The following is a 58,585-nucleotide window of genomic DNA, read 5'->3' as shown; positions in this document are numbered from 1 at the left end:
GATGTGTAACCAAATTAATTTGTGATACATTCATACCTCCCAATAAAAATAGTTAAAAATCTAGGTAGAGCAGAAACAAATGTCCCTTCATATTGTCAAAATAATTCCAAAGCTGCATAGTGATTACTTTGTATGTAACACAAGTCAGTCCTGATAAACAACATTAGCAGAAATTGACATCTTCATTCTTAATCCCTCACTGTAAGTGGCATACAAGAATTCAAATCTGCTTTTGTACTTGGCTGTAAGAAAATATATAATCTTTGCCCAAGTCTCCCACTTGTGCTAAGAAATACTGCAAAAAGCTCAGAGATATCACTGTAATATTTTGCATGAAAGTGATACCCCACTGTAATAAAAAGTCAAAGGTACTCTTACTGCATGCTTACATTAGTCTTTGTAGATATCCATAAACTTTACTTACTCTTTTTTAAAGCTTTACAAGCTGAATTTGTGGCACAATGCAAAGTGTGCCTTTGTTTGCCAAATACACATTTGACATTTGTACATAAACAGGTGCTGTGCAAAGTGGAAATGCTGTATCACTCACCCTGCCATCTCTAACACATCCATTACAGTGGCTCATCAGTGATTTCTGTGAGCATGGATGGACCAAACATTTCAGCACTGGAAATTGATGTCTGTGTTGGACCACCACCTTACAAACCAGATAGGATCATGTCTGATGCACTAAAATACTTGCATTTATCTTGGTGCAGGTCAGTTGTTCAGCTGTTGCACTCTGTTGACCTTGTTTTTTGAGGCTAAACGTAGCAGGTTAGACAGGCTCATTTAGTAGATTTGACCACTTAGTGCCTCCCTCCCTCCCTCCCTAGTTTAAGCCATGCTCATATATAAAGTTCCTTATTTATGCTGCTTTGCTCTCTCCTCTAAAAAGAGGGTGTACATGTACAGAGAGGGCCCTGTACTTTGTGTTACCTAAATAAAGTCAGGATAAGAACTATAAAGATAGGGCCTTGCTAATACCAGGACTAGGAAAAACAAGGCCATGATAAAAGATCACCTAGTAACCATGACCTGACAGGGTGTTTCTTTTCACCTGCCTGGGATATTTATAGTTCACACATCACCAGTGAATCATAGAATAGTTGGTTGGAAGGGGCCTTTAAAGTTAGTCATCTAGTCCAGCCCCCTGCAATAAGCAGTGGCTTCTTGTCATGAGTGTGAGTTTCAGACAAAATTTATTAGGGAAGCCCTCACATTGAGCCATGAGGTGCAGAAAGGACCCCCTTACTTTATAAATTCCTGCTCAGAGAGGAGCCAAGGTGCAGCTGAATCCAGTCTTTGCCTCAGAGAGTCAGTGTTTTAAGAAATTATAGAGGTGTGATTGAACTTTTGTACAACTTTGTCCTGTAGGATAAATGATGGCAAACCAGGTCTATTTATATAAAAATGAATGATATATTATGAAAAACTATTAGACAAAGAGATCTTAATCAGAATTATTTACTACACACTATAGAAGATAAAACTACTAGGATAGGATGGTACAGTGCACTCTATCAAAGCAACTATATTAAAGCAATTCTATTAAAACTAGCAGAAATAAATAGTTATTAAAGCAGAGATTGATGTTATTCACCCATGCCATGGGCAAAATCTCTTTCACTCAGCCTTAAGGACTAACTTTGAGGGATGTACTCACCCAAAGGAGGAATCTTCATATACACTCCAAGAAGGGATACATTGGAAGAACCTAACCATATGGAAATGGACTGCGCTTTTATCGTGTACAGTGACTGACTGCCAGTCAGCTTAGCCGCTTGCCTGCCAAATCTTTACTTCACTGTCAGGATGCTAATTTGGGGGTTGATGGGTCAGACTGCTCTTGTCACAATTCAACACTAAAACCAGCTTGATGCCCTCTCTCAGTCCACCACTTGGACAATGCCTTGTAAATAAGGCATTGTCCAAGTTGCTTGACCACATTCCAGGGCAGGGCATCCTGCTAAACGTCTTCAACCAGATCAGGTTGCTATGAGCCCCGTCCAGCCAGATTTATATCCAGATTTGTATCCACCACCTGTTCCAATGTCTTGCCACCCTCACCGTAAAAAACATCTTCCTAACATCTAGTCTAAATCCACCCTCTTTCAGTTTAAAGCTATTCCCCCTACCATGTAAAAAGTCCCTTTGCAGCTCTCTTGCAGGTACCCTTTAGGTACTAAGAGGCTGCTGTTAAGTCCCTCCAGAGCGTTCTCTCCTCCGGCCTGAACATCCCGAACTCTCTCAGCCTGTCTCCGCAGGAGCGGTGCTCCAGCCCTCTGATGATCTTTGCCTTCCTCCTCTGGACTTGCTTCAACAGGTCTTGCCCGTGCCGAGTGCCTCGGAGCTGGGCGCAGCGCTCCAGGTGGGGTCTCACAAGGGCAGAGGAGAGGGGACAATGTCCTCCCTCCCCGGCCTGGGCCGCGGCTCTGCCCGGGCTGCGGCGCAGCGGCCGCCCTGTGCCCGGGCTGCGGCGCAGCGGCCGCCCTGGGCCCTGCACGGCTGCCTCGGGCCCGGCACGGCCGCCGGGCGGCAGCAGCGGCCCCGCAGAGGCGGCGCCCGCTGAGGCGACGTGTCCCCGGCCCGGCCGATGGCCGCCGCCCGCCGCGCCGCTCTCCGCGCCCGCGCTGACCGATGTATTTGAAGAGGCCGGCGGGCGGCCTCGCCTTCTGCCTCTTCTACCTGGCCTCCAGCTTCACCAACAAGGTGAGCGCGGGCGAGGGGCCGCCCCAGTCTCGGACGGGCCGGGCGGGGCGCAGGGAGGTGCCGGGGCGCTGGCTGCCGGTTCGCGGCTGCGGGAGCGGGGGGCCAGGGAAGTGCGGGATGGAGGGGCGGGAGGAGGGGAAAGAGAAGAGACGGTGCCCTCTGCTTTCCCTGCCCTGCTCACGGAGAGCCGGAGGACCAGCCCTTCCCGGACGGGACTAGCCCACGAGTGAAAAAGCCCGTGGCACTCCAGCCCGCCGCCCATCCCAGTGTGCTCCCGAAACTGCGGATAGGGTGCCGGTTTCGTTTTGCTCAGTGTGTGACAGCTTTACGCTTCCACGACAAATGAATTCCATTATTGTCTTGTTTAGGAGAGCAAGGAGGTTGACATCATATAACTCCAATGAATGAAGTGTTATAGAGCCAGAAGTTATGCTGCACTGAAAGTATCACTGATGCTGTATATATTTCTTTATCGAGTGTCTGGCAACTGCACTCATTCCCAAAAGAAGATCTGTTAACTGGAACAATGATATCAACTATCCAAGGGAAAAATGTGAAATATTCAAAGTATTGTTTTAGAAGTGAAACAAATATGAACTTCCATGGCAACTTTGTTCCTTTGACTGCTTAATTAACAGACCAATTAAGGACAAGAATTTTGCTTTCCACTGTGTAACAATTTCATATTAGTGTTGCTAAAGTGTCTAAGCGTAAGAAGTTAGCTGAAGATGGCCACATTGTGAATAAAATTGTATAATTTAAGCATAATTTGAAAGTAGTTTTTCCACTCTGGGAGGAGGAGTTAGAGTAACTGCTCTGTGCTGTCCTATTTGTCAGAGAGCGTGTCTGTATTTCTGGTGCAGATTTCTGAAAAAAAAAAAATATTGGTGAAACAATCAGGGTATGATTATTCTGAGCGAGGATTAGAGATAATCAGCATTTCAGAGGTGAAAATGAAATCTTTTCTGGGCATTGCCCAGTTTCTGTTCCAAGATACATTTGCTATTAAGGATGCCCAGAAGTAGACTGAAGTCCAGACATGAAGCAAAGCTGTAGGAAGAGATAATGCACTTGATTTGACAGACTGCTGGGAGCAGTGATTAGTTAAATAGAAAGGGGCTAAAAGAGCTGCCATGTTGCATCATGGATTGGGAAGGGTACTTATTTGGCTTAACTGTGCTTGAGAGGAGGTCATAGGAACATTGATATAGGGCTTCCATTTTCAAACCTGAATGTTGGCTTTAGTGTAATAAAGTTAAAAATAAACAGAATATAGACATTTCAGCTGTTGAAGGTGGTGTCTAAATGCAGGCAGGGGTACAGACATGTGGAGGTAGATCATCCTGATTTAAAATGCATGTGACAGTTCTGACAGCTGTATGAGTAAAAGGACCTGTTGTGAATCAACATGCCTCGTCTCTGTATACTGATGTCAGCTTCTTAGTGACACCCCACAAACCTGAAAACTGGACCTTGCAAGGTGCTCAACACAGTTTTCTCTCTGCTGAAATCTTTCAGCTTCTCCTTTTGCCCTTGATAGCTTCTGCTGGCTCCTGGAAGGAACAGCAGGTACCTTTCATTTCCTCTGAGGAAGCTTCAATCATTCTTTTCCTTTGCAGAAGTGGTATTTATTCTTCATCACGGGAAGATGTTAAACCTGGAAGGCATGTATTTATGCATCACATTTGCATATATACATATTCAGTGTGAAGAGACACTAGCATCCATACATGGAGGCCCAGACAAAGCAGGCTAAAGCAATGACACAGATTTTGCTTTGCTACCCCCATGTATTAAAGCCCATCTGATGGGCTTTATGGGCTGCTTAATATTTTACACAATGTGTAAGCAGAATTTTAAGTCTGTGAGATACATTAGCCATAAGGAGACAATTATGTTTATAATATTGCTCTTGGTTCTGCCAAAGATTGCCTGTTTGGTATGATATGATTTTAATTGACTGGTGCTTATGGCTTTTTGTTCCTGTTAATCCTTTTCCATTCAGTGTGATGTAAGGACTGTGTTCAGAAAGTGAAAGTGCAATTCAGATGACAGCCTTCTCCATTTTTCAGTGTGTCCACTCCATGCCTCATGTACTTTAGTGTCTGTTACTTTCCACAGTGACTGAGGCAGCAACCAGCAGTTCTGGCGTGGGAAGTGTCACGAATGAGTGGCTTAGGTAACTTAGAGAATCACCAGCAAAGGGATGGGCAAAAGCAGATTTAATATTAAAGTGAAATCACAATAAAGTTTGTTGGTGAGGTTCATTCTATTGCCATCTACATTATTACATAATCTCATCATTATTGCATTACTACATCATTACATCTATGACATCATTATTAGATTCTTAGAGCAGAGAGAGAAAAATCAAACTAAAATCAATCAATCTAAAAATCATTAAACCAAAAGTTATCTGCATGGAAGTAAGAACAGGAAAGGGAATAAGACACAGTGAATCACAGCATTCATACTGGACCCACTTGCCAAACATAACTCCAGATTTGATCAATGGTTTAGTCTAAAGGTTATAACAGCACTTAAACATAGCAGCTCTTAATCAAAAGCTCAATTTCGACAATTTAACAAAATATTCATATAGAATTTAATACAGGCACGACAGTGATTCACTATCTTACTTACAAACCTAATGTACTTAAGAATCAAAGAGAGCAATATTCATAATGAATTTTCTACATCATATCCACATTCACACACACTCAGACCTAAAGGGACATGTACAAGGTATACCCAGGAAAAATCCTCTCAAATTCAGAGTGAAGTACTCACTTTGGATGTCCTTGCATCTTCTTCATGAGCAAAGGGTTGAGTCTTGAGGAGTGGATGGTATCAGCCCAGGATCCATCATTGTCCTTCAGAGATCTTCCAAGTGTAGCAAACTAGCTGGCTCTGAGAGGTGTCCCACTCAGAGGGAGGATGCTGGTTGCATCCTGCTGTGATCCAGGAGAGCTTAAAGGGTCACACTCGGCACAGCTGTTTATAGGGTCACAAGAGAGTTGGGTTTAGACAATGTGATTTTCCTTCCTGGCCTCAATGTGGGTTGGTAACATTCTTTGAAAGTTCAATAATAAAAATTGTTCTACTTGGGTTCTTATACAGGCAAGAAAAATTAATCTCCAAGGCTGTTTGTTAAAAAGCAGGAGCTCACTGGACAGCATTAAGTTCCTGAGAGCCAACAGTGCTTCTGATGAGCTCAAGTGGAACTTAGCCCAGATGCTGTTCATCAAGATTGAGGCCTATAAAGCATTTCAGAGATCACAGTGCAGCCCTGTGAGGGAAGGGGGAGGAAATACACCACAAAAGAAATTACTAAACTTTTTTTTGTCTTTTCTACCAAAATAAAGCAAAATGAGAACTTTTTGTGTTTGTTTTGCTGCTTGTGATTGTTTGTTAATATTATGAACTGTAGGTGTTTGATGTCCATCAATTTGTTATTTGTTTTCCAGTATGTCCTGTCTGTCCTGCAATTTACCTACCCTACCCTTTTTCAAGGGTAAGTATGGTTTTAAGAATTGTGGTTTGAAAAATGACTTTAACATTTTGCTGTTCCATGCTGAAGCTAACTTTACTATTTCTTGTTCTTACTGGCTTTTGCTGTCTAGAGAACATGCTTCACGAAGCCTTAATAAAGCATTCATTAACATGTATTGGTTAATTTTTAAACATCATGGAGGTGATGTAATTGAGACATGCAGAGTCCATAATTTCTCATTTTCCTTAAAATCCTAAGCTTCAGCATACAAAAGTAAAAATTACATGACAACCTCTCTTCTTTGGAAGAGAGGAAAATGTGGAAAATATGAATTTATGATGCATTCTTTTGCTGTGCTATAGAAAACCAACCTCAAAACCATCTTTAGGCATTCACAAATACCATGTTCCTTCTTTTCATGCTTAGCCTTGGTTGTAAGTCTACATCATGAGTCACTATCATATCTTAATGACTGTAATTAGAAATTAAATGTTTTGACAAATGTCCATATATACCATCAATGCTGTTGATGAGACGTTTAGTGAAAATCTGGCCTCTTAGAGCCAAGACTTCCCCTATTTTTGAGATTGTGTTAAAAATCTGCAGACACTGGGTGCCTTTACTTTCTCTTCTGCTGCTTAGCATGGCTTACATTTTTGCCTGACTTGCAGTCCCAGGACTACAATCAATTCTAGGAATAATTGCCTTGGGAATCTTCACTTTGAATCTATTCAGCTCAGTGAATGCTTTCTTCAGTTTTGGCACACACACAGAGACTGTCTCTTGCACAAGGATTTTATCATATGGGGAGAGGGTTTTGAGTAATTTGTGTAAAATAGATGTAAAACAACAGAAAAGTGTATTTCAATGGCAAGAAACTGCCTTATGGCATCTGTGTTACCACAGTAATTACCTGTTTCTATTATTTGGGAATGCATTTAATATCTTAATATTAGCATCTTAATATCTTTCCCTAAGTTCTGGCTTTTAAAAGTGACCTTTCCTTGGAATTTTTTTAGTGGCTCAGATGTACTTTCATTTAGACCTGTGACAGATGAGCAAAGAGGAAAAGAATGTAATTCTCAGTTCATGCTGTTACTGTTCGTTGTCCTTGGTTTTGTTCCCTGTATAATCCAAGACTATACTGTATAGTCCTAAGCATCTGAAACTGTCAATAACTTCTGTCCTTAAAACTTGAGACAAGAGGAAGTTTTTCACAATAAAGCAGATGGGATTTCACCATTGGCTTGGATAGAGCACAGTCAAACCTACAGTAAATGTAAGGGAAACCGTGCTTTTAAGCTCTCATATGCTCTTCACCCAAAAAAAGGTGAAATGAGCTGTAATAGCATAGAATATTTACCACCATGCACTAGTACTGCATAGAGTGAATATTTGTTTATTTGTGTATGTGTGAGAAAGATTTTAAATATTGCTAAATGCATTGCAATGAATGGGAGTCGTAAATAAGCCCACTTCTATATCTGTTATCAATGTTAATGTCTTTTAACATTATAATACAAGATCTCTGTCTAAACTGTGGTAGGTATTCAAGGATTTTCACCCAAGAAACATCTGACAGCTCTCTGAAAAGCACTAGCTTAAGGAAGAAGAAAGCTGATAATTTATTTTAAAGTGTAAAAGAAATTGGTGTGCATTACTTGCTACTTATTCTAAATTATCTGCACGTATTCCTGAGGCCTCACATATTATTTCCTAGTGTCATTCCGTTTCAGGTGGCAAACATTGGTGGGTGGCCTTCTGCTTCACATCTCCTGGAAACTGGGCTGGGTGGAGATAAACTTGTGTTCAAGGTAAAAATCTGTAGGTTTTTTGGTATCTGCCAAACACTTATTTTCTGTAGCTGGATTAAAACATAGTTAAGTTGGTCATGGATGTTATTAACTGGCAAAAATAGAGTTTTATGTATGTGGGGGTGTGGGTGTTCACAGATGTAGAAGAGAACTTACATTTTAGTTAAATGGGTGTTCAATGACTCACACCTAAACTGACTACTTTTATAAAGCGGATTTAATTTAACCTTGGTAAGACAACCAAAAAGTCCATAGTGAAAACAATAAGGATGTCATATCCAAACATCTGTCCCTAAGAAACAATCTCTTCCCTCTATTATTTCTTAGTATTGTAAGAGAAATCTTGGTAATGTTAGTTAAGAGCATTGACACAATCTTCCGCAAAACCCTCAGGGCTGTGAAGTCTACAAATGGGATCTGAGAGCTGTGCCACATAAATGGGGATCATTTGCCTTTTCCTAACTGATGTTAGCAAAAAAACTCCAAATTAAATGATGCTTTGTAGACAAAGATCATCTGCTTGAACTGAGTGTGACAGCACAATTCAGAAGAGTATGCCATACTCTGCTCTGGTGGATCCATTCTGCAGTATGGAATGCAGCATCTTTTTTATTGTGCAAAATAGTGCCATTTAGAAGGTGTATGCCCACAGCAATCATTGCATCTTCATCTCAGGAGATACTAAAAACCTTCCTGGGCAATGACCTGAATAATGTGACTTGACTCTGAAGCTGGAAGAGGTTGGACTAATTGACTGCCAGACATCCCTTCTAATGTAACTTTTTCTCAGTGATTCTGTATTAGCAAGTGACAACTGATGAACTTTCTGTTTGAGATTCAAACAGTTGGCTTGAAAAATTGTATCTCCTCACTTGGAATGAAATCCTGTGAGTATGTCAGAAAAACCAGGCTGTGTTCTATTTTCATGTCCATACAAGTGATTACATCACTATGGAAATATAAGTGAGGTCGTAAATGAAAACAGAATTCACTTTCCTATTTTATAGCTGCAATAAACTGAGGATATCATAAAAGCTGTCAGTGACTTTGGCAGAGACAGGATTAGGGCTCAAACCTTGCTTTACTGGCCCTTACTGATACATACATATATTATTATCAAATTCATATTTTTTTGTGCAGATTTTGTCATCACAAAACAGTCTAGAAGCCATCAGTAATGTCCTTTTATAGTTCATCTTTTCTGCACCAATGATTACTTCTAATTCAAATAATGAAATTGAAGAAGTTAAATCTTTTTTTTTTTCCCCTTTTTGGAAAAGATGCTTTTGTCTTTTCAGAACCTGGGAAGACATTAAAGAAAATAGAGGACCAAAACGACTCGCTGATGTTGAAGAGGTTGTTTCTATCTAAGAAAGGCTGGGATGAAAAATTAGTTCATGTTTTGACCCTGGAGACTTGGGGCCACTAGATGTCAGCACACTGTAGGGAAAGGGGTTGAAATCCCTCTTGAGAAACCTCTTCGTTAGTTTGGTTAATACAGAATATCTGTTCTAGAATAGACTGAGTGGAACAAGCAGAATTAATTTACATGCTTTGGCTATAATTCATCCAGCTATTTAAGCATAAGTTTAAACCTGCCTTTCTTCACAAAGATTAGGCACATGCTTTATTGCTTAGCAGAGGTGGATTTAAAAAAAAAAAAAAAAAAAAAAGAAAAATCAAAGCCAAACCACAAAGCAGCCCCAAACCCCAAACATGGAAACCCTCTAAACCTCCAAAGCACTACCAACAAAAAAAAAAAAAAAAACCAAACAAAAAACCCAAAAAAACCTCACCAGCAAACAAACAAACAAACAAATAAGCATAACATGCAAAGGTGATTTTAATGCTACTACTGGGATGTGGACATTTCCACCCCCCCCCGACAAAATACCTGTCTCTGAATCTATCTGTTGGTTAGAGGGGAGGGTGTTTTCTATGTGCAGGATACTTAGGAGTATCATAGCCAGTCTTCAGTCTCAAATGCTTCAAATAAATAACTCCCATCCATTTGTTTGTTTATGTCCACAAAGTCTCAATTTTTCTGTCACATGGACTGATCTCATCTACTTTCTGAGCCAGTTCAGGTTATCCCAAAGTGTCTCAGTAGAATTAAGTTATTACATAGAGATCATTGCCCTTTGTCTAAAGTCCAGAATACTAACCTCACTATAAAGACCAAATAAAAATTTATTATTTCGAGTAATCTCACTCAGATTTTATAGATAGCCTGCTTTGCCTCTTCTTCCCCCCAGGATATAATGTAAGGAACTTTCCCTCATTGCTTCTAAATAGCAAATGTTGACTGTCTGCAAAGCTTTTATCCAAAACAAGGGCTCTGTGGGGCACAGAGGAACATGCAGCATCTGCATAATGCTTCCAGTCTGCTGCCCAGCTTCTGCCTAATCCTTGTAGGCACATAAGTCTGATGTGTTCTGATTGGCATTTCTTGCAGTGCTGCATTTCACCCATATCTAAGTAGTAGCTCAGAGCCTTTCTTTAAGTGTTGTTTGGGGGAACCTAACCATTGCCTATCATGGGATTTGGATTTAGCCCTACAACAACCACAAACTCATCAGTTCCTTCCTGCTTTGCATGTACATCAGTGTATTGCCAGCAGGAGAAGCTGCTAATTGGTTTACATACAAGACAGATTGTTGATGCTGACACGTTACATCAAACATCCGTGCATTCTTTTTCAGTCCTGAAATTCCCACTTGGCAGCATAAAATCCTACCCTTACATCATGGAAAAAGCATCTGAAGTCCTTTTCCATTACACTTCGCAGAATTGCATTGGAGATGAAGACATATTTGGGATTCTTACAATTTAGTGGTGGGGAACATGAAAGAGTGATATTTTTATGTTCTGAATGAAAATTTGCTTTTTATCGTGTGTTCCTTTTATCTTCCCAGAGCCACTTTCTTTTCTTCCCTCCCCCTTTCTTCAATTTGTTGCTGTTCCAATAGTGCAGGGGTATTTTTGTTGGTGTCTGATGTGAATTCATTGGTAATGAGGTATGACAGTATTAGATCTTTGACTTGATGAGACTCCAGTTGAAGTCAATAACGTCAAAAGGAACAATGTTTTTATAAAATTTATGGAGACTAGTCAAGAAAACCCAGGGCAAATATTTATGCCAGTTAAAGGATCTAAACATTATTTTTGTGACCCTGGGTTTTTGTTGTCTTGGAAAATTATGTGTATAATAACAGAGGAAATGTGGTATTTATGGTTTTTCCCTTGTTTGTGATTACATGAATCTTTGTGCGTGTTTTATCTTTATTCATACTGTTCTGATTTCATTGCTTAGTGGTCTGTTTTCTTGTGTCCCATGAAATGTGCTGGTGTACCAGTATCTACAATTACATTCAAGTCTTACATGTTAATTGGAACTGTAATGCAAACTACGGAGTTTGGTTTTGCTTTGAGAACAAGCAGTTTGGTTTTGTTTTGAGAACCAGCACTGCCCATTAACATTTTTTCCACTTTAATTCCAAGGTTGGGAAGAGTGAATGGGGCAGCCATGTCTTCAGTCCTGGGAAGCCCTTGGTTCAGGCCTTTACCTCACGGCTGCTCTTTTCTTCTCTTGCCAAAAATCTTACATTATTCTCTCTGAAATTTACCACCTACCTAATCCCTTTTTTCCCTTAAGTAACAAGATCAAAAATAGGAGAAATGCAAGTTCTGAAGGCCCTTCTTAGAACTGAAACCTGACCCTACTGCAGTAACCATGGCTAAAAAAATTAATCAGATCAATCAGATGACTTCATTCCCCCATTAGTTGTCAAACTGCCTCTAGCAGTTTGGCTAAGTCAAAGGAATATGATTAGGAAATCTCAAGAGATAGGCTTCCACAGAGACAATCTGATCTTTAGGAAGAATCTCTTTGAAAATCTGGCTGGGAAATGAATGTGTGGGTGGCCCAGTGTATTTGTAGATAGTGAAAATGTGTGCTGTCTGTGCAAGTGAGCCATTTTATGCCTTCATTTGTCAGGTTTCGTTCCTTTCACAGAACATCAAGGAAATTAGTTGAAATGTCTTTCCTTTAATTCCAGTGGCAGTAATTTCTGAAGGAGGAAAAAAACCAAAAACCAACAAGATTTTGGAGGGAGAGGAGCCAGGGAAAGAGTAAAACAAAGAAAATATATCTGCAGTTAGTTCCTCTCTTGGATTAGACAAAATGAATAATTTCTAATTTGGACTCCTTAGTAAATGGGAGGAATACTGAGCAATCTGATACTGACTTTAACATGCACATGTTTGAAATTAATGTACATTTATAAGTATCATTACATTCCTTGCAAGCAGCTGTTGCTTTCTGTTTGTGAACAGAATGTGGTGAAATAATGGGATTTTAATTGCTTTCACAGGTCTGAAATCCTCTCATGGCTTCCTGCATCAGTACTTTTTGTGGGCATTATTTATGCTGGCTCCAGGGCACTGTCTAGATTGGTAAGAAATGAACCAGTAGAAGTCAGCTCTTTATTACCTCTGCTTTGTAAACAAAGACCATTCCCTTCGTACATGGTGTTTAATGCTGTTCCTGGGTTGAGGGAGGAGGGAGGAGGACTTAAAATAATAGATCCATTGTTAATGGAGCTAATGCAGCGGTCCAATCCTGCTAGGCATCTAAAAGCATCTCTGTGACAGTCTGAAGGACCCAGCATCTCTACAGAGCACTTAGTGTTTTACTGAAGAGATCCTCAGTGATCTGAATTGTATAGGTAGGGAAGAAGCTGAAGAAATCAGTAGCTGTAACTTTGCAAAAGGAGGAACAGGGTTGTGGGATCTGTGGGAAATCCTTCCAGGAAACTGATGAAGACTATTTCAATGAGAAGGTTTTGATTATTTGCAGGATTTGAAAAAATAAATAGAAAGTTGGAAGGAGATTATGGGAAGGGTTAGATTACTCAATTTTTGGGTTAATTTGCATCACAGTAATTTACCAAATGTTTACAGAATCCCAAATCTCCTTTCATGAAATTTGAATGCTTTATGCTTAAATTATATAGTCTACTCTAAAAAAAGTAAAATAAAATGGTGGCATTTATTTTTTTAAATTAACAATATTTTGCTGCTGTTGTGCAGTCTGCAAGCTCAGATGCTGCACTAATTCCCTTCTGCATTCTGTCAATGCATCTTAATGTAGCTCCAGAGCCAGCTTGCCCCTGTCACTTCCTCAGCCCTAAGCAGGAACAAAAGGGACATTTTTACCAGATTCTGATTGAAGAGATCCCTTGAAAATCCCAGTAGAGAGATAGAGAGAAAAGAACAGGAGGTCTTCATCCTTGTAAGCAAGTTGGGGTCCTTATCTTGGACAGAAATAGAAATAGTCTTGGGAAGGCATGTGCTCAGAAGCCACATGCTCCCAGATCAGTTCTCTCTCAGTGTGATTGCATTTGCTTCCTCTTGCTTCCTTGTCAAAGGAAGATCCACTTGCCTTCTTTAGTATAAGGGAAGCAAAGTCCCATAAGGAAAGCCCTGTCTGGAAGCCCCAATGAAGCCTTGGCAACAGCCTCTTTTCTCCTTGCTCACCTGGGTGGTGGAGAAGTTAAGAATCACATCCTCTCTGTTATTTCTTCTTACTTCCTGGTCATCCTGCAAGTTACTGTATTTACCTCCTGTTCCTGCTCTGGTCATTCATGAGTGAACTGCACTGCAGTGGCAAAAGGGCTGTGAAGGGTTTTGACTTGTATCCCAAACCTTTCTTAAGGAACATCTCACATTTCTTAATGGCTTTTGTTGTACATGAATGGGGACTTAGAGATCTAATTCTGTGGCCATTTTACAAGGCAAGACAAAATGAAAAGCGGTCTTTGGCCATAATTATTATTGTGGTGGGGCTAAATTCAAACCTATGTAGAAGCTTTACTTACAATAACTTTGTCTACAACAATTTTATGACACGCTGAAAATGAAAGCGGACTCTCCCAAACTCAGAGCTGAATTGGCTCACCTCAACAGCATATTTTAATTAAGCGGGTTTATTTCTAAAGCAGAAATTATGTGTACTTTTATTATCAAATCCAAGGGGACCCACTTTCAAACACTCCTGTATACTGGCAAAGCTACAACTTTAATATCTATTTGTGCCTCTTCCTAGAGGTGCTGGCAATCTCCTCAGACCAAGGATTCAGGGCTAGGACTGGAGGAGGACTGCTTAGCTCTGGACTGTGATGATTAAAAAAAGTATGCAGAGACATGAAAAGAGATTTGTTCAGAGTGTATTCACCCTGCCTGCCTAACCAGTAAACCTTTTTTTTTCATAAGGATTAAGCCCACTCACAAATTTAAGAAATACTTGCATCAAAGTCAATAGACATATGGAGAAGGTTAAGTGGTCTAGGCAAACTGGAGCCACTGTTGGCTCCAAAACACTTTTGGAAGAGCCAAAAGCAGAAGGGAGAAAAGAAAAACCCAACAAATTGGCTTTCACAAAGGGAAGAATGCAAATCCTGCTGTCAACTTTCCTTGTTTATGGGTATTTCTTGTATTTCCTATTACTGTGTCAAGCTCAGAGTACTTTTGTGTTTAATACTTCTGGGTTTATGTTCTCAGTTATCCAGCAACAGGGTTGAGAATTGTTTTTCAGTACCGGTGAAGCTGGGTCCAACAACTTCATGCCAGTTGTGTTTGTGTGATTTCCATTCTTATTTTGGGGCAGCTGTTGTGACTATGGACCCACCCCAGTTGTCATTATGACTTAAAATGTTTAATCAACAATGCTTATCTGGCTTCTTTTCTCTAACATGTAAAGAAAAGAAAATTACAGAAAATATACAAAGTCATATTTGAGAGATATTTGCTGCTTATATCACCTGGTACTTAAAAGTTTGGGCATTACTGATAAATTAATTCATTCTCTGCTACTGTGATTTAAATACGATACACAAGTGGGGAAATACTGCTTCCTAAAATGGCTTAGTCTTTAGATTATCTTAATCAGAGTAGGGAATTGCTTCTGTTTCAGCTGTCTGAGAGACCATGGATCTGATTTGGAGGAGGAAGTATTATGAACCACTAATTCTGGTTGGGTTTGCCTGGGGCAATGGGTGTTTGATTCATTATTGTTATCATTGGGGTTTGTTTCTTAATGATTTCATGTTGGGATGGTGTCCAGATACCTCAATGGGTATAATTTCAACATCATTGTGTATGAACTATTGCATTTCTATCCTAATTTTGGGCACCTCTTCCTAGCAGTAACTGAAAGCAATCACCTAAAATTGTCTTGCCCACAAATCTGTTGCTAGGAGTCACACTGTATTCTTAGTACCAGCAGAGAGAGATGAGAACTGTTTGCTGTGGAGGCTGGAGATCCTGGACCAGAGAAGGAAAATTAGAGACCGAAACCTGGAGCAAATCTCACTGGTGTAGCTGGGTACAAACAAACTTGCTGAGCACTCAGCTGTGGGAGACACAGCAAGCAGGTCTGCAGGAGGGTCTGCATTTAAAGATGCCTTTGCCCATGTGCTAGTGATTGGAACGGGTTAAGTCTCTTTTAGGTGATGTGGTGTGGGTTTACAGCTTCAAAAACGAAACCCCAAACCACAGACATGTGGGACAGCTGTTTCAAGGAGGAGTGCCCCTTCCTATGTGTGTGACTGCTCTGGGTTGATTTGAGCATTTTTGTTCTCTCCCCATGGCAGCCAATCCCGGTGTTCCTCACTGTGCACAACGCAGCAGAAGTCATAACCTGTGGGTTCCAGAAGTTTGTGCAGAAAGAGGTAATTGATCCATTAGTCTGTGATAGAACTCCCCAGAACAAGACACCTAATTTCTCTTAATACAGGCATTAGTTCCATGTACTTTTCTGGACTCACTGTAATAGCAATTCATTAATGAGACCCTGAGAGAGCTTTTTGCTGTTGACAAGTATCTATGCTGATGTTTCCTTTCTCCTTATTTGATTATATACTGCAAATATATATCACCAGTCTGATCTGCATTTTTAAGCCTGGCTTGGCCCTGCTTATCTTCTGCTTTTGAAAATTAATATTCCCTCTCTTTCATGCCCCACATAAAAATCTCGTTGTTTGAGCTGAGAGGAATGAGGACTATGCCCTTAGATCTAATCAGTATAATAGATCTTGTGTATTGTATAATTACAGATAGGTCACATCTCCATAAAAAATGCAGGAGGAACGGTGCATTTTTGAATTTGTTTTGAATGCTTGAGATTTTGCCCCTATGAAAGTCTGGAGAATAACTCTTATACCCTTTTGCAAGAACCGGGTTGTTTGGTTTGTTGTTTTTTGTTGGTTTTTTTTTCTTACAAACTGCATTCAGAGCCTTCTTCTTAGGCTTTTTTTGAAATGTTTTTCTTACTGACTACAGAGTTGTTGTGTGAGCTGACACTGGGAAATCATTCATCACAAAGTTGTTTCTGCAGTGGCCTCTGGCTTGCTGTGAAAGGCATCTTCCATTCATTATAACTGTTTTCTGTATAGAAGACAGATAAATGGGTGTTTACTTCATCTAACAAACAGAAGAGATCACTAAGGTTATGCCTAAGGGACATAGCAGTGTGTACCATGGCATGTCCCTCTGTCATTGTCCTCTGATTAGTGTCTCTGTCTAAGTGTTTCATATTTTCCTTCTATGTCACAAGCTTATGACTCCTCTCTTTAAAACAAAAGCACTACAGACAGGATAATGCAAACACAGGCCTAACAGAAAGCTCCTCAGGAATAATTTCATATGAAAATATTGGGAAAATTTCATGAGTTTAAATCAAGATTGGTTTGTATGAGGTAGTGCCTAATTAGTAAAACTCAATATTTGAGTGCATATAATTACACAGTTTTGGTACAATTCAAGTCAAGTTTGAGGAGTGGGTAAAAAGTTCATGTCTGGTTTTAAGTTTACTTGCTGGTAAGTAATCTGAAAATATAAATCAAGGTGAAGTAGGCTGATCCATAATCCTGATTCTTCTTTATCAAGTTAAATTTGCTAAGCACTGCTCAAATTTTGAGTGCTGCTCATAGCAGTTTTAATGTGTATGGTGAAGTAAGATCAGCTGTCATCACTTTCCAGTTTTCGGAAGGAGAAAACACTGGTTTACCATTTTTATAATAAATTTTAATGTTTTAATGTTACTTTCTTTTTTACAGCAGACTTCTCATCTGAAAGTCTGTAGGTAAGCTTTTAAAACTACTCAGATTCAGATTCAGACTTGTTTGGGTTCCAGCTTCTGTATTTGCTTCAGATAATGGCACACCAAAACAATGAAGAATGTAAGGCACATTCCTGTGGGCAGTGAGCCTAAGTTGCAACATAGGAGTAATTAAATACTTTAATTTTTTTTAGCAATTGCTTGAATAATTTGATATGTTTTTTCTCCTTACAAAAATGAAATGAATTATAAAACAGCCCATAACAATGCTTTTGGAAAGACTTCAAAAGTTTGAACTTCCAGTGGGTAATCATAAACAGAAAGAGAAAGATAATTAATGTGTTAGAAAGTAGCTAAAAATTCCCTGCCTTAGAAATGAAAGGTAAATAAGATCCATTTCTGCTGGAATCATTCATAGTGAGGTGGGGTCAGTCTCTTCTGCCATGTCTCAAATGAAGAGACAAGAAGAAGTGGCCTTTAATTGCACCAGGGGAGGTTCAGATTAGATATTAGAAAAAGAAGATCTCTACAAGAGTGGTTTGGCATTGGGATGAATTGCCCAGGGAGATGGTGGAGTCACCATCTCTGGAAGTGTTCAAGATGTGGCACTTGGGGATATGGTTTAGGGTGATCATGGTGGCACTGGGTTGACTGTTGGACAGATGATCTTGGAGGTCTCTTCCAACCTTGATGATTCTGTGATTCTTTGACATTAAGCTGCACAACGACCAACCCTTGGTGGCCCTGGTTGTTTAGGCTTCAAAAAAGAGACGAAAAGGGACAAACAGAAGTCAACCAGTCATGTGCTAAAATTTCAGTTCTATGCCCCTACATCTCCTTGAAGAATGGATATTTGCTGTCTTCCACATCCTGTAATCTTTTAGCTGTACTTTAGAATGGATAATGTTGGGTTATTATTTAGTGTACTTAGAGGCATTATCTTTCTAATTTCTTCCTGTTGTTTCCATTATCTTACTATGTGGCCTTGTCTTCACCACTGGATTATTGTCAAGGATACCATTTTAAAAAAAATCTGTCTTTTCCCATGCCCTTAGAGAGTAGGAAAATAAGCTGCAAAACCAAGGGTATGTTAATACTAATAGTGACAGTCCACAGAAATTCCACAGTGTATTCCCTGTAGCTTAAAGAAATACTGACTCAGCCACAGGTTAAGAATTAGCTTAAGTTGGTGGACTAGGAGAGGACTTGTGCTGTCCTTAAGACATTTCCAGTATATACCAGTAAATTCCACCTTGCTCTGTGCTCTATGTAACAATGTCACTTTTAATGGAGTCACATCTGCTGGAATTGCTGTAACAGGAAGTTAGTCTCAATGAAAAAACTTTTTGATAGCCATACAGCCAGAAATTCTCTGATTTTGGCTTGTTGAAAAAGCCTAGAGAAGCCAGATGGCTAGTGAAGAAAAATATTCTCTACCAAAAAACACTTCTGAGGTGTTTTGTGCTGCTTCTTTTCCCATAAAACTTTGCTGTGTACAAGTTATGAAGAATGCCTTATGTAAAAATGTTGGTGGCAGAAATTATTTTTTAAACATGGAATAAGAAAATTAAACAACTAAAGTGTCAGTGTAAAATTGAGTTATTGTGTGGAATTTCCTCTACTTTGCTGGAAGTAGAAATCCAGGTTGAAAGCTTTTGGTCTTGCTTTTTTCTTTTTTTTTTTCTTTCTCTTCTCCACAGTGTGCTGCTCCTCCTGGCAGCAGCAGTGTGCCTTCCTTTGTGTGACACACAGGTGAGTTCTGCTTTGTAAAGCAGCTTGAGCTAGGCCTTGATGCTTGACATCTTGTTAGCATAGAAGGGATACAGCTTTTTACTGGTAAACTAGAGTAGGCTTCCAGCAAGGGGATTGTAAACGTTTCCTGTTGCTGTGTTGTAGTCTTGCTGGGTTTACTGTGTCTGCATCATGGTAAAACCTCTGAGCAGTGTGGACATACAGCTCAGGTGGTGGCTGGGGAAACCACAGTTTTACTTCTTAGTAGTGCTTACAGCAAATCACTTAGGTTTGAGTTAGTTGTGTGTACTTTCAGGAATTTCCTGATTTAGTTTTGTATTCACTGTACACTCTTTCTGTAGCTACCTGAGAAGGAAAGGAGGTGTCTCCAGAGAATACTCCATTCAGGAAAGATCTAATCACTGGAGATTCTCTTTTGGAGCTTTAGCAAAGCTGCTTCCTTGCTTTAGATACCTTAGTTAATATCTGAAGTCAGATGAGTCTGGAAATTGGTGTACATATCTGAAATAGAATTATCCTTGCTGAGATGAGCTGAGAGCCTGCATAATTGGCATATGCCAGGTTTCTGAGGGTGCCAGGAAGAATTTCAGTCTCCCTAGTCTTCTTTAGTCATTTTCCCTTTCTTTGTAGCACAGCTCCCACTCGCTGTACTTGCTTTGCAAATCTAACTGCAGGGAAATTGCAATGTGTATGTTTACATGTTCGTGCTTTTATTTATGTAGATATTCTTTATTGCAGTTTGATCCAAATGGATATTTATGGGCTCTAATTCACTTGATCTGTGTTGGTAAGTAATTTTCTTCTAGAAAAAGAATTAGGAAGAGTAAATGTATTGGAGAAACTAGCTTTATTATGTACTTACTGATATTTGAGACTCTGTTTGTCAGAAACACTTGGAAAGAATGGAGATCAGTAAATATAAGAAAGTGCATTCTTTTTATAGCTTTTGTGTTGAAAACAAAAACAGAACACACTGCATATTGCAGTCTGTTAACAGTGGATGAGAAAATGCACATACAATTTTAATCAGCACTAAGCTTTTCTGGTTGTTTTTTGATGATTGCCTACTGAGAGAGATTTCTTTTGAGGGAAGAAGAAACATAAAAAAAAGGCAATAATTTGTACTCAGAGCTTTGTTGCACACACATATTTTATTTAAAAACTGTCAAAAACATACTAAAATATCATGGACTGTGGTCCCAGAGAAAGGATGTTGAAATGTTGGAGTTTTTTAGGCAATCATATGCATTAAAAAAAAAAAAAAATGGCAATAAGTTGCATAACCTATCAGGTTTTCTTTTGTCTTTTTTTTCAGACCAAATGTTTATTTGGACAAATTGTAGTTCCCCAAAAAGCTAGAAACAGCTAGACTAGAAAATATGAAGAAAAAAAGAGCAGTAATATTTAATAGGAGATTTTTAGTTTTTGGAGTGTTTTGGTGGATAATAGGGGACTTGTATTTGATTCTTATCTGTCCTATATACTGAGTGAGTGACTCATTCATATGTTAAGTCATCTGCAGATTAGGGATGATTCCTTCTTTATTTCTTCTACTCATACTGTAAAATTTTCAGGGCAGAGGTAATATGTTTATATGTATTACTGTCTGGGAAGGTCTAGAGATCCCCATCTGAAATGTTGTTAACATACAAATATGAAATAGTTTTGGTGTTTTTTTGAGAAATATCATATGGTAAACATTTGCTCAGTTATATAAATGTAAAAGCTATGGATTTTCCACTTCAAATACTTTTTTTGCTGTGATGAGTGATGTTCTTGCTTTCTCAAAGCCAAGGAGTCTCATTTGTAAAGCAATGCTTGGTCATGGAGGCAGAAAATTGCTTAGAGAGTCTTCAGAATGCTTCATTTGTGTGTTTGAAATGTGTAGGAAGTGCCAACAGAATGTTTATCCTCAAAATATAGCTGCCTTCCATTTCTCTTGGTTTTGAGAGTTGTTGACATCACTGTTGGGAGTTATTTGTGTAATTAGATTTCCTATCAACTGGAATGAAGGTGCTACGAGAGAGGGCAAAGAGATGAACTAACCTACTGCACAGTAAATCAAGAGAGAGCATTACAGAAAGGACGAATGTTCTACCCTTCAACTTGTGTAATGGAGGCAGGATTGAGGATATCTATTTCATAGTGTTCTATTGGCTTGACTTTTCATATTCTGGTTTTCTCTGTGAATCAAAAAAATTGTCCCACAGCCTGGAAGAAAGGATATGAGAAAACAGAGCCTGAAGCTGTGTCATTTCTTCCATGAATGCTCAAATCTTTACCCAGGACAGAAATGAAAGCTAACAAGAGGTAGATGGTGGGTCAAGAAGGTATTGTCTGGAGACACTAGAGCTGAGAGACCTTTAAATAGGAAAGATGGCTCAGACCCGACAGCTCTATGTAGATGATCATACATATCATAGAATACACATCCAAAATTGTGTGGGCTGAAGAACCCATTCTGTGACACTTTTCTGTATGTATTTACACACAAACCCATGTATAAACACACGACCTCTCCTTTGTTGTTGCTGTGAGCTGGAAGATGTCCTCAGAAGGACTAGCAGAACCACGAAGCATGACTGTGCTTAGAGTTGACAGCACTTTGAAAACCATTAATTTGAAACAGTAAGTTCATTTTACTCATGGTTTAGGAATCCTTTGTGGTGTGTTGCTAAACTGTAATTCAGAGGGGTTCCATGTCTGCCAGTACCATGGCCAAACAAGCTGTTGTTTGTCAGAATGATAGCACAATATGGCAATTACACATGTAATTTCAATTACAGGGGCTTACAAAGTATTTCACAAGTTGTGGAAACCTGGATCTTTAAGGTAATGTGTTTTTCTATTCTTTCATAAAGAGAGATGACTGTGCTTTAGTCAGTGAGCTCTGCATGATCAGCAGGAGCTGGGCCACTCCTGGTTAATCATTAATGACTTCTCTCGCAAGACGAGCCTTATTTATTGTTGGTAGCAACAGCATGTGGTTATGATAGTTATACTGCTAACTGGAACATTGAATTAGTTTTATTAACAGTGTATTATCCAAGGGTGATGACTCAGCCCTGGAAACAAAAACCCCCTAATTAACTGGCATAGGTGTTAAGACAAAATATTAGGCTGTGTTCATGTGGAAAGCTACATGGTTTGAAGCTGTCAGTATCTGCCTTTGTGACACAGTCTCAAAAGTGGTCAGCAGCTGGTGGCTTACTACAGGACTGGAATGGCTCAGTACCTTAAACACCTTGGAACCTTGCACTAATCCCATGTGAATGTTAGAACTGCAACCACATATTAGTAGTCTTGGAATCAGGTGACATTGCATGTTCACAGTGTTTGTAATCTGCAGTTTTCTTTATGGATGGAGATGGATATGTTGACACTGCATATGATGTATAATATACATGCATGGATAATCTTATTTATTTTAAAATTATTTTCCATCTCTGGTTAAAGGATCTAAATTTTGATCAGTCTCACTTTATCTTCACTTTAAATGAAACTCCTACTGACAGGAACAACAGAAATAATGTGTGTTATCCTGTGTAAATGAATATGTTGGTTAATTGGTAGATAATTGATTGGTGTTGATAAAATTATTACTATATTATCTTTATAATGTATATAATTATAATATAATGTATTACCTAATATTAACCTTATTATATATTATATAAATTAATATAATGTAACATTACAGTATTACTGTATATTACAGTTTGATATACTGATCTTTTGTACCAAATGAAGTGCATTGCTAAAAAAACACCTTTTTTTTCTTTGCGTCCTTTCCCAGTGATCTGGACCAACAGTACATCAACTATGTATTCAGGTAAAATGAATAAGTCTTTGTTACACCAGAGCTGGTTTTATGTGGTATATGTTTTCATTTTCAACCTTGGCTTGTTGGAGGAACTTATAGCTACTACTACTTAAATGCATTTATTTAGCAGGACATTCACTGAAAGAACAGTGCTAAGCCGAATGGCTTAGCAGCTGAATGTTTTTGGCTCCAGTTGTAGATGGACATGCCAATATACACCTGAGGAAGTAACAAAGTGTTAATTATGAATTTTTAAATCACCATGTGCACAAGTGATCTATCACTTCCAGAAATAATATTTACAGAGTAACTCCCTGGCAATACACCACTTCAGAAAATAAAACTTGAACAAAATTGCCAGAAGAAGAGGTAGTGATTACAAAAGTACTGTGTGCAAAGAACACAAGCAGTAACTGATTGTTCAGAGTGCCATTAGTGGGATTGAGTAATTCTGACTTTCAGTTGTTTTTCTGATTTGGAGATAGAAGAATGGCTTGTTATTTTGTAGCTAGTGAAAGCGTCTGAGTCACTGACCAGATTCCCCTGCTTTTCAAAATCGAGTCCTTTCTTCAAAGAGCCACAAACCAGGACATTCAATGTACATGGCTTCTGTTAGGTTTTTGTCAGGCTTTATTTCAAGTAAGGCATCTAGACTTAATTCAATTTTCTTCCATCCAAAATCACATCTAATATATGTTGGCCTCTTTTCTTGGGTTCATACCTAAGGTCATTTGGGAACACAAAGTATGAATGATAAATTCAAAGAAATTCCTTCTGAGGTCAGAAGGAGTGAAAGAGGGAGCAGAAGTTGGGCATAAGCATAAAAAGAGTGAAGTTGTGCTAGTCTATTTGATTAGATGGATATATGCTCTTGTCTGGCCACATGGAAGATCCTTGATAAAAGTACATCAGGGACACCCATGTATGACAGTTGCATTCCTTCAATTCCCATTTGTCTTGTGAGCATAGTCAATGTGATAACACTGTATCTCTTTCTGTCTTAGTTCAATCAAATCTCCTATTTCTGTAAATAAGTAATGCAGGCCTCTGCTTTTGCCTTTATGATTCACCAGGGCCCCATTAACGGACACTATCTGGATATCAGTTTGCTTGAAGTAGGCTCTTGTTTAAGTCAGTTGTTGTTTTCCATCTACTATGAAATGCAAAGCAAATCAATTTTACACAAAGAGGGTAGGTGTGTTTATTGAAACTTTGGAAGAATTAGTCATGGAACTTGCAAATATGCTGCCACATGCAGAAATAACCTATGAAGTGTGGAATGAGATGTAGCTACCTCTCTGTGTTAAAGGGAAATCATGAACCAAGCAGTAAAATCAATTGATTTTCATTTGGCAGCTGCCTGACTGTCTCTCAGTTGTCGTTTGAGTTGAAATTTGCTTCTAGGCCTGAACCTTTAAATTCAGATTTTGGCCAAAGGTCTTAATTTTTCAGCTTTGATTGAAAAGTCAGGGCTGAGCTGGTTCTCTGTTAGTTCATGATCTTGGCCCTTTGAAGTCTGTGAACTTGTGTCCAGCAGAGAGCAGGAGTCCCACATTACATGAAAAGTATGATAATTTATTTGGAAGCTTTTGAAAGGGAGAAACTTCTTGCTAAGGAACTGTGAGGTGCAGCAGTGTATGTGTTTAAAACTTTTCTTTTTACAGAAAAGAAACTAACAAATAATCCAACAATGGATTTATGCAAATTGGAAGATAGCTATTTTCAGCATCTGTTTAACAGCAAAAATTTGCTATCAAAGTTTCCAAAGTTTTTCCCCAAGAAGAGGCTTAAAGGTCAGCATAGCTCACAAGATGATGGTGTAAAGCAACTTGCTGGAAAGCAGGTGGCCTAAGGGAGGTGGCAAACTGGATGCTTATTTGTTTGGTTTGGGTCTGTGTATATCTATATGTCTATGTGTCTCTATGGGTATACATTTCTGTGTGTTAGAGAAGTTCACAATCCACAGCATTTGGATCTCATCTTGCCAAGGGAAATCAAGCAGTACCATGGACAATGGGATAAGTGACATCTGAATTCTTTTAGAGTTTTGTTTTTTCAAAATAGCGAATGATGTTTGAAAGGGTGTAAAGTTTGGCAGAAATTCTCTCCTCATCTGCAACCTCCATGGTGTGTCTCCTCCAGTGTCTGGGGCTGGAATCCTGTTGCAGGAAGCAGGGGCAGGCCTTGCCTCTGTGTGAGAACGCCTGCACATGTAGTTATCTTGGAGATCACTGCCACTTCCCAAATCTGGATGAAGCTGTTCAGCGTTTTTGAGAGCTGTGTGGAGCTGTGTGCACCCAGCACAAACTTGATTTCTGTAGAAAACAATCAAAACTACTTTAAAATATCACTGACTAAAGGAATGTTCTCTGGATGAGCACTAACTCCTCACAGGGAACTCTGGGTCAGAATTACTGATTATCTCTGTCAGAGGGTGCCCAGAAGTAAATTTTGTGATTTAAAAGGTGTTAAGGGATATGCTGATTCCTCTTCTCAGGCCTTATCAAGGACTGTTCTGGCCATGACAGGATTACAGTTCCACCTCCTGGACAGGACAGTTTAATGTGTACTGGAGGTCTTGTCTATATAAACATGATTGTATGATTCTATGATTTATGAAAGAACTTGCTAGTGTGGTATCAGTGCAACTTTCTCCTCCTAAAACTATTATCAATAGGTCTTTAAAGCTCCTTATTTCTAACCTAGATCAGACATGTAACTTTATGGCCACAGCCAGATAGTGTTTAGAATCATCCAGTCTTTTAGGTTGGAGAAGACCCTTAAGGTCATTGAGTGCATTAACCAAGCCCACCACTGAACCTTGTCCCTAAACCCCACATGTCTCTTAAATACCTCTAAGGATGGTGACTCAGACACTGCCCTAGGGCAACCTATTCCAATGCTTGATTCCAGAGCCTTTTAGTGAAGAAATTTTTCTTAACACATAGGAAAAATACATAGGATTATGTTCAAAGTGTTCATGTTATTATGTTCAAAGTATTTCTCAGTTCAGTATGAAAGCACAGTTGTACTCTACTGAGTATAGAGACTGCTTGCATGAAGCAGATTAAAAGATCTGCCACAAATTACTGGATGTTAGAATATACCAATATATTAGAGTAAAATATATATATATATATATATATATATATATATATATATATAAAAGAGAAGGCTCTGTTGGATGCTTCCAGAAGTCCAACTGAAATGAGCAGTCTCCTAGCATATGCTGTCCTTACACATCATGCACTATTTCTTGTTCTGAAATCTGGAACAGTTTGGAAGAAAAGAACACACAAAGTAAATGTATATTAATGGGAACTTTCCAGAATCAAACAGATCTGAAGAAATATTTGCTGATGTTGAAAGTCTGGCATTCTTCTCACTTCATCACTTCCAACATGATTATTCAATACTTTTGAAAATGGAGCCAGGCCAGGAACAAGTGTAGGAGGGAACCAGAGCTGTGCTATGCAGAGAAGGGAGGGGTAATGCTGCTTCTCAGTGCCCAGCCCCATCCAGTTCATCTCCCTCCCTTGTGTTTAAGCATCTGGGCAGTGAGGAAGAGAAGAGAGTCAATGTACTTCCAAGATCCTTCCTCTAATCCTCCAATCCTCTTGATCCCACCCCCTTTCTTCAGCTGCAATATTGTATTTCTCTGTACTCTGACTTCTGCATTAGTGTTCTACTTCCTAGTGGGTTTTTTTCTCATAATCTTACATATTCTTTTATTCCTGTCTGTTCCCTCACTTTTTATCAAAGGGGGAGCCAGATTTCTCCCCCTTAGCTGGTGAGGGGTATCATGAGAGGAAGAGTAGTAATGCCTGCTTGGCATGTTGAGGGAGACATAAATGTCTTAGAAGCAGGTTGTAGCTCCTCTTGGGCTTTCTCCTATGCTGAGGCTAAGAGATATTTTACTTCTTGTTAAGAACCTGCAAGAAAGTTTCAGTGCATCCCAATACCTGTCTCTGTCTGAAACTTGTTCATAAAGGCATGCCTAGATGACCTGGCAGCCATTGGTGAGGAGAAAACATACAGGAGAATTTCAAATTTTCAAATTTCAAATGGTGAATAAATGGCAAAGTTATGAGGTAAAGGCTCTACTCTATGCAGCAAAACTACATCTGCCTTCTGGAAGAGCTGCTAATCTGTCACTTTTGTGAATTAAAAATGCTGCAGTAGATTTTCCGCAATAGGGGAGAGCAGCTTTGCAGGCATAAATTGCTTTTCTTGCTGACAAACCCTTTTTTTTCCAGAAAGGAAACCACGAGTGACCCAACCCTCAGTATTTAGTACAGGGGAAAAAAAAAGAGGAGCAGAGAAATCTGGCACATGGAATTTGTTTTTGCTGCGGCCTCATATCCATCCAGGCTGTCCTGCTAGAAGCCTCTGAATCCCTAATCTGGTTTTACAGCATCATCGTGTCTTTTTCACAGATGCTTCATTCAGAGCAGGGGTACAGAGCAGCTGTAATGCCATCTAATCCATTTGCCTTAACCTGCCCTGCACTTCACAATGAAGGTTTTGTTTTCTCCTGTTGTTTTTTTTTGGACCAAAACCTGGGATGTCTGTTAGGGTTATCAATTCCTCTTGGTTGTAGAAGGAAGTTTCTCTCTGACTATTTCTCAATCTCAGTGGGTTTTTGTTTAAAATGTAGTAATTCAAAAAACAAGTGGAGAAACATGGTTTAGCCCTACTTCTCATCACTGTTGATACAGTTTCACTTTCCTTGTCAGTCTCCTATTTTTTCTGTTATTCAGTCAAAAGCAGTAGAACTTTGCTTCCTTTTCTCTCTTTACCAGGAAACCGAGGAACTGGGCCTGTTTATTGTGAATTACTCTTGGCATTCCTCTACAGGGAGAGCATCCATGTGTGGGGAGGAGGGGTAGGGCAAATTTCCTATTGTAAGTGATCTGCTTTGCCTTGTTTAATACCTCTGTGGCAATAACATCTTTTAAAAACATGTACAAATATTGAGAATGTGAACATACTGTACCAGCCTTTCAAAGTGTGAAGCCTAAAATACCTGCCTGTCTGTCCCTCATAAACCCCTTCCTCCTTCAGCCTATTGTGTTCCACAGCTGATTTCAGTGACAAGCTTCCCCCCAGGGCTTCCTTGGCCATGGGATTTCCATGCTCTTTGCAGTTCCTTTTGCTGCAGGTGATTCTGTGACTGATGCTGGGGTCCACCAAAGCTTGCCAAAGGCAGGTCACCAAGCATGGAAGCTTGGTCATGCAGAGAGCTGGAACCAGCTGTGAGTGGACAGGTTTGGAAACAGTAGCTGTGTTAACACTGGAAAAGGGAATTGGCCTGGAATGCTTGAGCATTCATAACATCAGTGAATGTCTTTTTACCTCTCTAAGTGCAGTGCTTGCTGCTTACCAAGAAGCAAACTCTTGAGATACTATTTTCTTCTTCTCCCACTTGTCTTTAGAGTTTGTCATGGATGTATGGTGTTGGTAACTGGAAGAAGTTGTAGCTCTACAGACGTGCATGGTTATCCCATCTCACAGCACCTCAGAATGTTTTGGTAGCCCTCTAGCCTTAGAAGCAATTTGGAGTGAAAAAAAATAATGAAGAGAAATTTAGGAGAAGAATCAGTAACACTAAAACAGGCTCTGTACAGCCTATACTGCAAATTCAAAAGGGTGAGGTCTTTGTAAGACCTCAGAAAACCTAAGTGATAATACTTCAGATAGACAGCTGGTCACAGCTGGTTTTCTTCTTCACTTGTATCTGGAAAGTGTGAATAATTCGGGCTGGTACTTGGTTTTATTTTCATGTGTTTTTAAACTTATCTACATGCAATATTCAGCATAATATGGAGCAACAACCAAACATTGCAACTTTGGTGGTTTAAAAATAGGACAGCAGGAAAAACTTTTTTGCTGGGAGGGTAGAATGGCCCTGGGAAAGTTTCCCAGAGAGGTATGGAATCTCTATGCTGGTAGGTTTTTGAGACATGCCTTTTTAAGACAGAACCAGAGGGCATCATCAAATATTTGTGATATTCCTGCTTTAGGTCAGAAATTTTACTAGGTGACCCCAGACATTCCTTTCCAATGAACTTGTGTTTTCTTTTAATTGGTATTTGTGTCTCAGTTATTCTGCTTAATTGGAATAAGTTTCACCATGGATAAACAAACACAAAGCTGTCAATTTATAGTCTTCAGTCCATGTCATATATTCTGATTCCAATTTTTTATTTTTTTTTTAGTGTAGTGCTGTTGGCCTCTGCATCCCATCCAGCAGGTAAAGTGAACTGAGTCTTCCTTTCTTAAGTTTTCATGTTGCTTTTGCTTTCTGTGCATGTTTTTAGCTACCAAACCCTTAGGAATTTAGCCCTGTATATGACCAATAATATATTATCATGTAGGAAGAGGAGAGAAGGGTATATAACTTGCATGATATTTCCCAGTACCATTTTTAGCTGTCCCATGCAAACAAGCAGTATGGGACTGACAAAAAGAACAGTTTTTGAGGTGCTGCATGGAAAAGAACAAGGATTCCCTAAGCCAACATGTCCTCTTCAGAGCATATAGAACTGAGTTTCCTTTTCTGCATTGTCCCCAGTACTATGCAGAGTTTTATTTTGTTGCCTTCATAACAAGGACCCCATTGCTTGGGCCCTTAGCAGGATTTGAAGCAGCAGCACATCAGGTGGTAAAAACTGAGAAATTTTATGATGGCCAGTATTCCTACCTTCTGGTGTGTTCATAATTAGGAGGGTAAAGACGATCATCTGTTGCTTACATTTGTTCAGCCAGAAAAACAAAGAAGGAAGCATTTAAAGAAACATAAATTCTCCCTTTTTCCTGGTGGTGCAGATTGTGTATATAGGAAACCCTCACCAGGATAGACATACATGTTAAATGAAACAGTCCTGCATTTCAAAAAGTGAAAGATGGACCTTCATGCAAATCTGTAGAGCCTGAAGGCCAGAGAGCTCCTGGAATTGCCACCAAGAGCACCCAAGCCCAGGTTCCTGGAAATGCAAGTACTCAAGAGCTCTACTTAGACCTAGGAGAACTCTTTAAACCCCTCAACATGCTCTGTGTTACAGAGTTCAAATGCCAGAGGGGGAAGCAGCCACCATATGTCTGCATTTCCTGTTGTTTCAGTAGGAGCTATCACATGCTGCACAATAAAAGAAGTGGATATGATACATGTCTGTCCACTGGCAACTTTTGATTAAACAGGACCTTCTGAATACTGGAAAAGAATAAATACTCTTAAGTATCCCTTTTCCCTTTTTCAACCAAAGGCAAGAACTGGCTAGAAGCAAGGTCAGAGAGAAATCATTAAACACGCCAGAAATGTGGAAAGAATCATAAATGAAAAGCCAGCCAGCTGTAAAGGCTCAAAGGAATGTTAAACTACTAATGTTCATGTAATTGCTGTTGCATTGCTTGTAACAGTGGGTAATATTTTTCCCACCTATTGAGTGTATTGCTTTGTCCCTCAGGTGATCTCTTCAGTGCCTTGGATTTTCCATTCCTGTACTTCTACAGGTTTCATAGCAGCTGCTGTGCCAGGTAACCTCTCTATATAACAGGTCATGTAAATGTTTTCAAAATAAGAGCTTCAATTGACTTCCAGCCTATACTCTCAGTTAAAAACTTTGTCGCATGTAAAGCCTTACTTATGCTAGTTTCTGCTGCCGTATGCCAGTAGAATTGCAAAGAATAAATCTTTGCATGTCTATGGATATGCATTTGATGGCCTGAGATTCAAATGTGCTGAAAGTATGTGTATCCTTGAGTGAGTACATTCTGATCGGGAGAGTGCGCAGTCACAAATAAAATAATGTTTACCCAATGTAGCAAAGCTTTGATACATAGCATCTCTCAAATGCTTCTGAAGTCAGATTAACCCAAACTTGCTGTTTGCAGCAATTACTAAGTATTAGTCTATAGCAGTAAATGTGTGTACTTAGATTTATTCGCCTGTACCTCTTGTGATTTGACAGAATGCTGTTTTGGGTAAAAAGGAAAAGCTTTAACAAGCATTCCATTATTTTCAGTAGCAAAAGTTCACTGCATATTGGCGTAATTCTCACAGGACAACATAAATATGTTTCCCATAGATCTTAATTTTAAAAAAAATTCCTATCTTTCTCCCCCAGTCAAATTAAAGTATTTTTTAAGAGGGGGAAAAAGATATTTTCATTCTAACTAATGCCAAAAATATTTTTGAAAGGCATTTTCTGACATGTATCTGGATTTTCTGTTGAAAGGGTATATTGAGAATGACTGTTCAATAATTTCCAATGTATATAGGTTTTTGTTACGTTTTTCCAAGTGTGGTCTATTCATACTACAAGTAACTCACAATTAGGTTTCTGTGGGCAGGTGAAATCTATATTTCTTGAAGGTGAGGTCTAACTGCAGGCTTGTCTTGGTTTGGAAAGACAGGAGTCTGCTAAGGAAGGCAGGAGTCTCCCCTGAAATGGAGAATATAAACCCTCCCCACCCCTCCAAATTGCTATAAATTTTAAATTAAGGGGCTCTCAGGCAAAAAATATGGGAGCAGGAAATCCCAGTTCTTTAACAGGGAAGAAAAATAAAAGGATAAAATAAACAGTGCAGTACACTAGAACAACACTGACAGTCAGAACTCAACCTGACATCCTGTTGGTCAGGGTGTTGGTTGCAGTCCAATTGGAAATGTGGCTGCAGTCCTCCTGAAGTGTCAGGTGTGGTTCTGCTGGAGCAGGGGGTCCTGGAGAAAAGGATGTATTCTTCCTCCAAAGATCCAGTGGAAGAAGAGGAAGCTGCTGTTCCGCTGGGGAATCCAGTGGAGAAGCCGTGCTGGTGTTTCAAAACCTCCGGATTATATCTGGGTAGGAATGCTTGGCTCCTCCCTCTGGGCGGAGCATCTCACAATGGGATGTTACAGTTCTTATCAGCCATGCAGTGACATTCAATAGCTTGTTATCAGCAGATGTCCCCTCCAGAGGGAGGAGTGATTGTGTTCACTCAGAGAGAGAGATAAGGAAAATTGCCCACTTGACAAAAGACAACTGCCCTACAGATGGTAATAGAATACTACTTGCCTTGCAATCTGGAACAAGGCTCTAATGGATATCAGTCTAGCCCAGATATTCTTCTCATTCACCTAATTTACCTCTGTGGTAGCTTCCCACTTCTGTTTCCATTGGCCCACCTTCAGTACATGTGTAGTAGATAGCACACACTACAGGAAGGGGAAGAGAATGGTTAGATGGAGAAACAAACATCTCAGTTGCTCTCCTACATTTTATAATCAAGTGTCTTTGTAGATATGTGGGATTTGGAGGAAAACCTATGCAATGTAAGGTAAGGGCAATTCATGCAGCTAATTCTACTGCCTCTGAAAAATGTCTGAAGCATCAGCAGTAAGGTGGAAAGTGCTCAATTTATTTAATGAAATAAATTGCTGTTAATTGTGGCATCAATAGTTTAGGTATTATAATTTGCTGTTTCACGTTTTATCTCTTGAGTTGCACTAAATATCTTCAAATCTTCGTAACTGAAAGCCCTTCACAACAGGGCAGAAGATCTGAAATAAGCTCTTAAAAGTATGGGCAATGTTGGTTCATTGAACTCATTCATTTCTCAGAGTGGAATGCTCTACTGCTCAGTACTCCATCCTCAGCAACAAGTTGCTGAGTTTAGGCCTATCTTTTTTCATCAAAGCAGCATCTGCTACCTTGGCTTCAGACTTCACACACATCCCAAAAGATCTTGTGTTATGGCTCAATGCAGAAATTCCCAATGCCTTCTACTCCTGGGAAGTTATCTTACTCTGCTCTTTGGTGCCTGTATGAACATGCAGCTGAGCTGGAACTTGGCCACTTGTGTTGCACAGGGAACAGCACTCCGTGGTGTACTGGAGCCCAGCACAGAACTTCTGACCTGAGGAGCCACCATTTTCCACCCTTCCTGCTGCTGTAGAGAGGGGACCAACTGTATGGCACCTCTATCCAGAACAGCATACCCTGTGTGAATACCAAGGCACCTTTTACTTCACCACCTGTGTGCTGTGTTAATCCTATCTCCTTTCCCATGCAGCTGCCCACAGCACTTTGTAATCTCTTATGCCTTTGTGCCTTACATGTTTTGAAGTCCCTTTCTGTTCCCTGCTTGCTGGTTTACACTGTTTCACCGGTTGACAATCAGTGGATTGTGCATATGTCACAAGTGAAATAAAATCCACAGCCAAACCTCATGAACTCCATAAAGTCTGTTGAGATGTGGAAAAAAATTTCCTTAAGAGTAGTCTTGGCTGCAGGAGTGCTGTGAACTGCTGTCCTATAAGACTTGAGATCAAAATTCTCTTAATTGTCAGCAGGAAACTTTGGAGTATCCTGTTCCCAGCACTACTGAGCCATCTATTTGTTTTACAGTAGAGATGTATTTGACTTCCTAATTGGAATTTTGGCTTCATGAAGTTTAAACAGCTTAAAAGCTTCAGGCAGAAACTTTCCAGTGGTTATTTTTTCAGTTCAAGGCTCTGTGGAGGTTGAAGCGAGTTAGTTGCCAAATACATGTGGTTCCTACTGAAATTAGCATTGCTGTTATTCAGAGCCATTTCAATGCCTGAAGTTAATATTTCACCTCATGTTTTCAATAATCTCTACTTTTCTGATTATGTAAGTGCATTAGACACCAGCCATAAGAGTGTCAGACTTACTTTATTCAGATTCTAGTCACTGACTGAACAAAACACTAGGTGTACTGGACATATTGTAAGCTTCTTGTCCACCAGCTTTCATTCTCCAAATGGGATTATCACTGCAGTTCTTCATTAGGAAAACCAAGATGTCTGTAAGAGGTTGTTTAGTTGAAGTTAAGAGATTTTATTAACAAGCTTTCTCCATTCTTTGCAGTGGACTGCTGGGATTCTTTCTGATGTTGCACACAGTGAAGCTAAAAAGCAGCACAACCTCGGGGCAATATGCAGCCTGGAGTTTCCTTGCAAAGGTAAGAGAAAGATCCTCACAGGAACACAGTGGATCTGTGCGTCTCCCAGGAGAACTGAGGAAATTCTGCATCTCTCTAGTTTCTCTTGCTATTCCTCCTTGATGCTTCCTTGGTCCTGTTTGTGTAACCCGCGTGTAGAGCTGTGGCAACAAATGTCAGGTGTGTAATATCCCAGGATCATTATCTGAGATGAAATACGGTGTGTAGACTGAGCCTAATGGAACTGAGATGATTATTGCAGCTAAGGATTTAGACTGTGGCATCCCAGTAATACAAGCCTACACTTTCCAAAGCATTTTGGAGAATACTTCTATGAGTGTGTGCACCAGTCATTTTGCACACAGCTGGCTGTGTGTCTTTCCTGAGCCAAGAGTTACAGCTAACTCCCTAAGTTCAACACCAGAACTCTCACTGTTTTTGTTGCAGAAGAGAGCTGAGGATGTCATTTTCCTTGACATTACCAGGGCTTTTGATGTTATGTTCCACAATAGTATTATATATAAAAATTAAAGTACTACAGTCTGGATGGGCAGATAACTAGTTGGATAAAAAAATGGTTGGAGGATCAGGTTCAGAAGGTAGAGGTTAGTGATTCCTACTGTAACTGGAGTGTTGTGACAAGTGGAATGGCACAGGGATCTGTCCTGGGTCCTTTTCTATGTAACATCTTTATTGAAGAATGAGAACTTAGAATGTGCACTCACATTTTCAGGGGACACCAAACTGGGAGGACCTGTCAATAACACTGGAGGATAGGGTTGCCTTACAGAGGGATCTGGACAGTCTGGAGGAATGAGCCAATAGAAATCTTAGAAAATTCATCAATGGCGAATGTGAAGCCCTGCACATGGAAGGAAGAGTTGGTGGCAATAATAGAGCCTAAAGATTGTACAGTTGGGAAGCAACTCTGTGGAAAAGGACCTGGGATTTTGGTAGACAGCAAGCAGGACATGATGCAGCAGTGTGCCCTGGCAGCTAAAAAACTTCAAAGTATGCTAGGCTGTTCTTAGGATAGACAGTAAATTCGTGGAAATGATCATGACCTTCTCCTCAGCACTTGTTAGTCAGCATCTGGAATAGGGAGTCCTGTTTCCTCAGTACGGGGAAGATATTGATAAACTGGAATAAGTTTGGCAGAGGGTTGCCAGGAAAGTCAGGGGATTGGATCACTTACATTTTGGGGAGTGGCTGCTGTATCAGGCTTGTTCAGCCTGGAAGAAGGACATCTTTGGGAGCACCTAAGAAATAGCAGCCATCCAGTAGCTATGGAGAAATCATCCAGAAGACAGATTCAGGCTATTCACAGTGCTGTGTAGGGTTGTGTTAAGTAAACAGAGAGGTTCGGATTAGGTATGAGGGAAAATTTTTTCACCCCAAAGACAAGTCAGGCAAGGGCAGAGATTGCCCAGGAAGTCTGTGCTGTTTCCGACTTTGAAGGTTTACAAGACCCAAATGGATAAAGCCCTAAGCAACCCAGTCTGACCTCCTGAGATCCATTCCTTCTGGAATTATCCTGTGATCTGGGGTCTGGCTGTACTTGATTTAAGCTATTAACAACTCGGTTTGTAAATTATTGGTGGTGAATGCAGTCAAAAGAGCTTGTCAGATTCCTTTTTCCTGCTTAGATTTTACTTAGTTTGGTCACTTTCATCTAGGTCGTCTGAAAACCACAACCTTATGATGTGGTTTGTGATCTCACCTTTCCTACTACAATGAATGAAGCTGTTACATTATCACCACCCCCCAAACCCTAGATTTGCATAATATACTTCTTTAGAAACTGTAATCAAATTAGTCTATTTTTTGTGGGGATAACAAGAGTGGACTGATATGACTTGGTTTGTGCTTTGTAAGCTTTTCCCTACTGTACAAGTCACACAGTGTTTCTTACTAGTTTGAATTTCTTCTAAACATTCTGAGTGTGCAGATTTTAGTACCTTAGCTTTCTTATTACTGCTTCGTAGCAAAGTCAACTGATCTAAAAATTGCTCTTGAGTCTTTTGTTGTTGTTGTTGTGGCTTTTTGTTTTGTTTTAGTTTGGTTTTTTTGTTTTTGTTTTTGTTTAACATTCTGGGCTGGAGATTGGGATAGCTGGCTCTGCTAGTAGGTGTTGTAAATGAGGGTAAACGGTTTTACATGTGGTATTTATGACCTACTGGAAAAAATGCACAAAAATCTGTTGTGAAATATATTTTAAGCAGATTTGGGTCCATCCCAGATGAAGTGGATCAGAGCCATAAAGTCTGGATTGGATCAAAGTTTTCCCAGAGTTCAAGGGTTTCTGGATTTGTGGGGGTTTGGCCGTCTCTAGACATAAATGATATGAAGTTTGTTCTAGCCACTGTTGTCAATGAAATGATGTTCCTTCATAGCAACTTAAAGCTTGTCCCTGTGTCACTGGAAGAATTTAATCTCTTCTTTAGCCTTTAAAGTTCATGCTTTTTAATGTACATTGTTAATTTATCTTGCTTAGAAGGTTTTTGTAACAGAGCAATTGGTCCTTTTCCTGCTGTAGCTTCTAACCCAATGGTCAAATTATATGTCTTATCTTGAATTTGAAGAGGGCAATAATAATGAATACATGAGATCTTGTCTGTAGCACTAATAATTGTATCAACACTAGCAGTTTCCCTAAGTCGTCCACAAGTGTTTTGAAGCTTGCTATGTGATTTATTTTAGGGTTCTACCATACCCATCGAAGGACGCATGAGGAGCATGGGGGACCTGCTGCTCCCATGCAGTGCTGAAATGCAGTTGGTTTGGGGTTAATAGTCAGTGAATCCTTGAAAAGTTTGGCAGAACCATACATCAGTTTTAGAACAGGGATCAAAGCAGAGACAGACACAGACAGGCAGAAAGCAACAGCTGAACTGGAGCTTACCTTAAGGGTAGGGAGTGATCTACTGGCTCCCAAAAAACTCTCCCAAGGAGCCTTGTATCTACAAGGAACTATAAATGTATGTACTGCGTAGTTAAGATTTGAGGTCCATCTGTCTGATCATGAATACTACTTCCTGCAGGTGTTTGAAAATGGTTTAACTATGTACTGATCCAGCTCAGCATTGCCCAGGTATGAGGGCTCTGTCAGTCACATCTTAAATCATCGTAAGTGCAGAAAAGCAGCATTTAACTAGCACTGTAAAAATCTGTTTAAGTGTAAGTGTCTGGCTCCCTTAAAAAAAAAAAAAAAAACCAAACCAGAAAAGGAAGGAAGTTAATGTGGATAAAGAATAAAGATAGAAAGTATTTGTATCTGGACTTGCAGAATGGGATCCAGTGGAAAAGAAAAAAAAACACCTCTGGTCACAACAACAGCTTTGTGTTCCCACATGAGCATTTTTCTTGGATTGAGTAGTGCCCTAGATCATCCTTCTAATCTCTCAGACTGACTGGAGTTTTCACCAGCAGTTGGAAAGGAGCAGCGTTTGAGGCCAGAATATGTTTATCTTGCAAATGAGCCAAGAAAGGAGAATGCTGTAGTCCTCAGACAGCAGCACAGGCCTCCAGGGAGGTGCAGGGAATCGGAAAATCTGTTTTCCATTTGGATGCTTTGTACCTATGTGACTGATGAGCTGGGGCTGATATCGTTGTCACAGCTTCATTTCCGATAAATTAACCATGGGATCTGATCGGCTCTGCTTTGCACGTCCAAGGACACATTCTTTGTGAAGCCCACATATTTGGCCTCCCTCCCTCTAATTTTTCATTCACTTAAAAACTGGAACTGGGTTGTAACTTGTTGTTATGATCTTTACTTTGGCTGTGGCAACTTAATCAATGCATGAGGTTTTTAAATTCTTTCCTGTAGTGATTTCTGACAGCTCTCATGTTAGGGCATTGCTTTGCACAGAGACAGATGAAGCACAGGTTTCATCTGTGTATAAAGTCCTGTGTGATAACTATAGTGACAAATGCTCTCTGCACTTTTTCTGTGAAAGCAAAATATGTGTCAGTCATACCTGTATAAATTCCTGAGAAATGCAAAAAAACCTCAGTGATCTGTATTAAAAAAAAAAAAAACTTTTAAGTCCAAAAATACAAAATGCTTTGTCATAGCCTTGCACAGATTTAATCCCCAGAAGAGCAAGGATTTGAAGCTGTACTGAGATTTCTTGTTTTAATTTGAAAGCTGTGCTAGTATCCTGGGTCATGTACTGGAAAGAAAAAACTGGAGATGTTCATGTATACAGACAGAAGCATCTGGTGAGGATGCTAATGAGCTCTAACAGTGCTGTCAGTAAGTTTGTTTTGATTAAGGTTGCCAATCTATATCTGGTGATGAAGCCTGTTAGGGTCTCTAAAAGCTAAGCAGCAGAAATAATTTAAATCATTAACAGAATGGAAAAATTCAGCAAGATACTGGTTACTTATGAATTTGTATTCCCATATCATGTTTAGTGATTTCCTAAAAAACTTGTAGTAGGGAATTCAGCTTGTTTCCAGTAAGAACCTATTGAAGCATCTTGTTATAAACAGGAAGAACAAATGGGAAGCTCAGTGGATTTTGAATTCTCTTTTTCTTCCTCCATCACCTGAAGAAAGGAAATTCAATAACTGAAATTAAGTTGTATTGAGGTTTACTGATTTTCCTATGCATGGGTTGGAAGGAAATATAGAATAATCGGATCAGAGTATGCAACTATTTTCTATATAAACATCCCAGGCACTATTATGTAATCTATAATTTATCTGAACAGTGTTGGAGGCTCCCTAGTACATAAAAGCATCCTCTGACAGCTGCTTTGGTTCCTTGTTTGTTAACTCTAGTTGTGTATGCCCCAGGTCATCCTGTGTTTAATGCTGGCTGCCAGACATTGCGAAAGCAGCTTTGCAGGAGTGTCTGAAAGCATCTCTTATCTCTGGGTTCTGTGTACCAACTGTACTTGTACCCCAGCAGGTTTAGTCTTCCCCCCAAATGTATAATGGCTGTTCAGAATCCCTCCTGCTATTCAGAATGACTCCTGTAGTCTTGGATTTTATATTTTGTGTCTGTGTTTTTACTTCTTTGCTCCCCATGGTGTCTTGAAGAGAATGGATAGACTAGATCCTTCTTCATGTCAGTGCAAAAATAATTTATGATATCCATCTTAATGGTTGGAAAAGTACCAGTGTTTTTATTAAAGCACAAATTCTCTTTTTTCTACTTCCCATAAAATGGAGAGCCACAGCTGCAGGCCTTCTGAGGCTTCTAGCCTTCTTGTGCTCACTGCACCTCTCTTCGCATATAGCATTTCACATGAGAATTTTATCTGCTGTATCTAGGGGCAAACCAACCAAGAGAAATAAAATCAATTCATGCTTTTCCCCATTGTTGCAATCTTAAAGCCGCTGCCAAAACATTTGCTTCAATTTGTATACATCTTAATTCCTTTCTCACTGCTGCTTAGCATGCAAGTGCTAGAAAATATTCTGCTGGGGGCTATTTACTTGCAGGAAATTGATAAAAGAGTCCTGCCATGAGTACCTTTTGTAGTAAATTTCTCTCCCTTGCTCTTCTCTGCCTTAATGGAACAGGATTCTGGAATTTAAAAACCTGTTTAAAAATTTTATATGAATATCATAACTAGAACAAGAATGTGTTTGGTTTTCTGGCACTTGCCCACTTGGTTATATTGTAGACTGAAGTAGTGTATTCTTTGCATGCTGCTGGCTCAGGAAAAAGTGACAGTGAGATTCTTGGCTGAAAATCCCATTTCTTTCTTGGCTTGGACCTCGTAAAGCTTTAGGCAAAAATGTCATAAACTCCCGTGGAAGTTCCATAAACAGAGTGCGTTTTCACGCAGCAAAAGATCCTGCACTTTGTGCAAGACTGTCTCAAGATCTCTGCTCACCCAACCTGGGAAAACTGTGCAGCTGCAAGCCAAAACCCTGTGAGAGAGGGAGAATTGTGTCCTAGACCCATCTGGAGTCTACTGGTAGGAGCTCTTTGTGGCAAGAATGTGAGTAGAAGTGCATCTGTAATCTGAGAGAGGAAGGTTCTGTGACACTGAAGTTTTCAAGGATTCCAAGAAGGGGTTCATAAAAGTAGAACTGAACTTGTTCCATCTGCACACCTTGTGCACTGTCACGCATGTGGATGTGCACACATACATGGATAAAGAGAATAAAAAATTGTAAAAATCTTTATTGCTTTCTGATTGGTCCTCACTGTATGAAATATGTACATTTATTCTTGCTACTTATAGTTGAGTCCTGTGAGTCACCATGGGGACTATGCAAATACCTTGGAAAAGAAGATGTGTTTCGCAGCTGAGCTTCAAGCCGAGAATGCCATCAGTGTGAACTTCACTGCATTGTTAGGGTCTCTAAAAAGACTAGTTGCTGAAACCTTAAAAATACCGGTTTTAGGGTAGTTTCCATGGAGACAGCTTCATAGTTACATTGTAGCAGCCAACACTAATTACAGCACATAATTGCTGGGGAGAAGTCAGTCTCCATAACAACTTCATTGCGTGCTGCATGGCCACTAAGCAAAGTGACACAGGCTCCCTGGGGCACTGTTGCAATTTAAGGAAGCTGTCTTGTCAGAACAGCTGAGACTTGTTGGAGATTTTGAATTGCCAGGTAATGGAAAATTTTAATATTGTGAGGGTGGTGTAAATGGCTGCAATTGTGTATCCACTGAAAAAGCCAGCTACACAGCTTTTTGGGCATGACATGATCACACAAACTTATATGTTGTGACTCAGGGGTGGTATCACAGAACAATTTTTCAGCTGTGCTTAATATAATAAATCCAGTCTCAGCAGGCATTAACTTTGAGCCCTAAGAGATGCTCTGAAATAATTTGTTTCCTTTTATCTATTATGATATCAATTTGAAGTCTATGTTTGGTACTGGCATGTTCTTTAATGTAAAGCTAAAGGCAGAACAGTGAGCTAGGAGTATGTCTTTGGAAGATACTTTTTCATTCCTAGCCTTGACAAACCATCTCTATATGCTTGACAGTACAAAAAACAACAGTTCAAAAGGAAATTTTTCTGAATCTAACAGAATTTTGAATTGCAGAGAATGCAAGTTTATTTGTTCTTCTGCATAATAGATTGCTAGTCTCCCATGTTTTTATTTAGTCTCCTGGAGCTACTAGCATATGGAGAGCTGAGGCTGGGAGATGAATCATTATTGTGACAAAGAGAAATCAAAAGAATGAGAACTGTTTGGAAGTCATTTCCGTTGCTAATGCACTGATGTAAATTCCAAAATTACATGGGAGAGCTGTGTACTCTGTAACATACTAATGTAGAAGGCTCCAAAGCTAGCTAAGGCTGGGCTTCCAAAACCAAGAGAGATATAGCCACATTCTTCTGCTTTGCAAGTTCTCTGCTCTTCTCATAATGTTCCCTGTTGATTTTTAAATACCTTAGTGGGTGAAATGTCTCCAGGCTGTCTCACAGATCTTGAGCCTTGACCTCTATGGTAGGCACTGAGTGTCACACTTAGGTGGCTTCCTTCAGAAACTTCGGAGATGTTGCTCTCTGAAACAGGTCTCTGTCTTCCTCCCCATCTCATAACTCTTTGCCAAACCTCAAGTGCATTCATTTCTCAGTCCAACTCCATACACCTGTTTAAGGATTAGATTTTGACTTTCAACAAAAGTCAGAAAACAGCCATAGAGCTCTAGGGAAGGCAGATTAAATGGATTATGTTCTGTTCCTGAAATATGTGCTACTCAGGGAAGTCACATAGGCTTCAGACAATCTCAGGAGGTGGCAATGGGCTGTTCTTGACTTGTACACAGGTCTTATAGCAGGGAGAGGAAGAGGGCAGAGTTCAGTTTTCTCTCTCTGCATGTTGCTGTGCATGGTTGTTCAAAGGGGCCAGAAGGGAATGGATCTGTCTTGCAGAGGCTTCCCTGACTCTTTTTGGAGGAAATGTTTGGAGTATAGTCAGCTATAGTCAGTTCTGTCACTGTCTTCCCGTGCATGGGATGCACAGAGACTGCTGAGTATGTAACCTTGTGACATTGCTCATAAAAGGCATTGCTCAGAATTGATCAGCTAAATAAATGCTTTTTTAAAAATATTTTTCAAGTATCACATTTTTTAAGGGTTCTGATGGAATATTTTGACCTTTTGTAGCATTTAATGGTTAGAAAGCCGTGGAAAGGCTGTCATTTTTAAATGGAAAAATAAAACCTTAAAGAAAATCAATTCTTCCTTGCAGTCCTTAGCATAACAACAGTAATAATAGCATGTCACTTTCTTTCCATTACATCATTACTAAAGCAGTATAAACACACCAAAGAATGGCAATGCAGAGACTGTGCCTCTGTTTTTCTTGTTGGGTAGTATGGAAAGGGGTCAGTAGGGAGATTTAGCTATCTTCTCTGGGAATTGTTTGTTTATGAATTAGGTTTTCCCAAAGGAGTGTGTGATGGGAAATACAATAGGAAATGGACTTTATACATGCATAGAAATACCAAAACTGTAAGTGTCATCTGGGAGAGAGGCTGATGGAAACTTTCTATTTTTGCTAACAGATTTTTTAAAAAAAACCTTGATTACGCATTCCAAAGTTTCCTATGCTATTTTGATACTGCTGATATCCTCCACAGAGTTCTGAATTAGTCATGACAGAAAAATGTTTTACATCTGATATTGTTGACAAGGAACATAGGCACTTCAGGTGTCTTTATAGATTTTAACAATGGAAAATTGCATTGCATTTCTCTTCACCAAAATATTCCCCTTAAGCTGGGCATCCTCTTTAGTTCCCACAGCCCCCTTGAACTTCTTCAGTGGCATTTGGGCTTCCCATACACAAGAAAAGCAGCACGTACAAGGTTTGTTCTCTTGTAGCAGTGACACTGGGGGCAAGGAAGGGTTTGAAGATGCAGTCGAGAAATGCACAGATCTTGAACTGACAACAGCCTCAGTCTGTAATGTTCAGCATAAGACCTTTGGGCAATCTGACATGGAAAGAGCAATCTCTGAGAATGTGTGCAGCATCCCACTCAACACCCTGCTCTATGGTAAAGGGCTCCAGATATGACCAGTCTTGAGCTAGTCCCCATCTGGATCTTTGGGCCAGTTATGGCAGTGACTTCAGAGTGCACAACTGGGTGGGTATTCACCTGCCTGAGGCCTATATGGAAAAGTTTGCTAATGGATTCCCAGGTTGCTCAGGGGGCATTTACTGCTCTCAGGCTTCTGGTCTGTTTTGTGAAGGTTTTATCTAGTGCACACACTGTCTCCTGGAACCAGCTTTTTCTTTTCTCCTGGATGCCAGTTGACTCACCACTGACCTGTTGCTGTGGAGGTCATGGTTCACCTGTTTGGAAGTGCATACTCTCCCTCAAGGCAGTTATACAGTTATAGATCACCTTTCCTGATCGATGCCCACTCATGGGCATCCAGCACTTGGGAAGAAGATAGGCACAGACAGATGCTGAGCTCATTCCTTCCCAGGAGTCACCTCCTTTCTTGCCAGATATACATAGCAAATTGACAGTTTGGCTGTTAAATTCACCACTTAAAACTGACAATGAAAATCATGGTTGTTTCATCTGAATTAGCTTCATGATCTCATGAGATGAAGAATAACTTGGAATGCCAGAAGGCTAGCTCTTGCTGAGCTTAACATAAAGTGAAGTATATTTCATTGTGGTATTTTGCAGCAGCAGAAGGTTAATACAGCTGACTGCTGCTCAAAACTGAAAATCAATACTTCTCAAAAAAGATAGAAAAAGCAATCATTTTACACAGTGTACCATATTATTGATCAGTAAAATTCAGTGTCTGAAAGCAAAGATAATACTGAGACTGAGTAAAAGTAAAGAGAGGTGTATATTTTTTACAGGCTTGGATCTGCTTAAAATGTTTCAAGGGACTGAGTAATTTCAGCAACAGTAGACATTATATGGAAGTTTTTCTTGGAGAGAAAGGGAAAGATTAATAACCCTCATGCCATGAGATGTAAGTTTTGTATCAGCTAAGGTCAAGATACAAATACCTCATTTTCTCTGATGCCAGTCTTGCTGCATTATGTGAGAATCCTAAATTCTCCCAAATCCTCTGCCATCATCCAATACTTGATTAAATCTTATCTTAGTCCAGTCCAGTTTTTGTCTGGGGTCCTAGCAGGTAGAACTTTACAGTTGTGGTTGTTGTTGCTGTTGAAAAGCTTATTCTATTGCCAAATATTTAATTAATAAAATATTAACAGGATGATGAATCACATTGTCCTGTCAGCTTCTGAACTAAGAAGTTTCAGGGGAGAGACTAAATGTCAGGAGCCATTTAAGGCCTTGAAATATACAGGAAAAGTACAGTTAAACATTATAATGCATGAAGGATCTACAGGAAACAGGGAGTGTTGGGTGTTAAATTTGGTGAAATAGCAAAAATGGGCAAAATGCTTTTCAGCAAATTCAAAGAAAATCAAATTTATTTGGTATAAAGAAACCTTCTTGTGCCCCCCATTAAATGACTTTTGTTGTCCTTACTTGGCAAAGCTTCAGCTGTATGGATTGTGCCTCTTGTTTGCAGAACTGACCTGAACAGATGCTGTTGGTCTGGAGCATGTGCATACACCTGTTTGGATCATGATTGATCGTGTTTCCAGATCAGCAAAGCACACTTAGGAACAGCAATTACAAGAATTGTGCAGGCTGTTCCCTTTGTGTCCTCAGGACTGGCACTCTGAAAGTAATAACAGTATCTGGATTACAGATGGGCACATTTAAGAGAAATATTTAAAATATGAGCAGAAGTACTGTTAAAATTGGGTTCTGTACTGTAGCCACTTTATAGGCTGAAGATTGGTGTCAGTGCTCAAGCTCTTAGTCTTAGAAGGGAAAATGGATGTTTTGGCCATTATCTCCAATTGTAGAGGGCAAATAATTCTTCTTGTGGCTTTGTCTTTGATCAGAAATTCTGATCTTTATGTCTGAATGAAGGTAGTGTGGAGTGGCCATTTGATGTTCAGAAGGAATCACTACAATCACAACCATCATTTTCAACCCAGTGTAGTATTTTCCAAGGAGCAAAGAGTTTTGATTTTCTTTAAATGTCTCACTCTTTTTTGAGGAAAGCAGAATAAGTTATAATGTGCTTGTAATAATTCTGTCCTATCTCATCAGTCATGTATGTTTATATTTTTCTGCAGTGTGTACATATATAGTACACATTTATATGTAAATGCATATATAGATACATGTTTATACATTGATAGATGTAGGTCTTGCTGAAAAGGAAATTCCTCTTTGATCATTGTAAACGTGACCATGATATCCTGTTTCTCATAAGAGGAGAATTTTCTTACATTGATTCTATTAATCACACTCCGTAATCCACATATCCTCCTTTCCTCACTGTACTTTACCAGTCTAAGATGTTTCTGCAACATAAAATAATCATCATAACTTTGTGGTGGCTGTTGTAAAGTTTAAAAAAGAAAGTGACACTGGAGAGACAAGAAAATTAAGGCCAGGATTCAAAATGGCCATCTAGGAGCTATATTTAAAGTCTTGGTATGGCTGAGAGCAGCAAGACAGGTGGCATATACCTCAAAGAGGTGAAGGCAGAGGATTCTCTAGAAGTGATTCAAAGGCAAGAAATGAAACCTTAATGGTTCATTTCCTCCTGCAGCCAAACTGCTGATGAGATACATACAGCAAGCACAATAGCTTGGTCACTTTTGTCTTATAAGGAATTAAACAAGGACGAAGTTAGACAGCAGTTCAGCATCTCCTTTGATGTTCACATGATGCTCAGGGCTAAAAACTAGTTACTCTAGCATATTAATCTGAAAGGTTTGTACATTGATCATGTATTGATCTGGTAAAACAGGATGCTCAGTGACTTTAAGGAAGCTTTAAGGATGCAGCCACCTGTTGGTCTCACCTTGCACTTGTAGGATCAGCATCATGGTTGTATTGGTCATCAAATCCTGGAAAAAAAAAGAACTTACAGAAAACAGCACTGAAAAAAATCTTTATAAATGTGATAGAAAGTAGAGGATACATACCTAATTCTTTAAATACTGGAACTGCATAGAGGTACTCAGCCACAGAAATGCAGAGGATTATCTTCTCTCTAAGCACATACTAGGGCTAATTAGGAAATCTATTTTCTCATAGCACTCAAAAAGCTAATATATAGAAATATTCATCTGCAGTACAGAGATTATTAGTTTAGGTATTTGTAATGTAATAAAGAGAAACCACCCTAAAATATCTGATGATTTTTTCTAGAGGCATGCATTTGTCCTGCTTTTCTTTTGAAAATATTTCCAAGGGCAAGTTGCTGATTGTGTGTCATTTGATCTACCCTCTCCCTCTGCTTTTAGTATGTTCTATATTTTAAACATAACATGTAGGTGATTTTAAGCTTTGTCAGAATCTATTCTTATGAAAAACAGATAGACTCATTTAGAGAACTAAGTTTTATCATTAGGCATTTCACTGCTAAGGCATGTTGAAACTCTGCCTGCTGTTGAGTCACAATACATGGAATTAATTGTGTTCGTAACCCCTGGATATTACCATCATTGCTTTTATAATGCTAAAAAAAAAAAAAACCATAGAAAGAAAAAAGATAAAATATAAGGAAAAGGCAGAAGAGAGTGACCAAAACCTCCTTTTAGAAAATAGATGCTTTAGAGAAGGAGATGAGTGCAGGTATTTGGGCAAATATGAAATAAATGTTCTCAAAGAAATTTACAGCAGCTGAAAAAACTTCTTTGTGGCTGGATCAAAGCTGTGTGGATCATGAGGTACTGACTGTCACTGTTGCCATGGTGCCACTGTTGCCATGGTGCCAGCATCACCAGGTTATCCTTTAAGGAGCAGCTTGTATTTCAGAAGGGTTAAAGGGTTTTCTTCCTTCAGAAGAGTGGAGCAGAGCATTGCTCCTCCTATGAGCAATGTGCACCTAAGTATGCTGTAATGAATGAACTCCTTGCATTGTCTGCTGATTTCATAGGCTGACAGTCTCCAGTTAAGTCTGTCAGGGGATGAAATCCCTCAGGGCATGTCTACACTTTGGTCAGGCTGAGGGTAACACAGCAGATGTGCTCGAGTTAGTGTTAAACTAATGGGCAGAAGTGAGAGTGAAGCCTGTTTTGCTTTCCCCTTTCGTCCAATCTATTTCACTCTGAATTGTTTCTCTCCCTTGTTTGGGCTCCTCAGCTTTTCAGGCAGGATCATCGCTGTTTCTTTTGGGAAGAGCCATTATTTTAGTGGTTCAAGGTTCAAAGCTTCATTACCTTGCCTTGGAAAAAATTGTGTGGCTGACTGAAACCCTTCATTGTCTGTGGATTTATTAGTAGTGCTCTTTCAGGGGTCTGCATTATCACCTGAAGCCCTTATGTTAAGCAGCAAATTTTGTCTTGCTTTTTGATTGGTAACAACAGACCCTCAGAACAAAGCTGAAAGGTCTCAGACTTTGTTTCATTGTATTGATTAATACAACTAAATTAATATCTAGGGAGAGGAGACTTTAAAAGAGAGTTGGTCAGAGGAGTTTTGCCTGAATTTGCTGTATCTTTTTAAACCAGAGATTGACCTTGGTATTGTTAAACCGATTTGTGAAGAGCCTTTGAGCTTCTAATGATTTCATGGAAAGTTTTGTCATTGCAATAGGCAATATAATTGAAAGCTTCCAGAGAAATTTCTTTCTGTGATCATCTCCAAAGCTGACCTATAATTAAATAGTGAATGCTACTTTGATTTTGGTCTGTTTCTGCAAGCAGGATTCATTCAGATGCTCAATTCTGCTCACAATGGAAGACATCTCCTGTGCACAGTATCTGCTGCTGCTAACAGTGCTTTATTTTCTTTGATAACCATAGGAAAAAAAATAGTTTTTTTTCTTAGACACTTTGTTTGTACTTTTTTTTCCCTGCCCAAATGCCAGCAATCCAGTCAGACTTGACATTAGTTCTAGTGACATCCTCTCTTTCTTGTGAGGGAGGGCATGTACCATGTTTGTCATATTTAGCAGGGATTTTTGCTGCCAACTCATGTCAGTTTTGCAGTGACAGTACCAGCCTTGCACAATGAGTGAGCTTGCAGGTGGTCATTGGTGCCTCTCCTTAAACATTGCTGACTTTCTGCAGCTTGAAACCTCACAGTCAGCACCTGCTCTGTAAAAATCTCTCAGGTCTGGGTTATTTTGAAAAGACTTGGCAGTACATGCTGGACCACATCAGTTGGGGTTTGGACAGCGGAGATCCCAGTCCCTCAGTGTTCTTCCATGTATTTGGCTGTCCCAGTAAATGCCTTCATCTGTTCTACTGGTTCTGTAGCTGCTGGATGTGTGTGAATGAAAGTATTCTTGCTAAGGTGCAGAGAATTTACCCATCTGGCAATGTTTTGTTGTCTTAAATTTGGATGAAGGAAAGTAGAGGAGAGCTAGATGGAAATGACTTGTAGACCACCTGAGATGGAAAATGTACGTAAACAAAGAGAAATGGTATTAATTAAAAGCTTAGAAAATTCATGTGAATTATTGAATACAGAGGGTGGCATTAAAATATTAGTTGTTCTTTTTGTCTGTTCTGAAGATTTTGGAGGGTTTTTGACATATTTCCATTCCTGGCATGGAAACATTTTGTATGCTCATGTAACATATGCTTACTCTGCAGTAAACATATGTACAAAGGAGATATAACTCTGAAATCTGGGAAATTATTTCAGTGGCTCTCCCTCAAGAAAAAAATCGTGTGTTGTTATTGATGTTTGCCTGCTATAATTTTTATCTTTTCAGTAGTACTGGATTATCTTGATGTAGCTGTTTTCAGTGGCCCTAACAATGATCCATTTCCCTGGCGACTTTTGATGATTATCTTAGCAGCTGGTTAAACCACGCAGAAGAGGGACAGAACAAATATTATGTCTATAAAAAGCTTGATATTACTTTAATTCTGACTGTAGAATGAAAACAAAGGTTACGTACACCAGAATCTTTTTCCTGATGTTTTGAGAAGATGACCCAATGGTAAATAGAATGATTTATTTTGAACAGTGAGTGAACTTGATGAGCTGTTTCAAAACACTCTCTTTGGAAAAAATACGCGTCTTTGTAAGAACAGAGGTTTTGGCAGATTGGGGAAGTGAAGTTACAAGGATTGGCTTTGTGTACACAAACTAAAGAAAAGTTTTGTAAAGTATTCTGTGTTCACAGTGAGAACTATGACATTCAAATTCTTAGCAGTTAAAAAGTTTCAGAGAAAACATAGTTTTATATGGAATGTACAAGTAGAGTGCTAATATTAACAAATCGTGGTCATGTCAGTACTAAATCCCCACCATATCTTTCCATTCCAGATAGAAAGATTAAGTCAGAATCTAAATTTTGAAAATGTCCTCATCTGTGTTCTTGGCTATATAAACAATATCTTCCTGAACAACTCAGAAATGCTAAATATTTAAAATCTACAGCCAGCTTCTGCAGCCTGAAAATCTTTCTCTGAAGTGATTGTAAAGTCAGGGCTGAAGAGGATCCATGATAGCTTGGTTAAGAATGACACTTTTATCTGGCCAGTGATGTCTGGTTTGGACCGATCAAAATTGGACACTCCAGAGTCTGTGGTAAAACCACGGCTGGTCAATGGAGAACTCAAGACAGCAAAGAATGCAGAGTTCCACATTTCTTTATCTCCCAGGACCCAAATTTGTGCATTGCCAAGGACCAGGAACCTTTAGGATGCCATCTCCTGTCTTCAAGCCATATGTCAGATTTATCAGTTTTCTGATGTTATATGTTCAAGAAAAACATCTAAGAGGGAAGCTGGTTCAATAATTATCTAACCTGTTCTTAAGGTCTACAGCAAGAAATTATCCAGTCTTTATTTTTTATTTTGCTGTCTGTAAACTAAATTAATCTCTTATTCTAAAATAAATTCCATTTCCCTTCCTACTTTCTTAAAACAACACTTAGGAGACAAATTTTACTTTCTCTTTGGAAATTTTTTCTTATCTGACCATAAAGTGATAGGGTGAAAGGAGGAAATCATTCACATCATGAGTTGTGCAGTGGTCTGTTTATCGAAGTTCCTTGGGAACCCTTTAAAGCTAGTGGCAATTGAGTACATTTTTTCCTATGCCTACTATTTTCCTGTGCAGAAGTGATTTTATATGCTGAATTTATCCCTACTCTGCAACAAGTTCTTCCACACATTGGGATATTTCTGCATCATGGATCTTAGTCTGTTACCCAGCATTTCAATGATGCCTTTCTTTTTCTAGTTGCCATTAATTCAGCCTGGCAAGGGGCTAACTCTAGAGCTCTGGAATTAATTGAATTAGTTTCTTTGGATCCTGAGATTGAGTGCTGTCTTGTCCTTGATAGGAGCTTGTTAAATGTAAATGGCAATGCAAGCAATGTGTGGAATGTTTTATGGCACCCGAACCCTTCTCTGTTTCCCAGAATAATGGGGACGCCTGAAGTTTTCACCTTTTATATGGGGACCTGAATTTGGGGATCTCCTGTAACCAATAACTGGCTGAGTTGGAAACCTCTAACTGGCTGAGTTTCTCTCTGTTTTTTCCCCTGATTCCTGTTTTTTTAGAGTATTTTTTTGAGGAATATTGGAGTATTTATGTGTTTTGTTCCCTGACTATTCAGGCCCAATCTCTTGTATGGAGGGGATCAACCCACTCTCCTCAGACCTAATCCTAGAGAAGCATCAAGGATACACTTATTTCCTGCAATGCTGATACATATTGTAAAGAACTAGAACTGATTTTGTTTGAGGTAAAAAGCACAATTTGAAATGCCAAGATTTTTTGGTTATTTTTAAAATGACTTGTGAATAACTCAGTGATTGGAACTACAGAAATAGCTGGAACCAAGACAAATAGGTGTTAATAAAGTGTTCCTTTAAAATGGGTCTTATTTTTGCAGTACAATGGAAAGACAGAATAAACTTAAGACTGATTTATTTTAAGCAACAATCTTGAGGGGAGGCTGTTTTGTTTTGTTTTGTTTTGATTTGATGTTTCATGCAAGGAAGGGTTTGAAATGATTTCTTAGGAAAAATTTCAGCTCAGATGGAAATGTTTTGTTAAGTTATGCTACGCTTGAATTTTTTCCTAATCATCGAAAGCTGTGTCAGAATTTTGTAAGAAAATTTCCGGGTATGAATGTTTTTAAAGCAGCTTTCGTAACACTGACTGGTCACAGCTCCTTTAAAAGTAGGCAGAGTCCATGGAGCTATTCCTGTTTCTAAAATAGTTGGAGTTCAACCATCCTGCTTGTACAATTTGATAGCATTAGTGACTGTATGTCAAAATCTTGGGGAGGTTTGTTCAAAATAGGCATATTATAGCTAATTAAAATCTTCCTTTCCACCTCTTAGTTTCACAGATTTGGCATCAAAATATATTTGGAAATCATTAACTTTACTTTGCCCTTTAACTTGCTTTCTTTTGTCTTGAAAGCTCATTCCTTTTACTAAAGCATCTAAATGCCTAGGAGGACAACTGTGACCTTTAAAGTGAAGAAAGAAAGATTACTGCACTTAGCTTGTTGTGAATTTATTTTGTTGGTTTTTCTTTTTTTTTTTTTTTAAGGCCATTGAGAACATCAGTGTAGGTGGGGTTTTTTCAAACTAAATGTGCACTTAAAACACTTCAGATAATACTGAAATGTACTTAAAGGAAAATTACCTTCTCTACTGCGTCCCTTGGATTTAGATTCTTCCCCTGGAACAAATTACATTGTTAGCTTCTCTGAAACCTTGTTTTTCATTTTTTAACATATTCTTCTTTTAGCTAAATCATCAAAGGTAGACATTTTAGCAACGTCTTTTCCTTTCCATTTGTTTGTGATTTGTTTTTTCGTTCCTTACACACACTTACTTCATGCACTCTTCCAACCCACATTTTGTTTGTCTTTGGCACTGAGAGACTCTTACATAATTTCTCAAAAATACAGCAGTGTTCAGCTACAGTAGTCCAAAAGGCTACAGCCTGCATTTTTCCAGAGTTTTGGGATGATCACAGTAGAATGGTGTATTGTTTCTGATAGGGCCTGTTTTTGGAGGTTTCTTGAATGCCTGTTTCTGTGCCCTTGGCCTCTTCTCAAGTTTCTAATAAACAGGGCTCAACAAGGGAGTGGGTGACACAACTTTAGCCTGTGCCACTTCTCAAACACAGCCCTTCAGTTTCTTTGAGGAGATGAGCTTAAGGAAAAGAACGCTCACGTCGTACCATAGCTGCCATCCTTTGTTAGTTTCTGTTTACATGGTCAGTAATTGGTATTGTATATTTTTATGTAATAAGTTCGCATTAACCTAAAATAAGCTCAGTACAGTTAATTCCTCAAGCATTCACACCAGAGTAAATGAGAAAGGGTTCCTTGTAGGTCAGTGCATCTGCTGCACTTTTTGTAAGGGGAGAACCCAGCCCAACAGAACAAGATGCAAACTTATTTTAGAGCACTGGTTTTGAACTAATGGATATTCAGCCTCGCAGCTGGTTTTTAGGTAAAGTGTATGAAAGATTCAGCTCCTAAATAGTCACCTTCTACTGTTTGGAGTAGGTGTCAGTTCTCTCTGGCTGCAAATAACTATGAGACAGGCCACTGAATGCACAGTTGCAATATGATCTTGAGTTTTGAAGTATAATTCTCTGTTTGTGATTTGTCCTTGTCCTCTGCCAGTCTCTTTTGAGTATGCATGTGAAGTTGTGTGTTTGTTTACATGTATAGATACAAGGCTTTAGGAGTAGATACATATCTTTGATTTTCTTTAGCAGTAGGAGCTCACTTTTTCTGTTGGCTTGGAGCTATACAGCATTGCCTGTGCTGTACATTTTTATGGCTGGAAGTGTGAAAACACTGAAGTCAGTTGAAGTTTGTATCAGGAGGTGTGTCTGTGGTTGTATTGCAATTTGGTTGCTGAGCAGGGATGGAGTGGGCCTGCAGCCATGTGTTATCCTGTCTGGATCAAGTCCATCTCCTGCCTCATTTCCTCTGACAGGGGTCTGGGCTACAGACACATAGAGAACAGTCAGGGTGTGAGTTATGGTAATATCTAGGAAGAAAAGAGCCACCTGCACACCTGACTCTCCCTAAAGTAGAAAACATCCCCAAAGAGGCCAGAGGAGACACGCCTCGTGTGGTCCCCACTGAACACCTCTGCTCCTTGTCATTGCTTGGTCTGACTGCTGCATTTAGATTGTTGCCCCTCTCCACCTCACTCATAGAGTGGGACCCTAGAGAGAGGACACACAATCTTCTCTTCTTCACCTGCCACTCCTGCATGTGATCGCAGGAGTGGCAGGTGAAGATTGCACTGCAGGCAGATTCAGATTCTGCACTGATTACACTCCAGGCATTCAGAGCCTGCCTTTTAAAATGTGGCCATAACAACTGTAGCAGGTATTGACTAACCTAATTGTTAGTCTAAGCTCTGGCGCACAGAATCTACTTTAAAATGGCATTTTCTTCCCTACTGCACATGTAGTAATGCTTTAACAAGTAATAGATTACAGAATGAAGTTTCTGCTGTCTCCCTTGGGAGTTAACTAGGCAAACAATGATTAGGAAATCTTAGCTGATAATTGTTTAAATGTTTTGTTTCTTAATTTCATCTTTTTCCTTGGGCAATTTTGTATTAACCTAAATAGTTCCTTTCATTCCTCAGCTCTTGTGTTTCCCAAGTTTTTGTAAACCACTACCAAGTCTTCTTTTCCCACAGGCATTGCTTATCCTAACTGTTGACTGAAAATCAATCCCCCCATCTAATGACTCTGTCACTGTTCTTTGAACTCTTTCCATTTTACATTATCCATCTGGCAGCAAAACATCCAAAACTGCATGCAGGCTGCAGATGTGGTGGCTCCGTAGCTGCTGAGGCAGGGATCTGTTACAAACCATTGTACGTCAGGATCTAGCTGTTTGTGGGATCAAGACTTGGAAAGCAGAGTCATTTGTCTCTAGTTTCTCTGCCCAGAATACCTGGGGGTAATGAGAGACTCGTAACATAAACCTACTGAAGTTTTGTTGGTTTTTTGTTTTTTTACACCTGTTATTTTTTTTTTTGTTTTTATACACCTATAAACACATTTCAAGCTCTTGTTCTTCTCAGATATATAAAGCTTCCAAACCTGGGATCTGACTGCTCTCCCCAGTCTGCTGTCAATAAGTAAAAGCCAGCAGGCTTCTAGGCCAGGCCAGCTGGGACATGTGACAAGGGTTCCCCTGTTCTGGTTCCCTGCCCTGCCTCTGCTCTGTCCTGGATTCTGTCGGAGTCAAAATCAAATTGTGATGTGTGACTATCATACTATCTTCAACTAAAAGAAGAAGATATGACTGCACACATGGAAATTGAATTTCAGCAAAAGTATTTTAGTTTTCATTTGTGATATCACAAGTTCACAAAGTGTTTTTCCCTTCTTTTCAATTTAACAGGTTATCACTGCTAGCTTATCACCGTTCTTCTTTGTCATGACTGCCAATGTACTAACAATTTCTTGGTAAGTGCCTACATGAGCTTTTTTATAACAGTAAAGATGAATTTTCACACACTGCTTCATGTGGAAATATTTTTAAATGTCAAGTTCTATTGCTGTCAGTATTATTTTGCGTGTAAGGAGAACCAGGTGTGCAATGATGGATGCAGTACAGTAATAGAAGAGTGTTTCTTCTGCCTCTGTGGGAGAACATGGACATTTTAGACATTAAGCCTCACCACAATTCACTCAGCACATTTTACAGTGAGGCAAATAGATCCAATAGGCAAATAAATGACCCATTCAAAGTCATACTGCAATTTAGTGGTGGAACTGCAAGTAAAACACAGGAGTCAAGGTCTGCTGACAGTATCTTTTTAACCAAGAGGGTGCATTCAAATTCCCCTAACACACTGTGCACTGTGAATGCATAAAATTAAACTGGAGAAAAATAATGATGATTAACTTTTCCCAGAGGTGTATCTGGATTTTTTTAATGTGTGGCCACACAGTACAAATCACCTAACCTGAATTTTTTAGGTAGAAATAGAAAGGATTGGGGTGTAAGCTCCTTTGGTACAAGGCAGTGGTTTTGATCTGTGCTTTTGTAGCACAAAAGGAAAGGGAATCACAGAGCATGACTGATGCTCCTAAGTGCTTCTGCCATGCAAATAACTTCTCAATATGGGGTTAGGCATGTGTCTCTGAGAACAGATTTGTTAATGGAAATAAAAATCTACTTACTTTTGAAAAGCTTTAAGCTTCTTTCTTTCTACTTGATTCATGATTCATTCAGTTTGATTGCCATCCTAAAGATTCAGCTCTATACTGAATGGAATTTGCATATCCTTTCTTCAGGTATGATAAGAGCCTTATAGAAAGGAGAACCTCCAGTTCAGACTGGCCCCATTTACTTATGTGTTGATATGGATTCTTATCTGTATTTTAGGCACATGTAGTCTCAAATGCTAAAGTAAGTTGTGGGGTTTTTTTAGCTCTAGGAAATACATGTTGCCTGTGCATGTCAGAGACTTAACCAATGTCCAAGCACCTACAAAACACTCCTAGTCCAGGCCATTTGCTTGCTGCTCTTCACCATGTTTCGCATGTGTTTGTGCAGGTCTGTCACATGTGTGCTAGAGGCAGGCTTTGATTATACATCTGTATTCATTGACATGTGCACTAAAAATTCATGTGTACCTTCATTAATGTGCACCTTTGTTAATGTGAGCACACAGACCCATATAGTTGCACACATGCCACCTGCCCTATATGGACTGAAACTTCTATAAATGATGAACACATCTGTATGTTTAAAAGAAAATTTGCTTTAGCCCTTGGGCCACTATTACACTTTGATTGTCATAATTAAAAAAGAAAACAATTTCTTTTATTTATTTATTTTTAAAATTTTAATTCTGTAAGTGCTTGTGCATTGGCAGTGCCTTGACTTAGCAGCAAAGCTCTGGAAATAGTTTGTTGGATGATAGCAGCTGCAAAGTACTCATGAGAACATTAATCACTGAGGATTTTAGTGCTGCTCCAGTGTGGTCATGGACAATATCATATGTTAATTTTTGAGCTATGGGCAAGTGCAGTTATCTGTGACCCCACTATAAACAGAAGCTGGAGGGTTTGCCACATGGGAAAATGAAGGTAAAATCAAGGGCTGGCATTTAGCTGTGGTTTTTGCTCTGCTTCATCTTGAAGATATAACAATGGTTTCCATTTACCTAGTAATTTGGACTGCATGGGCATGTGGATCCCAAGATTTCAAATCCTTCAGAAAGAGATTCTTCTTCTCTGATGTAAGACATATGATATTAAAGAACAGCTCTGGTCCAGGAATCTTTTTACAGAACAAGGCTGGGCAGTTTATTATCTTTTGTACATAATTGCCAGTCTCATTTTTGAAATGGTATGTCAGAGACTGACTTATTTTTTAATCTCTATTAAAAATTTAGAAAACAACACAACTATAGAAACAGGAAAAAAATTTCTAAGGCCTTCTGTATATAGTGTTTTGGAATTTTTTTCCTTTAGGATAAAGGGTATATTATCCAACCATAGATTCCAAAGGAGTTAATGCATAGGGTGTGTTTATAAGTGGAGCTGAAATAAGACATGGGGGTTAACCCTCTCCAGAAAAAAACACTCAGATGTTGTTACCAACAGCAGGTGGCCAGACTCAGTGATTTAGACCCTTTTTGAAAAGCTTGCAGCCCTTGCAGCCTTTTGCTCCTTGTTGGTAATTCCACACCAAAGCTATTCTGTCTTCCCAGTGGACCTTCACAGACTGTCTATAGCACCTACTTTCCAGGGCTGTTTACTGTGTAATTGTAAGATACTGTGCTGTTGTTATACAATATCTTTTTCTTCTTGGGAAGAAGGGCAATTATGTGGTTTTTAAAGCAGCTCACCAAAGCTAAGATTTAAGTGAATGTAATGCTATTAGACCAAAAAGCCTTCAGCTTTACATGCTTTTTTTTTTCCAAGGGAAAAAAAAAAAACTCTTAGAAATGAACTTAACAGAAGTTGGTTTGTTTATAAAGTTCAGTAAGGAGCTTTTCTGTTTCATAAGCTAATTAAGCCATGGGACTAAGATGAAAGGTCAGTACACTTCACTTTGCACTGTTCTAAAAGGAGAGAAGAGTCGGCATCTTACCATATTCCTGTCAGCTGTGAGAGATAACAGAGGAGACTTGGGGATTATTAACTATTGCATGCATTGAGTGGGTCAATAGAATATTTAAGGGAAGGTTTTTGTAAAACCATTCATCCTGACTTGGAGCCCTGCTCCTAGGCTGGCTCTTGGGGAGCAGCCTTAGTGCCACAGCTGTGCTGAAGCAGCACAGGAAAGAAATGCTTGGGCACATGTGCCTTTTTGGCTGGGGCAGCTCCTTTCATCTCAGCTAGAGTGGCAAACACAGGAATTTCTACTGGCCTCTGTATGCCAATGGGATCACCCCAACACAAAAAGATTTTCCCAGATTTCACCTTGCCCACAAAACCTGAGCTTTACATCTCCTGGTGTTGTGAAGTGGCAAGTTTTCAGGACAGAACACAAACAGAAATTGCAAGAGGGAATCAATAGGCTAATAAGGTTCAAACTCTCCTACCTTCCGTTCCTATTCTTGCTAGTGTAGGGGTGTGCAGCTATTCTTGTAACTAGGGGCAACCCTCTCCATTTAGAGTCCTGTCTGTGCATTTTTACTGAATAGTAAGGTAGTTTCTGATGATCTCATTTAAATAAGATATTTTGGGTTTCAGCATTTGCTTAGCAAGAGAAATGAAAATATCACCTGGGTTACTGTCTCTAGGTTGGAATGTGTTTAGATAAAATAATACCTTTTTATATCAAGTAGAAGGACTTGCATGATGCTAAATTTGTGATATACTTTGTTTACAGCCTTGTGGTCGGTGGAGTTGGAGAAGCATTGCTTGTTTACACTGAAAGGACAGGCACATAAAGAGGAACCAGATCTCACCAGTTGGAACAGAGCTGACTTGCAGCCTAGAGACACTATAATGAAAAAAAGTGGCAGCAGGAATGAAGAAGTGCAACCAAACATGGGGAGAGGGATCTCTTGTTGTTTTTTTTTTTTAATTAAGAAAAGAACAATGCTATTAATAGTGTTTGTAAGGGAGCAGCATAGTTGGCAAAGATGGTAAGGAGCCTTTGCCTCAAAGCACAAGACCAACTATATCAGATTGATGTGGTAAAGAAAAAACTGCGCTGTATCATGCTGATGGCTCTGTGTGAGCACCACTCAGTAGCAGCTTCTTGCACAGGGAGCTAAACTCAGGAAAAGCAGCATTCCCCACTGGATGCCCCCAGTGGCTTTTTTTTTTGTTTGAAGCAGACAGCAGGTCATACCAAACAATGTATAAATTCAGGATCTGGAAGGATGGATTTTGCCTCCAACTGTTCTGTAAGCAGCAAGCTGCCGCACACAGGTCTCTAGTCATGTTGTCTGAACTAGCACAGGGACTGAGGCCAAAGGGCTTGTGGAGATAATCCCCTTCTGGAACTGTGGCAGTTTGACAGCCTTTCAAAAAGGGAAAATCAGCAATAAATCTCAATATCTGTAGTGATTGCTCTTTGTGAATTTTTTTCTCTCTCATTTGCTGAGATTTCTCTTGAACTCTGCCAATTTTTGTCAGCTGGACGGGGTGGAGGGACACGTACTGTTCCCAGCAGTGGTTTGTCTCTGAAATTATTGCAAGAGGAAACAAAGAACATGAACCTTGAATGAATGTCATAAAGAGTATAAGGAAATTAATCTCAAGAGTCCTTAAAGTAATTTCACTTCTGGTTGCTTAATGGCTGTTAGAAATTAGTCTTGATATATTAGAGTCTGCAATCTATGTGAAAGTAATATTAAATTATGAGTTTATATTGTTGCAAAGGCCTACATGGTAAAAGGAACTTGATAACAAATCTTTAACGAGGAAAGAGACTTGTCTCGCTTGTGGTTAGATATGTAAAGTGTAGACCCTCAGTCTAAGC

The 58,585-nt window shown here is 39.4% G+C and overlaps 1 protein-coding gene across 2 annotated transcripts; it reads left to right on the top strand.

The window, feature by feature from the left end:
* The first annotated feature begins 2,546 nt into the window (after nt 1-2,546).
* TMEM241 (transmembrane protein 241) lies at nt 2,547-58,166 on the top strand. Of its 2 annotated transcripts, none has more exons than XM_030235304.2 (15): nt 2,547-2,712; nt 6,180-6,226; nt 7,942-8,019; nt 12,393-12,474; nt 15,672-15,749; nt 17,139-17,161; nt 18,838-18,889; nt 19,628-19,676; nt 21,676-21,721; nt 22,686-22,721; nt 28,931-28,965; nt 30,179-30,248; nt 33,584-33,677; nt 54,035-54,099; nt 57,485-58,166. In XM_030235304.2, exons 1-15 carry the CDS (start codon nt 2,641-2,643, stop codon nt 57,543-57,545), a joined length of 888 nt encoding a protein of 295 aa, XP_030091164.1. In that variant the 5' UTR covers nt 2,547-2,640; the 3' UTR covers nt 57,546-58,166. The 2 variants fall into 2 exon arrangements, with proteins under 2 accessions (XP_030091164.1, XP_030091158.1); XM_030235298.2 differs by having other exon boundaries at nt 2,548-2,712; nt 17,136-17,161.
* The last annotated feature ends 419 nt before the right edge of the window (nt 58,167-58,585 follow it).

This window comes from Serinus canaria, chromosome 2 (assembly GCF_022539315.1).
Source record: "Serinus canaria isolate serCan28SL12 chromosome 2, serCan2020, whole genome shotgun sequence".
In the NCBI taxonomy this organism is placed as follows: Eukaryota; Metazoa; Chordata; class Aves; order Passeriformes; family Fringillidae; genus Serinus; species Serinus canaria.
The sequence above is the reverse complement of the archived record's forward strand: the minus strand, read 5'-3'. Positions and strand labels throughout refer to the sequence as shown.

Bases quoted from the DNA above. Each gene is read 5' to 3' on its own strand.
- TMEM241 (XM_030235298.2), top strand. From the start codon at position 2,641: ATGTATTTGAAGAGGCCGGCGGGCGGCCTCGCCTTCTGCCTCTTCTAC. The intron at 22,722-28,930 runs GTAAAATGAATA...TTTTTTTTTTAG, and splicing joins TACATCAACTATGTATTCAG to TGTAGTGCTGTTGGCCTCTG. The intron at 54,100-57,484 runs GTAAGTGCCTAC...CTTTGTTTACAG, and splicing joins AATGTACTAACAATTTCTTG to CCTTGTGGTCGGTGGAGTTG.